Source organism: Typha angustifolia, chromosome 3 (genome assembly GCF_048772165.1).
Source record: "Typha angustifolia cultivar Huaian chromosome 3, ASM4877216v1, whole genome shotgun sequence".
NCBI classification, from domain to species: Eukaryota; Viridiplantae; Streptophyta; class Magnoliopsida; order Poales; family Typhaceae; genus Typha; species Typha angustifolia.
Genome location: NC_133241.1, coordinates 4,353,373 through 4,415,802, shown reverse-complemented (window position 1 = coordinate 4,415,802; position 62,430 = coordinate 4,353,373). Strand labels below are relative to the sequence as shown.

The 62,430-nt window shown below is 38.5% G+C and overlaps 3 protein-coding genes across 4 annotated transcripts; all 3 read right to left on the bottom strand.

Annotated features, from left to right (window-relative positions):
• Nucleotides 1–4,852: 4,852 nt before the first annotated feature.
• On the bottom strand, nucleotides 4,853–11,321 carry LOC140780241 (plant intracellular Ras-group-related LRR protein 3-like). Its single transcript, XM_073125655.1, has 3 exons — nucleotides 10,343–11,321; nucleotides 5,770–5,936; nucleotides 4,853–5,699 (listed from the first exon to the last, which is right to left on the bottom strand). Exons 1-3 carry the CDS (start codon nucleotides 11,117–11,119, stop codon nucleotides 5,051–5,053), a joined length of 1,593 nt encoding a protein of 530 aa, XP_072981756.1. The 5' UTR covers nucleotides 11,120–11,321; the 3' UTR covers nucleotides 4,853–5,050.
• An 8,322-nt stretch (nucleotides 11,322–19,643) lies between these two features.
• LOC140758203 (C2 and GRAM domain-containing protein At5g50170-like) lies at nucleotides 19,644–25,746 on the bottom strand. Of its 2 annotated transcripts, none has more exons than XM_073094290.1 (9): nucleotides 25,187–25,746; nucleotides 22,103–23,347; nucleotides 21,753–21,935; nucleotides 21,366–21,649; nucleotides 21,163–21,279; nucleotides 20,778–21,040; nucleotides 20,504–20,675; nucleotides 20,093–20,362; nucleotides 19,644–20,015 (listed from the first exon to the last, which is right to left on the bottom strand). In XM_073094290.1, the coding sequence occupies exons 1-9, from the start codon at nucleotides 25,551–25,553 to the stop codon at nucleotides 19,815–19,817; spliced, it is 3,102 nt and encodes a 1,033-aa protein (XP_072950391.1). In that variant the 5' UTR covers nucleotides 25,554–25,746; the 3' UTR covers nucleotides 19,644–19,814. The 2 variants fall into 2 exon arrangements, with proteins under 2 accessions (XP_072950391.1, XP_072950392.1); XM_073094291.1 differs by having other exon boundaries at nucleotides 21,753–21,833.
• Nucleotides 25,747–33,441: 7,695 nt separating this feature from the next.
• Nucleotides 33,442–36,006, bottom strand: LOC140780244 (uncharacterized). Its single transcript, XM_073125661.1, has 2 exons — nucleotides 35,751–36,006; nucleotides 33,442–33,735 (listed from the first exon to the last, which is right to left on the bottom strand). Exons 1-2 carry the CDS (start codon nucleotides 35,886–35,888, stop codon nucleotides 33,583–33,585), a joined length of 291 nt encoding a protein of 96 aa, XP_072981762.1. The 5' UTR covers nucleotides 35,889–36,006; the 3' UTR covers nucleotides 33,442–33,582.
• Between the last annotated feature and the right edge of the window lie 26,424 nt (nucleotides 36,007–62,430).

The following is a 62,430-nucleotide window of genomic DNA, read 5'->3' as shown; positions in this document are numbered from 1 at the left end:
CCTTAGCATATGACAATGTATGATTATTTACTAAGATACCCTTAACGTATGATAGAGTATGATTATCTTTTGAGATACCCTTAGCGTATGGTAAGGTATGTATCTCTAAAGATATCCTTAGCGTATGATAGGGTATGCTCGGAGCTTGTGGCATGATGTGTATCAAGTTTGGGACTAGGTATCATAGTCCAGCATGGTGGATGATATTCAGAATTGAGACGGATGACTGTGATAGTGAGAAATATGTGGATTGTATTTGACTCCAACATATATAATATTGAGTAGTTGGCATGCATCATGTATCTATACTGATATGACTATTATCACTAGATCATGATTGTTACACTTCATATATTGTTATATTGGGTGATATTACATTATAGTTTCATCATGAGGTATATTTTAGTTAAGGACATAATATGCTTATTTATAAGAATTGATTACACATATATATATATATATATATATATATATATATATATGTTATTGATGATACATATATATACATGCTCATACATAACATCATATTTCTTTCTGATTCATATTATTCAGTACATGATTTACTATTAATTTGGCCTCACTGATTTGAGGTAAGATCTATTAACTGAGCTTTTAGCTCGTGACTCTCTTTGTTTTCTCCTTTTGAAAGAAACCAAGGTGAACAAGCATAACATGATACTCCCTTAGAGGTCTTGCCAGCGGGTGAAAAGTAGAGGGTGGTTAGTGTTATATGCTAGATGTGTTATGCTATATGCTGTATCAGTTGATATTTTAGAGTGTTTTTATCTTTGTCTTATATTTTAGCAGACGACTTTATACTTGTTGAATTATGTATGTACCACCGTTGTGTATATGTAATAGTAAAATACTCTTGATGATGTGTTGTGGCTTGTGTGGGTCCCTATTAGGGTTATCTGTATGTTGTTGACAGTCAGACTTAAGTTATTCTTATTTTAAATGTTGTTGATAAAATTATGATGTTGATACAGATTTATTTAATTATCAGTAACTAACCAAGTTGTCAGGTGCCTTGCACGTGCCGTGTGGGCTCGTGTTATCTATGTGTTTAGAGTTTGGGTGTTATAAACCTTGTCGCCATCACCATCCCTTGGGTGGGGGCAGGTGATTTTAACGTTTTCCTCTTTGTACAAGAGAAGAAGTGTGCCGACCCAGCCAAGTTGGGCCCAAAGTCGCACTCTTTTGCTTCCTCCATAGGTTCTGCAAGGTTGGGTGATATCAGCTTCAATGGTGCCCTGTTTACTTGGTGCAACAACCAATAATAGTTGATGCATTTGGATTAGATTGGATTATATCCTCACAAATGCTGAGTAGCTATCCACTTTTTTTTTCATGCAAACTTTGTCACCTTGACCATTCAGCCTCTAACCATGCATCACTTTTGTTTATGGTGCCAGTGTCCTCAGACTTCCATGTTTGGTCTTTTCGTTTTGAACTATACTAGTTGGACTATCAAGACTGTGAGCAGATTATTAGTAAAGTTTTGGATGTCAGGTGCTCATGGAAACCCCTTATATGCTTTTGGCAATAGGGTGAGTATGTTGCAATGTGAGCTGAGGAGGTGGAGCTCATATGTATTGGGAAACTTGGAGGCAAATATCCAAGACACCAAGGAGGCCATTGATGATTTGGAAAAGATTGATGTAGAAGGCCACTTGACTGCTGCCAATCTACTTAAGATGAAATACCTTAAAAACCAAGAGATTGCACTTAGCCGACAAATCAATTTGAAGTGGCTCCAATGTTATCGACTTAGGTGGGTGAAGGAAGGCGATCGTAACTTCAAGTTCTTCCATCTTACCGTCATGACCTGTCGGAAGCGCAACCACATTCCAGGCATCTTGCTTGAGGATGTCAATTGGGTGCAAAGCCCTTTTGAGGTGAGTAAGACCTTTATTGACTTTTATGAGCACCTTTGTGGTCAGGTCGAAGAAAGGGATATTAACAACATCAACTAGGTGACTCTCCTATGCATTAGGAAGTTAGAGGTGGCTTGATTAGAGGCACCTATTTTTTCGACAAAGATCAAGGATGCATTGTGGAGCCTCCCTCACAAGAAGGCTCCTAGCCCGAATGGAATTTTTATGTAAATTCTAGCTTGTTATGGGTGATAGCCTTTGCAAAGCCATCGACTACTTTAATATCGCTACCTTGCCCAACCAATAGGGGAACACCTTTGTTACCTTAATTTCTAAGAAAGATAATCTAATGGAACGGAAGGAGTATAGGCCCATCTCTCTTTACAACGTTGTGTACAAAGTCATTGCAAAGATCCTTGTTGGCAGACTAAAGAGTCTTCTCCCTAAACGTGTTGGTCCTGAGCAAGTAGCCTTAATTGCAGGTATGAGCATCTCTGATAATTTCCTGGCAGCTCAAAAGGTGGCCCACTCTTTAGCCTCTAACAAACTCAGTTCTCTACTAATGATGATCAAGCTAGACATGGAAAAAGCATATGAGTGGATTGGTTGGTCTGTAGTCATGGTTACACTTGCTTGTATGGGCTTCTCGGTGAGATGGTCTGATTGGATTTGGGAATGCATTACATCTCCTTATTTTGCCTTCCGTGTCAATGGTGCCCCAACTAAATAGATCAAGCCATGCAATGGCCTATGTCAAGGAGATTCGCTTTCTCCATATCCCTTCATTTTAGTGTCGTAGATGCTTTATGCCCTCTTTGATACTCAAGTGAATAATGAGTTACGTTCTAGCTTTCAGGTGGGTGAGTCTCAGCTCAGCCATCTTCTTTATGCTGATGATCTTCTCCTCATGGTGTATACCTCTGTTACAAATGCAAAAATCATCTTGCAGTTTTAGAAGATTATTCATGATCTCTAACTAGAAGGTGAACTTTGATCAATCAGAATTTTATGTGCCACGTTGGCTTGGGTTGGAGCAGGTCACTCATCTTGGGGTAGTCTTGGGCTTGTAGATGAGGAGCATGCACTTTCTCTACTTGGGGGTGCTGGCCTTTGGCAGCTGGATCAAAATTAAGGACTATAAAGACTTGATTGATAGGGTTAGTAAGAAGCTCGTCGGCTGAAAGCATAGCCTGCTAGCTACGGAGGTAGAGTGATGATGATGAAATCCACATTACTAGCCATTCCTATTGGCTCGAGTGCACTTAGGTTTTGGATACTATGCTGGAGGATATTATGAAGAAAGCAAGGTCCTTTTTTTGGGAATCCAACAAAAGCAAAGACCTTCATCTTACTAATTGAGATATTCTATCTAAAAGAAAGTTAAATGTGGGCTTGCAATAAAGAATCTCAAAACCACTAGAGACCTCATGAGTAAGCTTGTTCTCAAGGTTCTCAATAGGAAGGATGCACCTTGGATTTGAATTTTGTCAGCCAAATATGGTCAGGCCACTCTAGCAACAGTCGAGCCTTGGGTCATGGTGATCCCCTAGAACTGTCAACCATGTGTCATCCACCTAAGCCCTCTTTTCAATACTTTGGTAGTTGATGGCAATTGGAGGTCAGATTAGCTCATCCGCAAGGCTGGGTGGGATCTCACCTTCAATATCTCATCACTCCCTTTGGGTGATGCCACTATCGCTGATACTTGGATCCGATGGCCGCACCCAAAAGAAGAACCTCAGGCTTCTTCCATTTACTCTTTTTTGTCTCCCACATTGATGAACATTTGGTCAGGTTGGAAGGTACTATGGAGCTTAGCCCCGAGTACACACCTTTTGTTGGTAGCTTCTTTGGAATAAAATTCCAACCCGCTCATATCTTTAAAACTTGAAAATCGCATTAGAGGAGCATTGTGCTCCTTGTGGGCTATATAGTGAGACCATTGGACACCTCTATTTTGGATGTAGCTACACATAGTGGGCTAAAATTGGATCAATACGGAATGGTTCATTGATCCTAGCAAGAGCAAAAGGGTCAAGGGTATGATTGCATTCGGCGTTTGGATTCTTTGAAAACAAAGGAATGTAGTTTGCTTTGATGGGAGTGTTGCTCAACCACAAGCTACTGCACACAGGCCAGTTTACTTGGTTGCATACTACGAAGATACCATGCTAACCCTAGTTGATCTGCCCTCCCGATTATAGGCCAAGTAGGGCTTTCCCGACCCAGGTTGGGTCAAGTTTAATACTAATGGATCATTTGTCTTAGGAGAGTGTCAGGGTAATTCTTATGAGAGTGGGAAAATGTGGAAGCTTACTATGACAAGGAAACTGATCAAGAGAGTGAAAGGGGAGCTGCTAAGGAGGAAAAAAGAGCGAGGTAGGAGCTATCCTTTGCTATGAGAATAGCGATCTCATAGTGACTGCTTGGAAACCTATTATGGGTGTGTCTGCTTTACTAACAGAGATGTGGGCGACCAGCTTAGGCTTGCATTTTGTTAGACTGGTACCAATGTCTGCCTCAAGTCTGATTTTAAGGAGTAGGTGCAAATCATGCGTTAAGGAGACGTCGATTCCTTGGCGTGTTAGAAATATTGTTTTGAAGTGTTTTACACTTCTTTCTTCCTTTGAGGAAGTTAGCTGTCTCCCATATTTTTTGGGAATCCATTGCGCATCCATTGGGCAGAGGGTCAAGATAGGAAAACCTCCCATACTGTCTTTTTGCTGCAAGGGGAACCTATCCCTCCTGAATTATGTAATCTGCTTGATTGAGACTGCCAAAAGTATAGACAAAAATAATAATAGCTGATCACAGCTCTTTATCTCCATACATACATACATATATATATATATATATATATATATATATATATATATATATATATATGTATGTATATCAAGTATATGCTGCGGAATGGTAACAGATGGTCAAGTATCAGGGGTAAGTAGTATATGATTGAAAAAGAAAAAGGTATCTTAACAGAATAGAGTACCTTATTACATTCAAAAAACACCAACCGCCTTGCAAGGAACAGTGCTATACACTTGGTTCTAGAAGCAGGAAAACAGACTTTCCAAACAAATAGCTAATTTATTGTTTTAATAAGGGAATCCTCAAAGACTGTACATGGTAAAGATCTGAAACTCGCAAGAAGACTGTTAACGAGCATTCCATCACAGTTGCTGATCAAGATATGGATCCTTGAAAGACTTCGATCCAACTCCTAGATATCCTCCAAGACTTCCAGAAACTTCAGAAACCCGGCTATTGAGCCATGAGGTACTACGTGTCAGCCAACCTGCTTGTGTTTCGGTTGCTTCTTCGGCCATGCTCTTGCTTTCTTCCTCCAACAGAATTTCGAGCCACCTTTTTGCCATGTACTCCTTAACTGCTTCCAACCCCTTGTTCACAATTTCCATGGGTGGGATAACAAGAGGATTCTGGTCCAAGTTGAGCTTTTCGAGTTTATCAAGCCGACCGAATGTATCAGGCAGCACATGGATTTGGTTGTTACTGAGATCAATTTCTTTAAGATTAATCAGATCACCAAAAGTGTCAGGAAGTTCCTGCAAGTCACTGAAATTACTGCCCAAATTTAGAGTTTCAAGATTTATTAATTTCCCTATGGCATATGGGAGGCCCCGAAGTTCATTGAAGTGGGCATCTAGATGGCGCAATGAAATCATCTCGCAAACAGAAGAGGGGAGTGAACGCAGTTTATTGAGGTGAACAGAGAGCTTCTGCAGATTCACTAGCTCATACCCGATGTTAGTGGGCAGATATGCGAGCTCATTGTAACTGGCATCCAGCTCAACAAGGGATCTGTGATTATAGCAACTGTGTCAGATTCTGACAATATATTAGAATTCAACATTATGTTTGGAGATAGTACCTGCATTTTGATATGCTATCCGGCAATGCCTTCAGCCTGTTAGCTGATACATCTAGAATCTTCAGATTAGACAGCAAGCCAACAGAATCAGGTAAGGAAACTAAAAGATTCGATGAAAGATGGAGCTCCTCTAGACAATCCAACCCTCCGATGGCATCTGGAATAACCTATATTGCGATCCAAAAAGGCACCACATGGCATTCAAATTTTAATCAGATATTTGCTATTTAATGTAAATTACCAGCCATGGCAATCACTTTCAGAATCAGACAAGGATTATTATTCTCAGTAAACTATCCTCAACACAAGCCCATTGTGACAACATATGACTTTCTGAAATGGTATAAAGAAATAACATTTCAACTATTCAATGCTGCTAATTTGCTATAATAATTAATGTTATGATGATTAAAAGTTTAAAACTTAAAAGGTTCAGCTGACTAGTATTTTTGTATTCAAGCTACAAAAGTGCTCATAGTGCTGATTAACATATGCGCACATGTGCATGTGTTAATCTGGGGAGCTGGTGATACTGAGTTACTGACATGATGAATGCCAGCCGAAAGAGTACTAATCTGTTAAATGAGGCGTAACTATGACAGTTCGCACCTAGAGCATACTAGTAACTTTTATGATGAAGCAGTTCGACATTTCAACCTATCATTTACGAGAAAAGGATAAGCATGATACAAGCCATTATTGTAATACAAATCATCAGCAATAGTAAAGGCAGAATTTACCAATCCATAAGTAAGATTATTTTAATGAGTACAAAATTTATAGCCTGCAGTATTATTGAAATCAGCCATATCCTAATTGATGTGACTTTCTTCTCACAATATTATAGAAAGAACATCAAAAGAAGTTGAACCAAGGTTCGAAGTATTGTTCAGCACTTCCCGATTCGCAACCGAGATTCAAACCGGTTTTTCCTTGGTTTCAGCCCGATATCGGCCGTATCTACCAAATATCAACAAATACATATTTGGTCAAATCGTCCATATTGGCCATAAATACAAACTTTGATTTTTCTTTTATGCGGATATATGTGGAACAGAGTCACATGTTATAAATTGCATCTAATCTAAATACAATTCAAGACATGAGACATCAATTATCGATCTCTTAATGTCCAGCATGGCACATTTTATGTTTTCTTCATATTTTTCTCTCTTTTCCCTTTTGTATTTTTTTCTTTTAACACTCCTACAGTCACCTGTTACAAAGGTGATTACTTGCCTCATCTACAGGAGGCTTCCTACCACCTCTATTTTAGAGTTGATGATGCAATGAGCACAAGAATGGAAGATATCATTCTTTGTATTTTCATTCTTTATATTATATTACTACTATCTTACGTAAGTAATCTAAATTTTCTTATCATTAGTTTCCTCAACTTCTACTATAATATTTTTAAGAATTTAAGTAATTAAAAAATATTCTAAAACCAAAATGGCCAATATTGCTAATATGTATCATTTTCTCTGGTGGCCAGTACTGATACATAGAAGTATAGAACCTTAACAAATTTAGTTTGTAGATTTGTACTATCATTTAAACAAGGAAGATGGAATGGAACTTGTAACTTGATATAAGCAGTAACAAGTGTGTGTGTGTTTCTTTCAATCTTTTACACCTAGGAAAAGAAAGAATATATATATATTGTTGCACCAAGAGCCATAGCTTCCGTAACCAAATGAAACTCTGAGAAGTTTCATCTTTTTAGTAACCAGAATCAGGAACAAAATAGTCACTTGGAACCTTGATTCAGCCTAGCACAATAATGTGAAGTAAAGGGATCTTTCATATATATATATATATATATTAACTTCTTATTGCCAAATCAAAAACTCTTCGACTCGATTATGCAATTGTTTTTCTAACAAAATTCATGAAACTAAAGGACTAGTGTTAAAAACTTAATCTTTAATCAACTAAACGAAAACTTTCACCCATCTTATCCTTCTTTAACCAACATATTGATCCCTTCGTAATCTCGTGATTTTGTCGATACTCGATATACATTTGTTGCAACTTTCACTTTTGCTAAGAAGAAAAACTATCATAATTTACCATCCAATAATTTTTGAAGTATGAAGCACAGAAAGGTTACGAATACGACAAAATACCATTATTCAGTAAGACAAATTTTAAGGAGAAAAGGATATGTTTGTTTATTACATCAGTAGATGTGAATTTGATATGAGTATTCATATTCCAATGCTCACTAAATAAATGCTTATTAGTTTGCTGCTACAGCTAGATTAATAACTTGCTAACTTCGAGCATGCATTCTTTATTTGTAAAGAAAGGCATTTCAAAATGGTATTAAAATATTTTCAAATAATCGTCAGTTAGTTCCATGTATCATCTAAATTCACAAAATATCAGAATATCAACAAATGGCATGATAAATCAAAAAGAAACACTACATGTTACATATTGGATAAACTACAGTGCAAAATAATTGTATACATGCCTCCCATATTTCAGATATCTAATTTAAATTTTGCTCTCAACATCAAACTGATTACTGCAAGAATCAACATGTTCCTTCGTACCACTAGTTAGTCTAGCCTCTCTTGAATTAGGAATTGCATATATTAAGGTGGTCTTTTGGTTTGAGTTCAAGGATTTTCCTTAAACTTGGTCAAGGAATACTAACCATATTTAGTGTCCAAACGGTAGTTTATCACTGATTACATTCAAAAGATGAAAGAGGAGAGAAAAAAATAAAATAGGTATAAGTTTGAATTATTCTCAAATTGTAAATTTACTGCTAAAATGACTTGCAAATAGATTTTATAAATTTAATAATAATATTTCAGAACTAATATCCAACATTGCAAAAGACATTTTAGTCCATTTACATGACATATTGTTAATTTCCCTCCAGAAGAAAGACATTTTGCACTCTTTTACGTTAAATCAAAAGTAATAATATTCTCAAATTCCCTCCAAAATATACACTTTTTCATTTTTTTCTAAAATTCTCTCCAAAACCAAAACTTAGTAAGTTATTATGGATTTACAGTCCCGCAAGCCCGCGACCACCTTAGTAAGATATATTAAGTTCTATTTAACAAAAAAAACAAAGCTTGGTATGCTATTGCAAGCTTACAAGCCCGCAATTGTCTTACCTAGTTATATTGAGGACTTTTTCAAAAAAGGGGAAAAAAGGAAAAATAAAATATAAAGATCTTCTCACCTTTTTATGTTATATCAGAAATAATATTGACACCCATATTTTCCAATTTTCTCTCACATACCCTCAAATTTCCTCCAAAATGTTTTCTCACTTTTTTTAATTTTCCTCTGAAAAACCAAAGCTCAATAAGATATTGTGGCCTTACAAGCCTACAATCACCTTACCAAGCTATTTTGAGTACTACTTTAAAAAAACAAGAAAACAAAGCTTAATAAGTTATTATGGTCATACAAACTTACAATCACCTTACCGAGATATATTGAGGACTTTTTAAAACTACATAAGGCTAAGAAATGAGTAGCTGTCGCATTGAAATACTACACTAATTCCAAACGGAGATAAACAACTTCCATTTAAACCATTTAGTTTGTTCTCTGTAAAATCTAGACATTACTATGTTCACTTTAATACTTTATAGACGAATATGGCATACACGTTAATGTTCAATCCTTCCAAAGAAAGCTCTATTAATAATCCTTCAATTAATATTCTAGTGAAACAAGCATTATGCCATCATGTGCATCACTATCAATACATAGTTTAAAGGGAAGGACAAGGTGAAACAAAATTGTTCCATTGTAAAAATTTTGTTTCCCTTCTACTCTAGGTGCACCTCATAGTGGAAAATTCATACTTTCTTATAATAATATGATAATGGCATTCAATTCCACACTCGTATAAAAACTACCCAAAAATGACATCTATATTTTGCTTCATGTCTTTCATTAACTCTATAAAAAAAATCCGATCTTCTCTTCTAACTCCACAATTGTATTATCATAGCATATGTACTTGGCTGGTTGCCAATCCACATTCCTCTTTCAATGTGCATGACATCTTGGAAGAAGCCACATTATTCGACCAGAGTAGTCTCATAGAAAATTTGTTAATACCTTGGATATTGGGTCACAAACAACCCATTTAGGTTACATTCACTCATTTTTAGCGCTGAACTACATTACGATAAAAATGAAGACATCAACTTGAAAAGAAAAAATATTTCCATTAAGAAAGTAAAGTTAGGACTATTTTATCTCGGAAATAAATTGATTTAAAATATGGAAACAAATAGTTGTGCAAGAGAAATGAATAAGAAGAAAGAATACAGAATAAGATGAAAAAACAATGACTTCTGTTCAATTCTATTGATGTGAAACTGTTTCCTGAATGTCACTCTTATTGTCAACTTAGATAAGGGAAGGCCTTCATTTGGGTAGTTCTCATACTGCTAACAGTAGGCATACCTAAAATACTCTTTTTCTCCAATTAAAAACTCTACGATAGTTTATCATAGAAAGTAGAATTTTATTTCACATAACAGAAAAAGAATGGAATGTCATCAGGGAGGAGAAAGTGTAAACAAACCTCTAGCTGGTTATTGGAAATATTCAGATAGACTAAGCCACGCAGCTTCCCAAATGCTTCCGGGAGGTGCTTCAACTGCCGGTCCGACAACTCCACCCTATCCAAGCACTTCCCTGCCGCCCCTTGCAAGATCCCGATGACCTCCTCGTTCACGTTCTCCTCCTCCTGCCCGCCTGCCGAACCCTCATCCTCAAGACCGCCATCCTCCGCGGACCGATAGATCTTATCGAGCCTCTCCTCGGCCTCCCTCAGCAGAGTCTCGTAGGCCCCGTGCATCTCGTCGATTTGGATCACGGCGCGGCACGCAACCAATTCCTTCTCGGCATTCGCTCGGCACTCCTTCTCGCGCTCCGCCTGCTCCGCTCGCCACGCCAGCCGGTCCACCTCCTCGGGGCGCGGGGAGCGAACGATCTCCTCGAGCTGTCGTGCCAGCGCAGCCTCGATCTCGGCGATACGGGATCGGGCGACGTCGACGGCCTCGTGGTCGGGGCGGTCCCCAAGGGTGCGGAGGATGGAGCGGGTCTGCGCCACCTCGGAGATGGCGTGGGCCATGGCGGCGAGGACGGCGGGGTCCTTGAGGTGGGGCATGCGGTCGACGAGATCCACGTCATCGCCGGCGCCGGAGGAGGAGGAGGCAGATTTGATCGGAGGCTGCTCGATGTCGAACTCGGTGGCGGAGGACGAGGAGGATTTGGAGCCGATCTTGGAGGAGAGGGAGGGGTGGAAGCGGGAGAGGACGTACGAGAGGATGGGGTGGGAATTAGGGTTTGGATCCATTGAGGGAAGAACGATGGGTAAATGGAAAGGAGAGAAAATAAATAGGTGTAGGTTGATTGCTTTGTGCGGCAAGAAAATAGAGATGATCGTAGCGAGGGCGGTCTAACTAAAGTTCTGTCGGATCGAGCGACTTGCAGTTGGAAACTAATTCTAAAACCCTATAATTTTTGCCATCTCAGTGCATGTATAAAATTAGTATAGATAACAACGATTCTTAGTGAATTTACCGATATACTAATATATTGCTACGGGAGAAAAAGATCAGAGAAAGGGATGTTTAAATCACTCTCTGCTACGGGAGAAAAAGATCAGAGAAAGAGATGTTTAAATCACTTTCCCAAAAAGCAACTTATAAATCAAGTTCTAAGAAAGATATTTATTACATATGAGTGGATCAAGAACTAATATATGAAAAAGAAAGTAACCAGAACTATCTCTTCAAAATTAGAGATATTTGCATAGTCTGTCTTATAATAAAATTATAATTTATTTCTATATTTTTATTATTTATAAATTAAGTTTTATAATTTAGCGAATATGAATAAAAAAATATCATTATGTTATATTTGTTAAGCTAAACTTAACCAAACTCTTAGGTTAAGCTAACTATACTAGAAAGATTACAAAAAATATTCCCAGCTAAATTTTAGTTATTTTTCAGAAAAAGTTAAATTTGATAGAATATTCTCATATGATCAAACGGTGTTAGTTTAAATGGTATTTTTCACGTATATTTAATAAATAATAATACTTAATATATAAATAATAAAAATATAAGATGTAAAGAGTAATTTTATTAAAATGTAGGGTGTTATATGTATATTTCTTTTAAAATTAAAAGCATATGGTCAATAATCACTCCGCAACTTCACCAAAACAACAGCAGCCGAGGTACATTGCACGTAAACTATCAAAGTAGAAAATTCATGAAATTTGTCCTCAAAATCTACCTTTCATCAACAGCTATTATGAAAATAATACAACTTGAATACATTATATTTATGAGATAATTTAACAATACTAAGCTCAAGAAATTTTAACATGTTAGACATAAGTTAAACTAGAGAAGCAACAATAGTAGCAAGTAGAAAGACTTTTATCCTATTAAAGCAATGTAGCACTTAATACTACCATCACTCTATAGTAGTATTTATAGCATAATGGAATATCATAACCCAACACTAATATATAATCATCATAGTAATTCCTTTTAGCTTTGTCCTATCACTTCCCAAGGAAAATAACTAGTCTTATACTAACATAACACTAAGTTGATAAGGAATTGTACATTCGTGAGCCACAAATTTTATATTTAATTGATAATGATATGTATTTATTGAAGAGTTGGGACAAGTAAGAGGGCTAATATATTCTGTGATTTTTCATATCTCATGTCTCTTGAAAATGTGTGCAATTTTGATCGACAAATATCATCTTTTTAACACTAAATTTTATATTTAATTGATAATGATATGTATTTATTGAAGAGTTGGGACAAGTAAGAGGGCTAATATATTATGTGATTTTTCATATCTATGTCTCTTGAAAATGTGTGCAATTTTTATTGACAAATATCATCTTTTTAACACTTCACATACATAACGATAAATAGAATAGTAGAATATTTAATCATGTATAAGTGATGTGAGGTAAGTGCATACTTTTTTAAATATATCTCTATCTCGTCTTTTCTTGACTTGACTTGACTTAAGCTATGTGATTGGATCATAACAATCCATTTTGCTTCTGACTCCTTGTCCTCAAGATGATTAGTATGTAAGCTAAAATTTTTGGTTTACGTCGTGTTTGTAGGCTCACAGGTCTGCATGTAGATATGACTCAATTAGCTAACGCGGGTCCACCGGATCATTCCACTACTTATTCTTAGATTCATACCGAGCTCCAAGTCATGCTCATGGGTTCCCAACTGATTCACAAGAATTGGTCAAGCCGAATCATGAAAGTTTAGCAAGCCACAAGATACGTGTAGTTTATCTCTCCCACTAAATAGATAAAATACTAACCCTAGGGTTGAATTTTTTTTTTTTTTTTTTGCCCTAGAGGTGCTGCAATAGGGTACATGAGCCTTGGCGGCAACTGGATAAGGTTTTTGGCCAGTAGTAGTCTGCGTTCGGTGGGTCCTCACAAAGGAAAAACCAAGCTCAGGCTCGAGTTGTAGTAGTAGCAGCTATGGCGCATTGTCCGCAAATCCCTTGACCCTTGGCAGCTATGGTTGGTGGCCATAGTGCCACTACTATGGAGCCCTGACGATGGAGACACTCGACGAAGCATCCCTGACGTGGCTTGGCTCGAGAAAATTCCTCACAATCATGGCCATTGGGTTCGGCCATACGGCAATCTCTAACCACTATGGTGGCCACCATTAGATGGCAATTGGCATGAGGAGGCCAATCATGGCCGTCAGTGGTTATAGGAATGCCAGACCTGCGATCATGATCGTCGATGGCGCTCTTCCGACCATTTGCTATGGCTATTGTTGGCCTAGCTTGGGTGTGGGTTTCTCGTGGAAGAGACCAGACATTGAGATCGTGGCCAAAAAAGGTTGGATCACCATTGGTGGAAAGCTAAGGTTTTCGACCCTAGCTTCCACCATGGGTGGGGAAGAGTACCTTGGTCCTTGCAGAGCGATAGTTGTGAGGCTCTACAGTGGTGGAGGGACCTCCACTACGGTTGAAAGAGGGGTCGAGGTAGCAATGGGTCAGCTCATCCCCTCCCTTGAGGCTTGGGTTTTCTTGTTATGGGAGGGTTTGCTCTGCTGTGGCCGGTGGTGCTAACTAGCTGTGGTAGGCTAGGATAACCACCATCAAGGCTTAGATTGAGTCCTTGATGGCAGTTTGAATCTCCTTTGATAATTTTCTCAATAAGTTTACGAACTCTATCAATGTCTTCACCCATGCCGATGGCTTGTCACCGGTGGTTGGTGGTGGTGGTGGCGCTAGTGAGACACCCATAAGAACATAGATGAGTTTCTGGTCCTCAACGGTTACTCCTTCCATGATTATTATCAACACATGACCACTCATATTTATAAAAGTAGAAATTCTAATGGATCAGATAGAATGTCGATTAACGGATTTATTTGAACTTCAAAATAATAAGATAAACTAACAAATTTATTTGACTTCACTCGACTTAACCCTTTTGATCAGATCATAACATAGTACGTGAAAAGATTAGAACAATACTTCACAATATTATAATTGATAGCAATATAACACAATTGCATCAACAATGCCACTATGAGAGAAAGGGAGAGGAGAATGGTGAGAGAGAAGGAGAGTGCACGAAATCTAGTTGATATTGAAAGAGAAGCGCTTAAGGTTTGGGAGGAGAAATAGAGCATTATTGTTAGGATTGCATGGCACGAGAAACTATTAAGAACTTCGAAGGAAAATAAATTGCTGGCACCGAGACCAAGAATGCAAACGAACACTTGGAGAATTTTGTGGAGATGGATTAGGGTTTAAATAGGAAATAAAATGCTTATAGGTTAAGCATTTTATTGAGTTAAAACACTTTCTCGGAAAGCATTTAATCTTATAGAAACACACTTTTTGAAAAGTATTTTAATACAATTAAAAGCATTTATAAATCACTTTTTCAGAGAGCAAACCTAATAGAGTGGTTAATATAATTATAAACTGCCTTTTCTAGAAAGTGATTTATAGGTCACTTTTTGGAAAAGTGTTTTTATACAATAAGAAACGAATACATATCAATATATTGATAACTCCAATGAGAATTGCTATATGAGACAGTGATTTTCCATGTTTGAGCTAATGATAGTTGTACTGGCTTTGGAATTAGTTTGACAAATAGTATACTTTGGTCAAAACATAAAAAATCCTTTAGCAATACTTTGGTCGAAGTCTTTGTTTAACAAAAAGAAATAAATAAAGGTTCTCATTATCATTATTGTAGTTTTCATGTGCTGTTCTTGGATTGCAAAGTTTCTTACAATGCCAGCTTATAAAGCCTCTCATTATCTTACTGGGAATGATTTTTTTTATACAATGCATAATTATTTTATATAGAATGTTGGGTTATTATTTTACAGTGCGGGTTTAAACCTTGTATTATTGAATAGACTACTCCGTTCTAGCCCTTTCTTTTTCTCTTGATCCTAGTCTTTTTTTTTTATTTGTAACTTCTCCCCTCTTTGTCTCTCTTTATCTTAATCATCGCTATCTCTCGTACGATTCTTGTTTTTATTCAGTACCACAATTGTAGACTAATCATAGTCATCAGTTGGTACACATTACTAGGACGAGCAATTTCCTTCTTCAAATTATCTAATAATTATATTATAGCGTTTAATTTCTATTGTTTGCTTTAACATCTTTGCATACCTCTTGGATTTGTCTAAATACATCCTTGGAATGGCACAACCTAGATGATATGTATGTTATCAGCTAGAGAGGTATAGATATATCTTTGGATTTTGATGAAAAACTATGGATTAAGACAAATACCTTATCCACCAATTTCTTTCACATTTTCTTTCTATTGCTGATTTTTCTCTTCTTACTATTAGTATCTTTCCCACTAATACTATCATCTACTTCTTTCTCGATGCAATTTGTAGAAAGGTTTTGCTCTTCCCTAAATTCTAAAAATATTGGCTCCTCTAAACCAAGGTGTTGAATGAAGATTACATCCTCCAATTTCAAGTTTAATAAGAATTTTGCAATAGAATCCTCGTGGAGCTCCAAAATCTTGTGCAAGAAGAAAAATATTTATAAATTTATTGTGAGGATAAGCATTCATCCACTAATATGTATTGCATTCCTTCTATCACTGTAGTGGACTTTGCACCGGATGTGCAGGGACTTCTTTGAGAGGCATGCCCAATATTTTCATGCGTAAACCAACCTATTCTAGTAGAGTTGGTAGGTACCTTGCTCATGACTAAAGAAGTCATGAGTTCAACTCCAACCCCAAACAATATTGTGGAGAAATTGTTTGGTGGTTGGTAGTTTGGTGGCTTGGCTCGATTCGGTTGATGGTTCGGCAGTGCGGTTAGCTTGGAAGAACAGCTTGGCAACGCAATAGCTTGGAGCAGGTATCGGCAGCGTTTGATTCGAAGCAATTGTTCGGCGACGCATATGGCTTGAAGCCTAGACTAGACAGGTAAAAACTCGGTGGGGCTTAAAGTGCCTCTGTATCTAGGGAGGGTTGGCCCTTTGTCCAGCCCATATCTAGCCTTCGGGCTTATGAATAATAAAAAAAAAAAATTCATGCGTAAATTATTTGTTGTAGTGGTGATATGTCTTGGGGAACATGAATAAGTGCTTGAATGGAGTAAGTTGAAGTGCCATAACACGAGGAGCTCATATAAATTTGAATCCAACTCCAATCTTTTCGAGGAAACAAAGGAGACTCCCAACTTTTTTTTCTTCTTTTTGTGACATTTTTGTATATAAATTTTTAGGTCAATTTCTCTTATGAATGAGACCCATAAAAAAAAAAAGAATATCTGCATGATAAATTAATCAACCAAAGCATTATCCACAAATTAAGAATTAAAAAAAAAACTGATTTTAACTAATAATAGACTATGAATTCTTAATAAAAGATTTTATAGTTAGTATCTTCGGATTTCAAAGATATTCTGTATGGATTCCGTAGTTTCTCACTATGAATTAATTAGTTAAGAACACAAATAATTATAAGCTTAGAAGATTTAGAATTAGCCTAAGTACAAAAGATGCTTTCTCATGAATTGTCAACATAATAGAATAATAGAGTACAATACAAAAAAAGGAAATTAATTAAAAAATTACTCTAACCACAATCATTGTAGATTATTAAGAATTAAAGGTCTAGTTTTAGTTTTTCATGTTCCAATTAAGGGTAATCAGAAGTTTGTATGACATCTCAATTATTAATCTTTCTTCTTTACTTTAATATGCGAAGTCCGATAAGGTTTTCCAAGTCTTCAATCAAGTAGAGTGAGTGCTGTCCGGTTCATAATATTCACCTACAATAATGTGTTAATCTACTGCACCAAATTGATTAGAAAAATAAAGCGATCACTATACATTCTTTTAGTACAAGTATAATTCAAAATGCCATCAATTCTAGATTTCCTAATCAAAGAACAAGAAAGCCATTCAGATTAAAAATGCATTACCATGGTTTAAGTGGCTTATGTATCTCTAGAAATCTAAGAGACCTACAATTAAAAATGTATTTCTTTTGGTTCAGTTAGGATTAAGGATTGATTTAGAAAAGCATTGGCGGGGTCCAGATCTAAAGAAAATTTGCATATAACACCTGTTTTTTAACGAAATTATAGCTTATCCTCTATATTAAGCCCTTGAATATATGCAAAAAATACTCTACCATTAAATGAGTTAGTTAAACTTAACTATATTCTAGGGTTAAATTAATTACACTAAAAAAAATTATGAAAATTTTCTGAACTAAGTAATACTAAAGATATTTTAGTTATTTTCGAAATAAGAGCTTTAGGTATTTTAGTTATTTTAAAAATAAAATATTTATATTTAATAGAATTTTTTTGTATATATTTACTAAATTATAAGACTCGATTTGTGAACAATAAAAATATAGGGTGAAAACTGTAATTATATTAAAAAAAAAAGAGGGGTGTTATATAAAAATTTTCAAAAGTAAATTATGTCCATTTGAAAGAACTAAATTTTTTTGAAAGTTTTCTATAAATACTCTGTAACTTTATCTCACCCAAGTAATATAACTCATTAATAATACGGGCTCGCAAAGTGGCAACCGTTGTCAAAAATTTATATCAGAGCAACTTTGTCATGTTTAAAATTCATCTTCTAAGAACTCATATATATTGATGTGACGGAATATGTGCATATATAGTTGATCCACATACGCTTTAGCTAGGTTAACTTGTCTTTAGATTTCAATCAACAAAACCTTTCTATCTTGAATGCATTGTTAATAATGGACCAAACTAATATGCACAAATCTCCTGTTATGTTATCAAAAAGTTCTGACTTTTTATTTGGTTCTAAATTGTTATAAACCAAAATCTGGATCGATCAGGATGTAATAAAATTATAAAAATTTAGATGGTAGTAGCATCATAAGATATGATTCTAATGACTTTAATTTCACATCAATTGGACGTATGGATGAAAAGTTAAAAATAACATAGTGGAGATATATTAGAATAGGGCAGAATGGTAAATATCCGATGGGAGGATGATGGACAGCCAAGGAAGGTGGCGGACCGTATGGTGGGTGGCTGTTGGTGGAAGAACATGGCTAGGGTTTAACTTGGCTATGAACTGCTACGATAAAAGATAAGAATCAAAATAATAACTTGGCTAAACTCAGATTTTTTCTATTCAATTCTTAACGGATCGGATCCACATGCAGATTATCTAATTTATTTAAAATTCAAATAATAAAATTAAACTAACTAACTAACTAACTTAACTAAATTATCCTTCCTTATCTTTCTCGGATTAATCTTTCATTTAGCCGCCCTAGATAGATTCCAAATCTTGAGAATTTGTGAATATTAAAATTGTAGATTTGGAGGTTGGCGACTTATTTAGCTTAGTTTGATATTATTCTGACATATGTAGAATATTTTTCAAATATTTTTCCGAAACTACACACAACTGAATTTACCTAATTAAATAAAATTTTAACTTATTAAGACTCTAACTAAATCAGATAAATAAGTAAAATAACTAAACTCAATTCATTGAGCCCAATATTCCCATAATGTGATCCGATCTAAGCCAAATTACATTGATAGTAACAAATGTATTCTAGGAACTAACACGTGATATTTTGCTCATATTATGTAATAAGTCGTTGATCAGTGAAGTACATTGATCCATCTTGTGCATAACTAGGTTAAGTTATATATCCACGGATTTTGTCCGAAATAAACTTTTTATCTTCAATGGATTGCCAATCAGACCAAATAGTATGCGCAAACCTCCTATTGACAAGGTACTGTTCGAATAAGATTAAGGATGATTAAGGATGTAAAATTGTCATAAAATGCCGATTGTGGCCTTCTATCTAATAATGGCTTGCATGGTTGAACAGACCGCTGAGATGATGTTCTCAAAAATAAATAAATAAATAAATAAATATATATATATATATATATATATATATATATATATGGTTTACACTCTATATTTTTATTATTTATAAATCAAGTCCTATAATTTAATAAATATGTGCAAAAAATACATTAAGTTATTTGAACTAACACATTAAGAATACTCCATTAAGTAAAAATATTTTATTATCAAAATAACTAAATTACTCTTATTTTAAAATTATCCTTGATATAATTTTATTGAAGATATTTTCGTAATTTTTTTAATATAGTTAGCCTAACTCAAAAATTTAATTAAATTTAACTAACTAATGTAACAACAGAATATTTTCTGTCAATTTGCAAATAGTAAAATATAAACCATAATTTCATTAAAAGTATTATATACAAATTTCCAAAAAAAACATTAAAATGATGTAACAGTAAAGCAATTAATCACTATGAAATTAAGGGTTTTTAGATTCCGAACTTCTCTGGCTTACCAAAATAACTGAAAAAAATAAATGACAGGTAATTGGAACTTGAGAATGGCATAAACAACTGAAAGTAAAAAGAAAAAGAAACATAAGACACCATAAATCGTTACAAAAGTTGCTAATGTGACTCTAAAGATAGTATTTCCCTCCCCGCCAATTCAAAGATCTCCTTTGATCTGTGAGTGAGTTTGTCACATATGTTTCTGGTGATCCTCTTCTGGAATTTGGAGCTTTTCAGCCATTCAATGCCAACAAATGCATCACATCTTGTAGTCGTGGCATCCAACGAGAGGGTTTGGATATCATATCTCATGTGTACCTGCCGCAAAGAAAACATTAGGGCCTAGATGTAACAAATATAGAACAGGAAATGAAGGCGAACATCAAAAATAATACCCGGAAGTAGTCACCAAATGGAACATTGTGAAGAGTCATAACATCATCTATCATCCATCCATTATCATCCAGAGTAGATTTCAGTTGAGTGCTAACCACTTCGCTGCCAAAAATAGACATGTAACGATTGAACTTATACCGAACATGCCTTTCATGGACATTGGCATCGACAGATTCCCAGGGAGTAACTGAGTAATCAAGACAACCAACTTTAGTCATTATTTTCATCTCTAGATGACCCCCTTCAAATAACTCCATCAGTAAATTTATCTGCAATACATCAACGAGAAGGAAAAGATAACACACATAAATACGAATAATCTTCGGAGAACTTTCCCAAGAATATAAATAAGAAGCTCTCATAGCCCAGATACATATCCAAAAGTTGAAAGACAATACTGGAAATCTCACTTCGATAGGAAGTTCTAAGGTGTATGCTTTTGAAAGAACGGTGTCTTCCATATTCAAGATGGACTCCGTGTCCTCAATTTGAACATGCTTTCCATCTTCTTGCTGATCTTCTTCCAGCTTAGCTCTTTGTTCAAGTGGCGTGGTTTTTGTTCTCCACAGTGCCATAATCGTCCTAAAAAAATGAAATAAAATCGTTTCTCTTGGAAATGTGCAATGATTACAATTTAGAATCTCTGAGAACTTAAAGATAATTTGCACATTTACTCCATAATACCTGCTAGCTGAGTTGAATGACACAAAAGACTGAAACTGAAATTTCAACCTTCCTTCCTCATCTTGAGACTTAGCACCATGTTTGGCATCAAGTCCTCGACTGCTCTTCAAGATTATCTGCAGAGCTGGGCTTCCAACCGTTGCCAAGGATGGAGGGATCACTCGAATGTCATCAACATCTTCCCAGAGAAAAAAGAAGTTTGTTTTATGGCCAAATAGATTAGCATAAAATCCAATAATTCTTGCTGAGAGAAAAAGTCTGCCCTGCAATGAAAAGATTTTGTTAGTCATCAGAGAGCAATTCCCCAGGTCTATTATAATCAATCATTCCAACTGAAAAGTCTAACTGTATTCATAAACTTGCAAGATAAAGTTGAAATAAGAACCTGCAGTGGCAACTTCCTCTTTAAGGAACATGAGTAATCACATATGAGAAATTCTTCTGGTGGTAACCCAAAAAGCTTTTGAAACGTTGAATTCTTATGAGGTGACCGAATAGTCAACTAGCAAGCACAAGAATAAAAAATCATGAACAGCTCTTTGTATGCTGCAGAAATAAGTAAAATAGTAAATAACTAGGCTAAAATACCTTCTTGCCTACTTCTTTCTCCATCTTTGATAAATAGTCTCTAATAGTTTCAGATCCTTTAGTATTATCCAAGAAAATTCTTAGATGTAGCTGACTATTAGATTCTTGAGCCATTTTTCCCTCAAGAGGAACCCACCTGTCAGCTAGCTCTGAAGATGTATGTTTTAGAAAATTAATCTCTGCATGCCCAAGAGAGACTGCAAGGTCAAATGGACCATCAAAGTTGAAAACTTCAACATCCAATACGGAAGGTGGTTCCTGCATTGCGTCAAACTCCATTATCTCTGCAGATTTTCAGCAAATCATTATGATATTTAAACCACAAATGCAATTAGAGGTATAGTGTAAATTAAGATAATAAAGTGAATCTACAACTTAAAAACTGACCATTCCATTGCGGATCTAGTGTCTGCAGCTGTACGGAACTTGTTTTAGTTATACCATTACAGCTAAATACCACGTAAGGATCTGCAGATCCAGATGAAACAACTGATGGTAAGTTAGTCCCTTCAACCAAAGCTACAGTCAGCAGCCAACCATCACCCTGTGCTTTGATTCCATGATCACTACCTAAGAAAGGAAGGAATGAATCAACTAATCCAAGATAGCTATCTATGTTTAAAGCAGTCAGTAGAAACTTGAGACAGCCAACATGCATGTTGGACGACTATAATGCACATCAGTTATTATGACTCCAGAATGGTAAAACACTAGTTCCGGGAAGAGATAAACTGTACCTCTTTGCAGTCTTGCCAGTACAAAATGAGAAATCATACTTAATACATGCTCCACTTGGAGAAACAATATTCCCGAGATAATCAGCTCACCAAAGCTATCAGGCAAATCTAAACCATTAAACTCTAGGCCCTGCTTCATACCAGGCCGTGAAAAAAAAATGTGCAGAAGAACATATAATCCCATTATAGCAGTAGAAAATACTGTAAAATTACAGAAGTACTTGATAGCCAATCCCCAATCTGTCTGGTGCTCCTGCTGCAAGGGTGCCAGCAGCTGCTCCTTATCCAACATAAGCTCTGATGAGCTTGCTGATTTAACATACTGACATATTGAGTCTGCAAAACTATCAAAATTTTCTTTCAGCCCTTTCTGAACACCTCCCTCAATCATGCTTTTCATTACAGTTCTCTGGTGGAAATCAACATTCCAGGATATAACAAGTTGAGAGCATTCCTCGCCCGAAAGTAATTCCGGACCTGGCGTAATCTTATAGAGCAAAACAACCTCAAAACAATAACCAAAGGGTACCTCTGGCGTGCTTACACGGATCAAAACTGCAAAAATTTTCCCGTCAGCTTTAAGGTACGTCTGTTCCTCGCTAGCTTTTACAGATTTTACTAATTTGCTTGGAGCTTTTGTATAACTAACAATCCTAGTCAAACATTGTGAGTTCCTTCTCTTCCATTCCCATGGTTTTTCTTGATAATCCGTGGTTCCCTGCAGTGTGGCATGATCTCTTGCAAACTGCGAGTTAGGATGGAAAAGAAAAGAGTTCAGATCCTTTGGCTCAATAATATATGTTTTTTCAAGAAGAACACCTCCTTGAAGATTATCAGGCATGTTGTTGTCATCCCTCAGCTGCAAGGTTTCCATAGCATCCTCGAAGGTGAAAGATGACAGATTTGCATTTATGTTGTCTTTGTCTATTTTGACAGTATCAGATACCTCTAGCAAGTCACGATTCCTGGAAACAGATGCTGTATTTTCTTCATTTATCTCCTGAAATCCTGTCTCCACATCACTAGAATTTAGAGATTCTGATTGTCTGACAGCAGACATTGACTCGTTCATGCATGTCTTGGTGACATAATTTGCTCCCTTATCAATATCCATATATTCGGTAGCTGCTCCTTCCTCTTGTCCAAGATTGCTTCTATCACATAAGCTTGGATAAGGGAAAGAAGAATGAACAACAGAAACATCACTGCTTCTTCCATACAAAGACATTGTAAGAAGAATTTTCCCTATATTTTTAGAAATTAGATTAATGTCATTAAAACATTTAAGATATACTTTCAAATGTATTAAAATATAAACTATTGGTATATCTCCTGGAAAGTGCCTTTAAATCTCAAACTCAACAAAAATGAACTCCAGGTAAAAGGTTTAAAGATATGCTTATATTGCTGCGTATTAATACAAGGAATTGCATGTCTACCCTATAAGGATTCATACACATTGTCATCCTTCCAAAATCTGTATTACAACAATTGTCAAACCACCTGATGCAATCTTAATCTTCTTCAAGAAAATTCTAAACTTGAATTAAGGGAAAATAAAGGTGTACCACTGCACACCCTTAAGCTCAAACCTAGAATATAATTCTCATTACCCCAGACTAAAACAGATGCTCATATTTATGTTTAAACTCTTGATTTTCTTACATTAAAATCAATTTCTCAGGTGCACGAGAATAAATAAAAAACAAATTCCAACAGTCGAGGTACACCATTGCCGCATCCTTCACATAGGCTGCCTCCTACCTTCTGTAATTTAAGTCACAAATTTTAATTGCCTAGCTACTGTTTGTACATTATATTCTCAGATTCTATAATTTTCCAATGGCATATGATATCAAAGGTAAAACTTTCTCCTGCCCCATGGATAGTGTTATATGGTTCATGGCCCAGTTCTTCTTTAAGGGTAAACTGGTAAAGTGATGGTGGCGATTGCCAAGGATGAAAATTTATACTCAAAAGTATGGAAACAAGGTAAGACCTTGAGTTTAATAGATATAATGCCAGATCTACAACTCGTAGCTCCTGCAGCTCACAGCCTCCAATCTTAATAAAATCCAATCAGTGGGTTACTTGTCATTGACCCATATTAGGAATATTCTAGTTACTTGTCATTGACCCATATTAGGAATATTCTAATTCATCCAAGACATAAACAAGTTGAATTGGATAAATGGTAAATAGAATGTTACATGCAGAAAGGGCCAGGAAGAGTCAAACCAAATCAGTACGCTGTATGATATAAACATGGCTGGACTAGATAACTGATCAACTTTGCATGACCCATAAGCATCAGTATGCTAATTGGTTGTACATTAAACACTCTATATACAGATGAGGGGGACAATAACTTACTTATACCCTGAGAATATAACATCTAAGGATTCATAAACCTTGTCTAAGTAAAATAAGGTAAAATATATTTAACCCTAAATTTATTATTTGGTTATTTGTACATTAAACACTATCTATATATAGAAGGATGGGAGATAGTAAATTGGCAACTTAAATGGTCAGACTATACCATCTCAGTGCTCAACAATTTTATTGTTGAATGAGACTAATTATTCTAGTTAATTATATTTAGAATTATCTTTGGATGATGACAAATATATTAGTCATATGCGTGTTTTTGTCATACAGATGTAGTCTCAAGTAAATGTCACCGTATCCTTGTATAACTGAAATAAATAGTATTCAATGGATAACGATAACCTCTTCCATAATTATTTATTACCCGTGTCCCTTGTTATCAATAGCACGCATATGAAATGAGTATATCTCATCAGAAACTATTTTTTTAATATGACCGGTAGATATGTACAATCTCAAATATACCAATGATAGTATTGCCATTCAAATTAAAATCAGTGAATCGGCATCTATGCTAACTAATTCACATCATGGAGCTCAATGTACACACACACACACACACATAATGCTTTTGAACAATTATACAAACACCTTATATGTATTCAACTACTTACCTACTGAACAAATGCAGGAGATCACGCATTAGAAAACAAAGATTACAGAAACTTATAACTGAAAAATAAGAGCACGCACCGCATTCTCTGGTCTTAAATTTTGATGCATGGTGGTGTTTGGGCTGCAACGAGAACCAAGTGGGCGGCAGCGACCGCTTCCCCTGATCCAAGAGATTCGCGATCGGGAGACGAACGCGACCGAGGAGCTCCCTCCCCGCGGCATCGAATTGGCGGAAGACGCCAACGTCGAGGTCGAGCTCGACGGCCTCGGCCTCGTCGTCGGCGATCCGGAAGACGAACTCCTCGTTCCAGACGGGGTCGGCGGTTGGCCCGACCGCCTTCGTCCGGGATTTGTGCTTGCCCACCTTGAGCTTCACGTAGGCGGCGGCGGAGGACTTGGAAGGGGAGAGACCTCGGGCTTCGAGAACGTAGACGTAGAGCCTCATGGGAGGAGAGGTGGATGGTTCGAGAGGATCTGAGATTGGAACGGGGAGGGGGAGGGAAGGTGAGAGAAGAAAGAGGGTGGGAAGCCATGCGGGATGAAACGTGGAGTTTTAGGGAGATGACACGATGTGGAGTGAGGTGCGTAAAGAAATTGAAATTGAAGATAGAGGGCGGTTGGGCTTGTCAATTGCGTGATACAACCTTAGTTTCAGAAATATGCGCGGTTTCGATGCCGATAGGCTGCTATTATTATATCTATATTTCTTTTTTATTTTTTGGAATAATTACAATGGACCCACCAGCTATTATCTGTTTCACATAGAAACCATCGCTGTTTGTTTTACGACACATTAACCACTCGTAGAACCTCTGAAATATTGCTTACATTAATTATCCATTAAATTTTTTGGTTTGAAAATATCAGGCAACTTACCACGTAATCAAGTTTAGATCCTCTAATGTCCGTTTTATACTTCTTATTTTAGAACAAAGGAAAAGGAGAATAGTTAAAAGTAAGACGATAATTTGATATTTTACTTAACATTGTTGTTTATTGATTTTAGAGGACATGTAAATATGTAGCATCAGGCTCAGATAGTCGAATGCTCGGCCAACGACATTTGAAATATCGAACATGAGAGCAGCATAATGATATTTGAAATGTCAAACATGAGAGCAACATTTATCGAAGCATTTGAAAGATCGATCAACAATGTTTGGGCACCCCACTTTCATAGTAGTCTTCATCGAGACAATCGAGTGCCCATCAACGATGTTCGAATACCGGATGCCAATTCAATTTGAATCATTAGGGTTAGCCTCCAATAAATATGTGGAGGTAATTATTTTCATATTAGCCAACGATTGGATCGATCATAGTTATCTTTGCAAGTTTCATTCTAAGTTTTGTTCATATTAACCGATTATATAGAAAATCATCTTCACCAAAGGCTATCGTAACATTACAACTAATTATATTTGCTCTACTTATGTTTAGCTAATATTTATACTAGTGAGTATATTATATCTTTAAACTAATTAAATATTTATTTAAATTTAATATAAATAAAATAAATAAGTAAAAGAAAAAAGGAGAGAAACTCTCTCCATTATAATGTTGGGCCGAGCCTAGCAATGTAGATAGCAATAGAGAGCGAGAGGAGAATGAAGGGGGAAAGAAAGAAAGAGGAAGAAAGGAAAGGAGGATAAGAAGAAGGAGGAGAAGGGGAAGGAGAAGGGAGGGAAGAAGAAGAAAGAACCATATCGACCGCTGCTGGTCAGCCAGTGGTCGACCACCCGTCGATGGCTCAGCTCGCTCGTCGGAGCCCAATTGAAAAGGGGAGAGAGAGAGAGAGAAAGTGGGGGGGGGGGGGGGGAGGTGGTGAGAAAGATGGTTGTGGCAACTATGGGGCTCGCTATGGCTAGCAGGCCAGGCTTGTAATGCATGGTGCCACCATGCAACACCAAGGTTCACCGGTATGTGTAATGCTTTTGCCTGGCACGAGCATGTGCTCACCCACGCGTCCACACAACACATGCGACAGGATGGGCGGGGCCGTCAGCCGTCGTGCACATACACAATTTATTTTAAGATAAATTATGCCATCATCCAAATAGATATGTCAACATATAAATATCTAAATCGACAAAAATCATCCTAGACTACTACATAATTTAGTAGGACTGGTATAGACTACAACAAACCGTCAAGATACAACTAGAACTAATAATAGACAAGTATAACACAATCCAACATGTAATATACAATTCATTGTTTAATATAATAGAATATAAATATTCAATAATGATATAACTCAATATCTAGAAGGGGTATCACATCAATATCTATATCCATATATGGATAGATATAGATAATCTTTTTTTTAATTGAAAAAAATAGAAATACTATAAACTATATTTTTTCACGTCTGGCTCACCTCATCTTCATTCTAAAATATCTCATCAGAATGTTTCAACTCGCAATCAGGTACCACATATCTTGCAGGGTGGGCGGGGGTAGAAAAGAATAAAGAGAGTCATGAGTTAAAGGCTTAGTAAATAAATTTTACATTAAATTAGTGATGCCAAACATAGAGTAAATCATATATTGAATAATATGAATTAGAAAGAAGTTAACATCATGTCATGAATGTGAATGTATCATGTATCATGTATGATACATATCATATCATAACTAATTAAGTATATAATTCTCGATAATGTATAAATAAATCTTCATATCATACTATCATTATAGCTCTCTCAAATATAATACATATGATACATGTTGACCATGACCATACTATGATATCATTATTTTGCCTAGTAAACCTGATTTTCAAATATTATACTTGTTTTATTCTAAAATTTTGTCAAGAAATATTTATGCCCATTTTACTATTTTTCCCTTCAAACCTTATTTTCACATGTCATATTCCTTTTCCTCCTAAAACATGGTTAGAAATTTATTATATAGCCCTTTAAACCAACTTTTCACATGTTATTCCTATTTGTTTTCTTAAATTTAGTTAAAAAATATTACCGCCCATTTTAATTGTTAAAATTACTATTCTCCCTTTAAATTTGATTTTCAAATAGTATACTTGTGTTTCCTAAAGCTTGATTAAGAAATACCCATTTTAATTGTTAAAATTAATATTTTGCCCTATAAATTTGGTTTTCATGCGTTATACCCATTTTTCTTTTCTAAAACATGGTTATCAGATATTAACACTCATTTTGACTACTTAAATTAATATTTTACCTTTCATATATTATACATGTTTTCCCTAAAATATGGTTAGGAAATATTATCATCTGTTTTGTCGGCTAAAATTCCTAGTTTTCACATGTTTACCTATTTTTAATAAAACATAGTTATCAAATTTAATACCATGTTTTCCCTAAAATATGAAAAAAATGAGAAATAAGAGATGAATGGTAGGAAAGAGAATTGAACGAAAAATTTTGAGCGAGAAATTTTGGCTTGTGGAATGAGAAATGTGGTTACTAGGAGAGGAGAGAGGAGATAGCGGAGAGAATTTTTAATATAACTTTGTTCAAGTCAATAGTAAAATTGTAATTGAGTTTATTGTGGTATAAAATTTAAGCAATAGTTTTTTTTTTCACTCCTTGAACTATTACCCATTTTTATAATGACTCCGTCAACTTTTTTGTAACGCCCCCACCTGGCACGGACACGTGCACGCCCATGCGCCCACACGGCACGCGCGGCGCACGCGACAGGTCAGGCGGGGCCCGTCACGCACAGATACACTCCTGTGTACATACAATCATGACATCATCAAATAACACCTGCTAACATATCCATGATCACATAATCCATCACCAAATAAATCATACTCTTAACCAAATAAATCTGTTAACATATGAATATCAAAATACACAATAATACACACTAGACCGCTACATAATCTGGCAGGACCCACACAGGCCACAACAAACCATCAAGATACAACTAAAATAACTAATACAAGGGTACACTATGATTCGACCTGTATTATACAAATCATCATCTAATACAAAAGAGTACAAATATCAAATACTGGTACAACTCAATTTCTATATAAACTATCATCTATGCCATCTCGCATCTATAGCTCACCTCATCATCACTCTAAAATATCTTCTCAAGTCGCTATCACGTACCACATATCTGAGGGGTTAGAAAAGAAATAAAGAGAGTTATGAGCAAAAGGCTCAGTGAATAGACCTTACCCCGAATCAGTGATGCCAAACAGAGAGTAAATCATGTACTGGATAATATGAATCAGAAAGCACCATCATGTCATGAATGAGTATATGAATGTATCCTCAATAATACATAAATAAAAAGTAGATAACATGTCATACTAATAAAAATATACAATCCTCGACAATGAATAAATAAATCTCCTTGTCATATAATCATCATAACTCTCTATCAAATATGACACATGATGCATGCCGACCATGACCATGTTATGATATCAAATGCAATCATATGTGATGTATATTGACCACTCGATAATCAGGTAATCAGATGATAATGAAATTATATGCATTTCTCAATATCTCAATCATCAATGTCATCTCTATATGTCATCATCATACTAGACCACTGTGCACAGTCAACACCCGGTACCCGATCTCAACATCATGCCCGAAGGCTCAGAGCATACTCTGCCATCCGCAAGGAGTATCTCAAATATAATCATACCCTGCCATCCGCTAAGGGTATCAACATCCATCCAGACCGGGCACCCTTCTAGCTGATAGAAATCTCGTGAGGATAACTCGCCACATATGCCCTGGCGAACGGCATGTGTCCGAATGTCTGCTGCGCACACAGACTAACGACCTCGGACGTAAGGCCAACAGGATCGCGACCATGTCGAGCGATCAATCATCCACCAAGCGCGTCCTAACCCTCGCGCCCACTCGTGTATCCTCACGCTTTCTATCAACTATCCTATCAATCACATTTAATGCTTTCCTTTTTAAATGACAAATCATATGCATATATCCAGTACAATAACAAGTCAATGCATAACTGGAATTTAGGTGGAATAGGAATCAAGAGCAAAATGATGTAATGCAAACTCCAACCATATATCTAACACATGCATACTCATGCTAATCTATCACATCCATACTCATGATAGAAATCATCCCGACATAAAACCATAACAGCATAATCATCTCCAATCATCTCTATATATCACCAATGTACTCATATCCCAGATCAGTCTAATCAAGTGCATGATAAAATATGCTCGACTGAAATCATCTCTATATAAAGTCATATAATCATGCTGGAGGCCAAAACATGCATGTACATAATATACAATATATCCTAATTTGAGAAAGGGATCTAGGGGATAAGACTACTCACCGACTGATCAGAAGATACAAACCACGCATCTCTCACGTCCGTCAGGTAACCGAGTGACACTCATCGCTAGCAAGGTCCACGGGGTCTCAAATAAGGGGGTTCGGGATCTGAAAATGTTTAAGTAACATAAAGTTAGTTGTTTATCCCATTATAATCCGTTCGAGTAAAATATGATGATTTATTAGATTTTAGAATTTCTACTTGTTTTTATGATTGGTTAGATTTTAATTATAAATAAAATATAGATAAAAATCTAATTATAATTAAATTATATCTTGATTAATTAGGGACTATGTAGTCGTTATCTTATTTGCTACAAAATAATAATGTATAATAAATTAATAGAGTTACTTAAAAATGTATATCATAAGAATATTAGAATATAAATCTAATAATTATAATTTACAAATTTATCTATTAATCTAATATACATATAAGTAAGTAAATAAATAAATATAAGTATTACCTATATTTATGCCTAATTAATCATTAATTATAAAAATTAGCATTAATAAAAATACATTGAAGGATATATATAATATTATTAAAATAGTTAATGTCTAAATAATCTATTTGCATTAATTAAGAAGCAAAATACTTAAATAAATAACATAAATAAACTAATTAATTAATAAATTAATTACAACTGCCATCAGTGCTGGGCTCGGCCCAGCACTGTCTGCTACAGTGCTGGGCCGAGCCCAACACTGTGCAGAAAGAGAAAAGAGGAGCTGAGGAAGAAGGAGAAAAAGAAAGAAAGAAAGAAGGAAAGAAAGAAGAAGAAGAAGAGGAAGAAGAAGAAGAAGAAGAAGAAGAAGAACAGAAGAGAAAGAGAAGAAAGGAGGTGAGGGAGGTGTGGACCCGGGCCGGCGGGGAGGGCACCGGCAGCTGGTGGCCAGCCAGCTGCCGGCCTCTCGCCGGCGGCTCGGCTGCGACGGGCCCGAGCCCAAGGTAAGAAAAAGAGAAAGAGAGAGAGAGATAGAGAGAGAGAGAGAGAGAGAGAGAAGAAGAGAGAAGAGAGAGGAGGAGAAAGAGCTCACCGGCGCTCGTGGAGGTGGCGACGGTGGCGATAGTCCGGCCTCGGCGAGAGAGAGAGAGAGAGAGGTTTAGAGAGAAACCAACCGGGAGAGAGAGAGAGAGAGATTTAAAGAGAGAGAGGGAAGGCGGTGAGGGGGGGGCGGTTTGCGGCGGCGCCGGGGCCCGCCGCGGCCAGCTGGTCGCAGCCCATTGGCTGCGGCAGCGGCAGTGGGCACGTGGCGCCCCCACCACGCAAGCTGCATGCGCAGCTTGCATGGGCACGAGGCCGGCCACAGTGTGGCCGGTCGCGTCGTGCCCAGAATTTTTTTTTTTTTTTTTTTTTTTTTTTTTTTTTTTTTTTTTTATAGATTGGGTTGTTACATTTTTTTTTGGTACACACTGACCCCTTGAAGTATAAAAAATATCTCACTCCCTAACGCCAGTATTGATTAAATTACCCTTTCACTTATAATGACTAAATAGTTAAGTGACTTAGCCAATATTAAATATTTTAATTTTTTTAAATTCCTTAATTACCCTTAGTCCTAATACCTTTTCTCCCAAAATTCCTCCATTCCTCTCCCCTCTTTTCTTACCCGGACATCTCCTCCTACCACAGCCCACCCCAGCCCAACCGCACCTCCTTTCCTCTCTTTCTCTCCTCTCTTTGTGGTTGTGCACCAGATCCTTTAAACAATTCCATCAAAAATAAAACAAGTAGGGAGAAGGGCGCAGAGCCACATCCCCTTCATGCCCATCCCTCTCAAGACCCCAATCTCTAAAAACAAGAAAACCCAAAATTATCAAGGAAAAAGGCAATTTGGGTCTTAATTGGATGAGAAGAGGCTAAAGGTGGTACCTTTTTGTACCAGAAGGAAGAAAGTTTTTAGTGAGTGGTTGAGGGAGAGTTTTTCCATCCTAGCAATCTTCATTTCCTTTTACTCTTAGCACACTTAATTTCAAATTGGTGGAACAATATTTTTTCTCGATTTGTAAATGCTTTCCATCAGCACTCTTTTGTTCTTAAAGACATTACATTTTACCTTCTCTTGTGCCTTGATGCTTACTATAACTAGAATGGCGCCCTTTCCTCTTGGCCTCCAAGGCTTGCTTAATTTGCACGAGATCGTGAATGAATTTCATTAGTTTCTTGATGATGAATCCATCCTTCACAAGCTTCCAAATATTTCAACATTAGTTAGCCATAGAGATCTCGTTGACTTCATTGAGATCAAGCTAGGCGAGTCGCTTCTATAGCTTGAGTGACACCATCACCACTCCTCGATTTTGATGTCGATCGCTCGACTTAGTGGGGGAGAAGAATGAAAGGCGTCGAAGAGTTCTCTTTAAAATCAACCTCAAAATTGGAAAAAAAAATGGAGAGAGAGGTGAGATGCAACAAAGAATGGAAGAGCGAAGGATATTTTGGTCATCATAAAAGCTTATTTTAAGTTGTCACTGTATATAAGTGTATTTTTGCTATTTAGTTGTCACATGATCATCACATGATAACTCATGAACGAAAATAGACAACAAAACTCTAACGAAAAGGGTCAAGTATTTTTAATAGTTCAAAAATTTAATGTGTACCAAGAAATAGTTGAAGAGTCCTTATAGAAATAGATGACAGTTCAGGAGGTGAAAAAAAATTATCTCAAAATTTAATTTTAACAAATAATATTTATAATCTAAAATAAGATTGCTATGATGCCTATTTGTCATTCTAAATTAAGGTGTCTTATCAGTTTATTCACCCATGTAATTGCCTTCTGCAAGAACTCATAATATGGGCACTCAGGTTACAGAACTTAGAATAAAAAGAGGTTATCATTTTCTGCGAAAGTTTATTTCATTTCCTGTAGTTTTTTTTTTTGAACTTCTTTTACTACAATGCTGCGATATGAATAATAAATTGCTTAAAAGCATGCATCTTCTTTCATACTTGCCTACTAGTTACCATCAAGCCAGCAAAACAACGGTAAAGCAAACGGAGGCACAATATTTGCGAACAGATGGCATGTGTTACTTGCTCACAAAAAGTACCTCAAAACGTAAAAGAACCTAAGAAACGAAAAGCGTAAGTAGTTGATACAAGCATTCAATCACATAATGCAGGAATATTAACCAGTCTCTTGTTCAAACTCATCGCCCTCAGATTCCTCAGCATTATCTGCCTCATCATCTTCTTCCACAGCATCGACGTCTTCCTTGTAATCAAGGGTTGTTTTACCAATAACAACCAGGTTGCTATTGGTCTTTCTTATTTCGCTGAACTGCAGATCAGACATCAGATAATATCCAATCAACTATTATAGAGAACATGAGTTGATTAGTTTCAAAGTTGACAAACAATAATGAATTAAACTTACGGGCAGGCTTCTCTTCAAGAGATGACTCATTTCGTTTTACTCACAATTAAAGCATGATAAGTATAGCCAATTAAGCAATACTACGTCAAGAATCATCCTTCATGAGCAGAACACTATTTACCTCAGTTTAAAGTTATAGAAAATGGGTCTGATTTGTTAAGTAAAACAATGATTGTGCGCATCACCATAATTTCACATTATTCAGATATCAAATTTCAACCCATTAACATTTTAATGATTAGAACAATGTTTCCAATGAAAATGTTGAAAGACCAATGAGAAATTTAGATATGTATGGCACTACAAGTAATAATAAATACTCCAAAATCGGAAGCACTACCTCCCTAAATGTAGGTGCTACAATAAGCTAACAGCATGAAAATATGTGTTAGGTATTTTTCCCATTCATTGTTCGTGGAATGCCAGGTCAAAACAAATATCAACAATTTCTTCTCTTAGTGAGGAAGAATAGATAATTAAGTTATGGGGAGTAGCTATAATAGCTGGAGTGCTCATGATATAATCTCTCAACTAATAAGAACAGACTTCAGCAGTAGCAGGTCTAAAAACCAATAGCACTTGGATTCTTGGAGCAATTTGCTCTTCCCAAGTACCTAAAGAAGCATACTCACAGCAACTTTATTGGATGTCATTATAAGAGTAGAGAGAAGAAACCAAGAATATCGATAAAATAGCTATAAATAAATTGAATTGGCATGATATGTATCACCGGTACATGTCTGACCAAACTGGTGTTTCGTCGTCACACTGAATAGTCTTAAAATGCTTAAAGACAACCTCTAAACCTTTTTAGGGCCTTAAAATAGATTTTATGGGTTAAATTAAAGTCAATTAATATTATAAATTAGTTTAGATTCTAATCTCATGGTTTTCTCTCATTCTTCTTGAATCCTCATTGTTGGGGCAAGGAAAACTGAAATTTCCCTTTGATTTCTAAAATCCAAAATATAATTTATGTAGATAAAGGACCAAACTGAAAAGAGGTACTAAAAGGAATGAAAGCAACCCCAAATTAGATTTCTTTAAAGTAATATATGTTCAATTATAGTAGCACACACAGATGAGTGGCCATAAAGGAATATCGAGATATTACCTCTATATTGGTGTCGACAATACACCAGCACGATACATATCAACCCGTGCTGATCGGCACGGCAATTTGTAACATCATAATGCCAAAGAAATTCGTGAAGATTCCACTATAGAACAATTTGTAAGCCAAAAAAATTTCAAAGTTTCTGACTCATTAAATGAGAAGAGTCATAAGAAAGTTAACGAGTCAAAAGACATTGTTCTAATACTACAGCATTTCTTTAGGATAACTCACACTTAATTTGTGCAAAATCTCAACTTTCAAGTTAATTATTGTGCAAATCAGTGGGCAGTCTAAATATCACACATAAATGAAAAAAAAAAAAATTATCAAGCCAGAATTAAGCATATTTCATTTTTCTGTATCTCTAAGGACAAAATTACTGCAGATTTCTAGAACATTAGCATTCTTTATCACTCAGCCGTTCTTTTACAATCTTACTACAAAATGCTTGCCCCTTTTCCTTTGTGAATAACAAGAGCAATGGCAGAATCACATCCTATGCTCAAAATAAAAAATAAAAAAAGCCCGCAGAAAGAGAGTATCAAAAAAATATCCCGAAGAACTTGGATCAAAATCTTTGAGTCACAAAACAATTTTGTGATCACCACAGAATTTGTGCCATATCATTCCAAGTTGCAAGAAAAAGAACCTAATTCGTGATGTTTACTACCGATTTGAAGAAACATCAATTGGTATAACAACCTCAATACAAGAAAAAGATTAGAACCTAGTTTTTCGAACCAAAAATGAAAAGATAGGAGAAAAGAAAGAGGGCAAATTAGCTGGAAGGGTAAAAGGGTACCTTGTCTTCGAGCTCGGATTCCGCCATGGCAAGGAGTAGCTCGTCGTCTTGGGCGACGGTCCAAACAGGGAGCAGAGTGGAGGAAGGGATGAGGGGCGGTGATGGGAACTGCCGCATGAACGTCGGGAATTGAAGCATCGTTGTCGCTAGGTTGCACCACAACACTGGATTTCCAGGTTAAAAGTGTGACTCAAACTGGAGCTTCAAAAGGAAATCTTTTTTCTTCTTTTCTTTGATAGATCATAACTCTGTCCCATATATTATATAAATTAAATAATTAGCCCAAACCACTTAAGAAATCATCTACTAAGAAATGAGACACAATAAGTCAAAATAATACACATAAACTTATCTAATTGAAAACCTATAAAATATCAACCCTAATATCAATAAAAAGAATTAAACCTATGATCTCATGGGATAGTAAAATCCAACAATTGATCTACAATGATGGCCTAAAAGAACTTAACCTTTAGAAACTAATTTAGATCATTTACAAAATTCAAACTGGAGAACTAAGTTCGGATTAAACAAAAATGTGCTAGGTAAGATAACGGCAAACGCGTAAAGTACTTATCTCTTCTCTAGAATATTCTTTTATTCTTTTCGGTGGATTCATAATACTATTTAAATTTTTAACTGTTTATTATATGTTTCATTTGTTGGTTCATCTTTTTAATTTTCTAAAATTCTACATCTCAAACCATTCATCCTGTTAAAAACAAAAAGGCCTATAACCCTGTGGTCAAATCATCTTTTTAGTTTTCATGCCTTATTCATTCTTGACACTCTCTTTTAAAGACGATGGAGGGCTGTTAATCATAGCACCCTTTAGAATAAATGATGCATATCTTCCCATCCACCTTTCTAATCAACACATCACTCCATTTCAAATTGAAAGACATTACACATTTTAGAGAGAATAATAGACCTAAAACACCACAAAAAAGAGGTCTGCTACGATCTCCCCTTAGGCTAAGGTTCGATCTTTTTCAATTCTCTAATCTGGACTACATCTGACACGAAACTTTGTAATAAGATCTAAAAATATTCTATCGTCGGATCTACGTGAAATTTGGATATGTTGTAGCCTCAGAAAAGATCTTTCCAACAAATCAAGTTTCAGGCGAATTGGATGTGGGGATCTCGAGATATCGTCCGATTAGTGGATAAACGTCAGGGTGGTCTATTTAGGATCCGTGGATGGAGGCACGAGATACTAGGTGTGGTGGTTGGAGGCGGGCCAGCGTTTGTGGGGTGGCACCAGTGAAAAGTGGTGATGAAAAGGTTATGGTTGATGGAAGTGTTAGGGCAAGTGTTGGATAGATTGGAAGAAGGGGGAGGAGAGGGCCGCCCCTAAGGGTCTAGGGTGATTGACCAGTTGAGGGAGGTTAGAAGCGGCGTCGTCGGAGATTGAGAGAACGAGAGCGAAGAAGACGAAGGAGGCAAGGCAAAACTCAATTCTTCAATAATGACCTCTGGTTGCCATCCACGTCCCTTTTAGAGGCTAACCAAACAACTCAAAATTAACCCTAAATAATACAATTTTGCTGACCGCGTTCGAACGCACCGAGTTCGCTCTTCTCTGGATTTGCAAACGCGATGCAGGCATTCGAACGCGCAATCAAATGTGCTTGTTTCCCACTTCTCTGGATTTGCGAACGTGATGTAGGCGTTCATAGTGCGTTCGAACGCGGCGTTCAAATGCACAATGCACACTCTCACAACCTATTCACAACCGCATTCACAACCACATTCGAACGCACTCCACCCGCGTTCGAACGCGACTTACAAAAAACTTATTTTCTTGGAAATTAAACAATAAACTAGAAACAAAGATACTCCTAAAGTGTATCCATGCTCGAGACGACATCAGTGAAGTCCAAATCGTATCAATCCACCACGCTTCCGCAACCTTGTCCTCAAGGTTTGAAATTTGGGAAGCGATCCATGATATCTGACTCTAGCTCCCATGTAGACTCGTTAGTAAGTTTGCCCAGCCACTCAATCAGCACTTTAGTTTCTAATTTGGACTCAGCGTCTTCTCCTGCGGCCTAAGACTCAAACCGGTTCAGTGGGGCTATCTTCCTCCATTGGTTCGAGTAAGGCCGAACCCACCACATGGTTAGGCCCGATCTGGGCCTTCAATGCCGATACATGGAAGACCGGATGTATCCTGGTTCCTTCAGGTAGGTCCAACCGGTAAGCTACTGGACCGATTCGTTGTAGCACTCGGTACGGACCATAGTACTTGTAACCCAACTTTTGGTTCGAAATTGGCCTTAATGTGGATTGCTGATACGGTTGAGCTCGAACGAACACCCATTGAACCACCTCAAATTCTCGCTCATGCCGGCCTTTGTCATGAGTTTGCTTCATGTGGTTTTGGGCTGTTGCTAAGTGAGTCTTGAGCCGTCTCAATGTTTCATCTCGATCAGCAAGTTCCAACTCGAGCTTGGTTCTATCTCCTGCCGTGAGTCTATCGTAGGTATGCAAGACCGGGGGAGCGCGCCCATAAACCGCCTCAAAGGGGGTCATGCCGATGCTAGAGTGATGAGCGGTATTGTATGACCACTCGGCCCATGGAAGGAATTTGACCCAATCCTTTGGTCCGTCCGCCACAAAGCATCGCAAGTATTGTTCCGGTCTACGATTCACCACCTCGGTTTGTCCATTCGTCTCGGGGTGATAAGCTAAACTAAGGTTGATTCAAGTCCCTTGCAATCTGAAGAACTCGGACCAAAACTCGCTGATGAAGATGTGATCCCGGTTTGACACGATTGTCCTAGGCATCCCATGCAAGCGCGCCACTTCCCGAACAAAAATTTCAGTAACCCCTATTACCAAAAACGGGTGAGACAATGCTATGAAATGAGCATATTTGCTCAGCTTATCCACCACAACAAAAACCACCGATTATCCTCGGACCTCCGGCAGCCCTTCGATGAAGTCCATAGAGATGTCCTCCCAAATGTGCTCCTGTATAGGTAGTGGTTGCAATAGCCCGTTGGGTTTGAGCATCTCTGATTTGACTCGTTGGCAGATTTGGCATTCACATACATATTCTTCACGTCTGACTTCATCGTTGTTCATGTACAGTTTTGAGCCAGTCGCTTATAGGTACGTAATACCCCTTCATGGCCTACTATAGGAGTATCATGGAAGTGCGCTATCAATAGTCTCCGTAGCTCTTCGTTCTAGGGTACCTTGATTCGCCCGCGCTCTAGTACTAACCCGCTGTGCTCCTCATGCTCGGGGTGGCTTGATGGGTTCTCTTTCAACTCCTCCATGAGCTGGACCAAATCACTATCCTCTATGCTGGCTCTCCGCAGATCCTCCCTTGCGTCCCCTTCATTTGGAAGTTCAAGCAGCGGTTGACTTCCATCCAGCAGCACTCTCTAGTTATTCCTCCAAAATGTCAATGTGAGGCTTGTAAAGTCAAATGTCACGGGCCCCAAGCTTCAAAGTCATTGAGTCCCCAAAATAATGTCGGCACCTCGCAAGGCCAACGGATAAAAGTCCAATGTGAAGAATTGGCCTTGCACCTTCAACTTCACACCTCCACAAATAAAATCTGCCTGCAATGTAGTGCCGTCTCCAATTGTCACGTCAAACCCTTCCATGGGTTTCGATTCAAGCCCAATCTTCTCAAGGAGCCTCTTATCAATGAAGTTGTGGGTGGACCCGGTGTCGATCAAGATTCTCACTATAGATGTCTTGATTACACCGTTCACCCGCAAAGTCCTTGGTGTGGCTATCCCGGAATAAGCGTGGAGGGAGATCTCGATCATCATGTCCTCCATAGGTCGCTCCTTAGCAACTCCTTCTTGCTGCCCAGCCACATCCTCACCTTCATCTACAATCTCGTCCTCAGCCTCCTCCAATCCGTCGATTAGCATCACCAATCTCATTGGTTTAGTGTAGCGATGCCCGGGTATAAACTTCTCATCACAACGAAAGCATAGGCCTTTAGCCATTCGTTCTTCCACTTGAGCAGGTGTGAGTGCTCGTCTCGGACCTCTAGGTACGTACTTCATATCTTGGGATGGCTTCAAGGGTGCTCGAGGAGGCACCATCGCAGTAGTGGTTCTCGGTACTCCAGTAATATTTCTCGCCGTTATGGTTGGTTGTGCTTGATTGCGGCTCCCTTGGCTCGTCCAACTCTGTTTCAGGTGTAACTTCATGGCCCTATATTTGTCTTCTATAAGTACCGCATCTTCGAAGGCCTCCTTTAAGGTTCTAGACCTTAAAGCCCTCACATTGGCTTGTATGTCTCCCTGCAGCCCGGAGATGAAGGTGCTGCGAAGTTGCTGATTCGTCCATGGTGGATGACATTGGCTACTAATTCTCTCAAATTCTTCTTGGTATGCCCCAACTATGGTCTTTTGCATCGTTTTTGAGAGGAGAGCATCAAAGTCTTCATACCTAACGCTCCAAATCGCCGAGTGATATCAGCGCAAAAGTCAGCCCAAGTTTCGATAGCCTCTATGGCATTGGCTGCTCGAAACCAATATAGCGCCGCATCCTCAAGGTGGAAGCTCGCAAGCGTCACCTTGTATTCTTCTGCCGTACCTTGGTATGCGAAGAATTGCTCCGCCCTGTACAACCAATCAATCGGGTCGCCACCTTTGAACTTGGGGAATTCAAGATGCACGACTTGTCCACAAATATCGTTGTCTCGCTCCAGATCATGTCTAAGTCCTTGTCTAACCAGGGAAGGATGCACCATGAAGGGTTGATGATCCCTCCTTCGGTTTTGATTAACTCGCCATGGTTCCGGATCGTATTGACCTGCCCACGGATCTTGATCTCCATAGTGGTTCGCTCGTCGAATGGGTTCACCTGCAACTGGGCCTGGTGAAACCATCCTTGCTTTCCTTTGCCCATAGGGTGGTGGCAGCAGCGGCTCTTGTGGTTGCAAATTCTGAACCGGCGGCGGTGGGTTCATGGAAGTGGACTCGCGTCGTGGAGTTGATGGTGTGTTCCCATTCGCCATGGCTTCCCTTGTCGCCCGTAATTCCCGCATCATCTCCGTCATCATCTGGTTGTTGATAGCCATTTTTTCAGAAAGAGACCCCAACACGGCTTGAACACTAGGTTCTTCCATATTCTGATTAGATCGGGCGGTTCCGTAGGTGGAAGTCCCTACAACCGTTTCCCCCTCCTCTATTGGGAGAATCTCTTTTTCTTCATCTCGCCGTGCAGCCATGGCTCTGGTTGTCGTCATAGAAAGTGCGTGTCCGAGGAACAATGGCTTTGATACAAAAACTTGATACGATCTCCCCTTAGGCTAAGGTTCGATCTCTTCCAATTATCTGATCTGAACTAGATCTGATACAGAACTTTGTAATAAGATCTCAAAATATTTTTCCGTCAGATCGATATAAAATTTGGATATGTTGTAGCCCCATAAAAGAGCTTTTCAACAAATCAAGTTTTAGACGAATCGGATGTGGGGATCTCAAGATATCGTCTGATTAGTGGACAAACATCAGGGTGGTCTATTTAGGATCCGTGGATGGAGGCACGAGATCCTAGATGATGATGGTTGGAGGTAGGCCGACGTTTGTGGGGTGGGGCACCGGTGAAAAGTGGTGACGGAAAGGTTATGGTTGATGGAAGGGTTAGGACAAGTGTTGGATAGATTGGAAGAAGGGGGAGAAGAGGGCCGCCCCTAAGGGTCTAGGGTGATTAGCCGGTTGAGGGAGGTTAGAAGCGGCGTCGCCGAGGATTGAGAGAACGAGAGCGAAGAAGACGAAGGAGGCAAGGCAAAACTCAATTCTTCAATAATGACCTCTAGTTGCGATCCACATTCCTTTTAGAGGCTAACCAAACAACTCAAAATTAACCCTAAATAATACAATTTCGCCAACTGCGTTCGAATGCACCAAGTTCGCTCTTCTCTGGATTTGCGAACACAATACAAGCGTTCGAACGCACTGCAGGCGTTCGAACGCACTGCAGGCGTTCGAACGCACAATCGAACGCGCCTGTTTCCCACTTCTTTGGATCTCTAAACACGATGCAAGCGTTCACAGTGCGTTCGAATGCGGCATTCGAACGCACAATGCACACTCTCACAACCTGTTCACAACCGTATTCACAATCGCGTTCGAACGCACTTCACCTGCGTTCGAACGCGACTTACAGAAAACTTATTTTCTTAGTAATTAAACAATAAAACTAAAAACAAAAATACTTTTAAAATGTATCCATGCTCAAGACGACATCGGTGAAGTCCGAATCGTATCAAGGTCACCTAGAAATAGGTTTTGAACGCTTTATTCGAACACAAAATCTCGAGGCCAGATGGCCACCTGAGGCTTATGACCCAGACTTGTAGCTTTATGTGTTTTTCTTGCTTTAGGACTCTTTAAATTACTTTAAGTCATAGGCTAGCCTATAAATACATGTGTAGGCACCCTTTTGTTTAGGTATTAATTATTTGAGTCAAAAACCTATCTCTCAAATCCCTATTCTCCTCCAGCCCTCTAAAGCTCTATTCTCTCCCAATTCTCGTATATATTATATATATTTTTCATTTGGTTGCTCCCCTCATCCTCGAGGCCAACCACCTTCTCCGTCTTCATCCTTTCGCCCTCTCAACCACTAATTGTATCCTTATGCACATCTTTTGCAATCTACCATCAACTACCACATAACCTTTACCCCCAAGTTATCATCTCTGTATTCACCTATTTTCACCAAATTACAATGATCATCATCTTTGTCTTGTTCTTCTCATCAAATTACATATCTAATCCACCTTTGAGTTTAAAAGTTATGCTCTGCCCTAGTTTAGCGAATATTAACTCTATTTGACATTTCTTAATTCGGACCCTTAAAATGGTTCATATCAACTTGGTATAGAGCCGGCTGAACCTCATATCATAGATAAACAAGTACACATGGAAGATCCTACGATCGTCACAAACCAAGTACAACAAAGACAAAGATCGAAAGATACTTTGATCGGCCCAACCCAACTAGAGTCACCCACAGTTGGATTGGATTGGCCAGAGGCTAGGCAAGTCCACACGGACTTGATACTTCTCCATTTGATTTAGGAGATACATGCTGGTCTAGAAGCGTGAGAGCATCTCAAGAATGTATGATGGCTCTTCTAGTCGATGCTTTTATTGTCAAGCCTACATTAGCAAGCCCTTTACTTGCACCCATAGTGGTGGAAACACCAAACAGTTCAAGGTAACCAATCAAACCAAATCCACCAGCTGCAACAATTGTTGAACAAGTGTGAGCTATGGGTCGTGGAACACCAACGTTGGCCCCTACCTATCTAGATCAGCATCCCCATCAATGGGTGACCACTCTTAGCATGAGGAAGCAAGGGCCAATTCTACAAGCACCATAGCCTTAGCGTGATGAACCACAACGACAACATGCATAATTTCCACCCACGTGTCCTAGACCACCCATGGTAGCATACCAAGAAAAAGACCCATGGGCTAAATGAAATGAACCCTGGGCACCTCCTTATGAGCTGCTACATTGAGGATGCGACAATGAGCGCAATCACATGCTCTAATCGAGAACCATATGTGTTGAATTTTCAAAATTCAGTGACGGTGATCCATTAGATTGGATCTATCGAGCGGAGTAATTATCACATATCAAGGGACCCTGAATTATCAAAAGGTGCTGTAGGCCTCCTTTCAAGCCATCAAAAGCGCGCACCATTGATAGTTGGGACGAGTGTGCAAATATGCATTATGTTCATTTCGGACCCTTCAACTACAAAGACTTTCAAGCTACATTATCAAAGCTAACACAAAAGACATCAATAAGGGTTTATCAAAAAGAGTTAGAGAGGATTAGTATTTGAGTCCATGGATGGTTTGACTCAGCTCTCAAAAGGATCCTTATTTTCAGTCTCCGACGGGACAAACAAAGGAAAGTTGATACGATTCGGACTTCACTGATGTTGCCTCGAGCATGGATATATTTTATGAGTGTCTTTGTTTCTTGTTTTAATGTTTAATTCTAAGAAAATAAGTTTTCTGTAAGTCGCGTTCGAACGCGGGTGGAGTGCGTTCGAACGCGGTTGTGAACGCGGTTGTAAACGTGATTGTGAGAGTGTGCATTGTGTGTTCGAACGCATTGTGAATGCCTGCATTGCGTTCGCAAATCCAGAGAAGTGGGAAACAAGCGCGTTCGATCGCGCGTTCAAATGCCTGCATCGCGTTCACAAATCTAAAGAAGAGCAAACTCGACGCGTTCGAACGCGGTCGGCGAAATTGTATTGTTTAGGGTTAATTTTGAATTGTTTGGTTAGCCTCTAAAGGGATGTGGATAGCAACCAGAGAGTCATTATTGAAGAATTGAGGTTTGCCTTGCCTACTTCATCTTCTTCGCTCTCATTCTCTCAATCCCCGACGACGCCGCTTCTAACCTCCCTCGACCGGCTAATCACCCTAGACCCTTAGGGGTGGCCCTCTCCTCTCCCTTCTTCCAATCTATCCAACACTTGCTCTAACCCTTCCATCAACCATAACCTTTCCACCACCACTTTTCACCGGTGCCACCCCATTAACATCGGTCCGCTTCCAACCACCATCACCTAGGATCTCGTGCCTCCATCCACGGATCCTGATCAGACCACCATAATGTTTGTTCACTAATCAGATGATATCTCAAGATCCCCACATCTGATTCACCTAAAACTTTATTTGTTAGAAAGCTCTTTTCTAGGGCTAGAACATATCCAAATTTCACATCGATCCGACAGCGGCATCTTTTGGGATCTTATTACAAAGTTTCGTACCAGATCTAGTTCAGATCAGAGAATTGGAAGAGATTGAACCTTAGCCTAAAGGGAGATCGTATCAAAAGTCAAGTCTACTTGCCCCACAACCTTGCTAGAGACCTTCTTAGCGGCACAAATAATAGAAAAAATCTTAGGAGAGTTGAAGGCGATGCATCGACCAACTTGGACCACAATCGAGTGTAGTGAACTAACCTAAGAACACTAGTCTCGAGTGGAGTGCACCTTGGGTGGGTATGATTGATTCCCAATCGTCCAAACTTTCCTAAGAGAAGTTCTGACCCTAAAGGACACCATCTAAGCTTGAAAATTGGTGCTCGAAAGGCTTATGCTTCTATTGTAATGAACTCTTCGTTTCGAGTCATAAATGTGCAAAACAACCCACTGCCATTATGCTCATGGAGGAGTCAATAGAGGATGATCTCGAAGGCAACGTGGAGGACTAGTGTTATGAACCAGATTTAGACTAATCAGGACATAAGAAATTTATGGAAATTATTTGTAGTGGTAGCCTCACGAGTTATAGATCTAATGACTTTGTTTCGTATAGATCTGAGGTTAGAATAAAAAATTAAAAATAGAATAGTGGACGAAGGTCAGAATAAGATAGAAGTAGAATTATGTAATGATGCGGTGATCATCGGAGAGAGGCGAATGACCAAGAGTGGTAGTGAATGATCATATAGTAGGATAGCTCATGGTGGAGGATGGTGGCTACGGTCTGGAAGCTTTAATGGGTTCTATGATTACAATCTAATTCTAGAAAGATAAAGACGATCTAACGGCTATGATAAAAAATAAAGACAAGATAATAAAATAACTAAACTCAATTCTCATTCCACTATTCTAATCACCTCATGACCACTCGTATTTATATAACTAAAGTCCTAATGGATCGGATCTACATGCAAATTATCCGCTTTATTTGAATTTAAACAAATCTAACTGCTAACTTTGACTCAATTCGACTTGACTTGACTTGACTTGACTGACTTAACTAACATGGTTAGATCGTAACAACCAGCAAGAGGGAAAGCTCCAGCAACCCGAAGAGGACACCTTGGTGTTCAAGACGAGCTATTGCTTCATACCTATGCAATAAAACAACTCCGAAAACCCATCGGGTGGAACGTATGATTAGGCAGCATAATGTTCTAATTTTTATTGACTCAAGTAGCACCCATAATTTCTTGGATTCACAAACGGTGTGATGTTTGAATTTGAGTTGGGACCTTCTGTTGGCTTTGATATCGCTATTGGTGATGCTAAGAATGGAGGGCATGTGTCACAAAGTCCAGTTATGCATCCAAGGCTACGTCTTTTGGATTTATCTCTACCCATTGGCCCTCCGAGGAGCCAACTTGGTGCTTGGCTTATAATGGCTTTGTGGACTTGAATAGATCACCTTCAACTTCGTTACCATGGCAATGAAGTTCAGTCATGAAGGCCATCAAATCAAGCCACTTGGAGAGCCATAAAAGGAGCTTAGGGGCTCCTTGCGATCCCTAGAAGGGTTGCCGAGAGTAGGGTACCATGCATACCTCATGCAACTAATTGAAAGGGCCAAGGATGACAACATTTCACTACTTTTACTGGTTGACTTAAGATCTATTTTGCATGAGTTCAAGGTTGTATTCTAGCTGCCCCATAGTTTACCTCCACCTAGGATGCAAGATCAACAAATTGAAATCATGCAGGAGCGGATCTAGAGAATGTTCGGCCATACTGTTATTCTTTTATTTAAAAGGAGGCTACGACCAAGATGGTCCAAGAGATGTTGTCAAGCAGAGTGATAAGACCAAGTCGAAATGCATATTCTTTGTCTTGTTTGTAAGAAAGAAGGATGGTATGCGGCAATTTTGTATGGACTATCGAGCACTAAACGGCATCACCATCAAAGTGTAACACCTGCTACCAAACACGTGCCCCTCACGTGGGTAGAACCCACGTGATTACTATGTGACCTATTGGTCAATGTCTCAACACAATATATAAGTGAAAAGCCCATATTTCCATAAATAATACAGACAAGAAGCCCATAACACCAAGGCCACAACAAGCCTAAAATACATATCCATAACTATAAATATGATAAAGCTCACTCTGGAGCTATAAACCATTTAGCTTAATTTACATAAATAAACTAAGAATAAGAATAAGCATTAGAAAAAGAAGACTTCCCGGAGTTTCCTCGCCGTTTAGCAGAGAGCCCGCCATATCCAAGAGCACTTTGCCTTCGGTTTCACATCCCACGGATTAAGCAGTCCATACTTTGCCCTAACCATGCTTACCCAAGGCATTATGCAGCCTCTCATCACACTTAGTACATGCTTGCCTATGAGGGGCTCTTTCACTGTTCGCAAGCAGCGGAGACCTATTCCTCCCTCTTGCTTTGTCTTGGTCATTGTCTCCCAATCGAGGAGATGGAGCTCTTAGTGTCCCTCTCCTTTTTCCCAATTGAAGGCTCTTGCTATCTTCATAATGGTCTCCAAGACAGAGTCAGGTATCCACGTTGCCCCCAACCAATAGTAAGGTATGGTTAGAAGACTTGATTGCACCAACGTGCCAGAGAAAGTGTGTTCCGTTTCCACCCAGCCAAGCGCTGTCACACCCTCTCCACTAGTTCTTGGTGTCCGAGAATCGGGATAAGGGACCCCGAGATCTTCAACCCTAGGTACATGAATGGCATCCTTGCCGTCCTGAGATCCAGGTGGCGCCATATCTCATTCTTTTCCATCTCAGGCATCTAGGGTGGTAGGAATACCTCTGACTTGTCAATTGTTTACCTTTTGGTTCGTTAGCTTCGAGTATTGCTCCATGTTGTCCTCAGCTCCTCCACATTCTCCTTGTTGGCTTTGGCCACCAACAGGAGATCATCAGCATAGAGGAGGAGCACAATGGACCCTGTCCCCCAATTGAAACCTTTCAGCAACCCGACACTAACTCGCGCATTAAGCAAGGAGGTTAGGACTTGGGAACAGATTATGAAGAGGTAGGGCGACAGAGGGTCACCTTGACGAAGTCCTCTCCGCGGCGTTATCCACTTCGATGTAGTTCTATTGACAATGATCATGTATCTTGGCGATGTGATGAACGCCTTCGCCCACTTGATCCACTTCTCTGGAGAATGCATAGCTGTGAGGGTTTTAAGAATAGCCTACCATGATAGCCAGCCATATGCATTCTCCATGTCCATTTTAGCCATCGACATCGATGTGGAGGTTTGATCATGCATCAGTGAATGCGCCATTTCTTATGCTACAATGATATTATCTTGAATTGATTTGCCGGTCACGAAGGCCGACCGTTCCGGTCCTATTATCTTGCACAGCAATGGTTTCATTCACCCCACCAGAAGCTTCACAATCACCTTGTAAGCTGTATTGCACAAAGATATCGGTCGAAAGTCCTGAATCGCAACCGAGTTTTCTTTCTTTGGAATAAGGGTGATGAACGTATCTCCCTATTGCTTGGGAAGCCTACCCTTATCAAAGAAGGCTAAAATGGCCTTGCAAAGGTGTGTGCCCATAGTCTCCTAGTATTTGGTGAATAGTTTTGCCTAAAGTCCATCCGGACCCGGAGCCTATCCATGAGGTAGGCTCCAAACTACCTCTTTAATCTCCTCCATGGTGAACAACGTGACTATATAAGCCTCGTTATCAGTTAAGGCCGGCAAGGTCAGGATAGCGTTCCAATCCACCTCCTTCGCTTCTACCGCCTCGTTCGGACCCCAAATAGCTTAGTAGTACCTCTGGAAGCATTCTTTAATCCCTTCTTGATTAGTCGCCTATTGCCCATCTTCATTTTGTATTTCAGCCACTCGGTTTCACTATCGACGGATAGTTGCAGTCAGGTGGTAGAACTTAGTATTCCGATCGCCACCCTTCACCCATTAAACCCATGATCTTTGGAGCCACTTCAGATTGATCTGTCGGCTCAGTGCACACTTCTTGTTATAGCTAGATCGTAGCATACCCTACTCTTCATCATTAAGCCCCAAACTAGCATCCTTTGCCTCTAGGACATGAATAGCTCGTTGCGTCTCCTTTAGTCTCTTCTCCACCGAACCAATTGCCTCTTTGCTCCATGTTTTTAGAGCCTTCTGCATGCTCTTAACCTTGTGTGTGAATGCATGCATTGGGTTTCCTCTATAACTCCCGCGCCAAACCTGTTCAAGCATGCCTTTGCAACCTTTATATTCTATCCACAAGCGTGGTTTCCTCTATAACTCCCGCGCCAAACCTGTTCAAGCATGCCTTTGCAACCTTTGTATTCTATCCACAAGCGTTCAAATCGGAATGGTCTCCCACCTTTATTGTGAACTCCTACACCAAGCAATAGAAGAGGCGCATGGTCTGAGCCAGATTAGTCCAGATGTACTACTTTGCTATGAGGAAAGGTAGCCAGCCATCTAGTATTTGATAAGGCACGATCCAACCTGACCCAAATACGAGCCTCCCCTAGTCTGTTGTTACACCAGGTAAAGGGGACTCCTTCAAACACAAGGTCACACAGGCTAGCTTGATGAACGAAGTCGCAAAAGGCTTTAGCCTTCGGCCCTAGCATAACCGGGCCACCACACCTCTTTTCTTGAGTATTAAGAATGGTGTTAAAGTCTCCCGCCATTACCCAGGGTAAATCCAGTATGCTAATGGTAGTAAGCTCCCTCCACAAATCAACTTGCTCAGGGAAGTTGTTGCTCGCGTACACTACCGACATCCCCCAAGTCCCACCATTGATCGGAGAGATGACCATGTGGGCAGCATATCTGGAGCCTACCGCCACATCCACCCATCCCATCTTCGACTTCAAAAGGATCAGGGTGCCCCCAGAAGCACCCACCGCTGGGATAGCAAAGTGAGACCACTGTCGTCCCAAAGCCCTTACTACTATGTTTACCCTTGTTCCAATCCACGTGAGTTTCCACCAGACAAAGGATGTTGATATTATGCTCTCGATTCAGGCCCCTACATTGGTCCAATACCTTCTTCTTGAAGTTTCCTCGACAGTTCCAAATAATGCTCTTAACCATTACAAATGACTACTGTACTAGACTGATAGGGAGAGCACCTTAGGGACGGCGAGTCCTTATCCATGGAAGCATCCACCTCCACTTTGTCTTGTACTTATGATGGCATTGAGTTCAGTAGCGTCAGAGCTCGTTCCTCGTTGACCATCTGCTCCTCCTGCTTCGATCTTATGCCAGCCACTTCCTCCTAAAAGTTTTGTTTGAGCGTCACCACCTCCTTGGCATGCTCTTTCGGCTACGGCTGCTGCGCCTTGGACGGAGGGTTTATCCCTATGGATGCCACTCCATTCATTACCACCCCTCTAGGGTAAACTTTAGATGGGGCGAATACTTTCATTTTAGGGTTCTTAGTAGTTTTTATGTAAGTCAAGCGTCCACTGTGAATTGTGATCCCATCTATTGATGTAGTTTGCGGCCAATGGGTGGCCACGTTACCCTCCAGCCCTTCTGAGGTCGTATCAGGGTCTTGTCTGGCATCAGGCTCATCCCGCTTCCTGCTTTCATCATTTTGCGCCCCCATGTCCTCAGCAGCATTTAATGTTGTTCCTTTATGTGGTATATTTTTATCAACATCACTTTGCCCATTGATATGGTTACCTTTTGAGTGTAAACTGGTCTTCTCCTTCCCCCAGGTATTCTCCTACTATGTCAAAGGTTCGCTTCGTTCCCAGCTTCCTTTGGTGCTTACCTCCCCATGTAGCACATGTTTCCCTTTCTCAACTTTCCTTTGGTGCATACCACCTGAGGTACCTTTCATTCCTTGGCTTCATGATGACTGGCTAGGTTGTGTATCTGCCAAGTTTTTCTTGGCATAGCTCAAACTGACATGACCCTCTTTGCCTCGTCCAACTAACCCATTACGCCACCTCTCCTGATTGGCCGGTTCTTTGTATTCCCCCATCGGTCGAGCTGCGTCCCTTGTCGGAGCTCTTGTTCCCTCCGCTCGCCGATTGCTACTAAGGCCTTTAGCTTTCCTTGTTACTTTTATCCATGGGCCATAAGTGGAGTGTTCCTCCTCTGTAGACTCACCCCCCGCCCTTGATTCCCTTCTAGTGTCACCTCCTTTATCGTCTTGTCGCCCATCACCTTCTCCAGTCCTCTCGTCTAGCCGACTAACTAGACATTCATCACACACATGTCCTATATGGCCACAGCTGAAGCAGATCATCAGAACTCCTTCATAAATCATCCTTTGTTCAAGATTATTCTCTTTCAGACCTAACCATACCACTTGTTTTAATGGTTGTCGCAGGTCCATCTCCACACAAACTCTCACAAATCTGCTCTGAGTGTGATCAAGTGTCGTTTCATCGACACTTAATAGCTTGCCAAAGTACGCGGTAACCGAAATGAGTGATTCTAGCTCCTAATACTCCTGGGGTAGATCATGCAGCTGTATCCATATCGGGGCAATAGTGAAAGCCTGCGACGTTGGCCTGAGGTTGTCCTGCCATTATATGAGGTTTAGGACCATGGCCCGAGCATCCAAGGTCCATTGGTAAGGACATACAGCATATCCTCTTCCCTATCAAACCTGAATATGTAAAAACACTCAGCCATGTCCGAGACCGCGAACCCGTCGATTCCATTCCACAGTTGTGCAAGCATGCCCTTCAACCTAGGGAGTGGGATGGTTGCTCCAAGGAACCGTCCAAACAATGAGTCTCCGCCTCGCTCTGCATCTGGTGAGTGTCATCGGGTCAATAATGACACAGTCCTCAGTTTGCTCCTTTAACTTAGCTAATATTTTCCTCAGTACTTTGTCTGTCCTACCCCATGGCTTCTCCTTGCCAGCCACCATAGAGGCCCAAGTCTTCCCTCTAGTGTTGTTTATCAATGCCAAGCTCGCTGGCTCCAATGCTTTCGAGGAGGAGGCGTGGCGAAACTGCACATCTTCTCCTCTAGCAAGTGCCGGAGGTGTCTTTCCACTTACTCCTTCCATCCCGAGTGCCTCAACTCTCTACTCAAGTTTCAAGATCAAAATGGTATAAGTCATAAAAAAAAGGTTGGATGCACCCTGCTAGGGTGGCCGTTGTATGTAATTCACTTGAGGTAAGCGGATTATGGGGAGCTTTTTGAAAAAAAATATTCATTAGCTTTAAATTTTGGGCAGATTTTTATGTCATTACTTGTTTTAGTTTTTTTATGAGAGGTTTGGTTGCATAATTTTCTGTGACTTGACAGATACTTGGAGGTTTTGAGTTTTTATTCTTTTACTTCTTCAATTTTGTTTTGTTTGCAATTTTTTGTGTGTTTTCTTAGATTTATTTTAAAATAAAATTGACAAATCAAAACTACTGTAAATACTTGGTGAAGCATGGATTTAGAGTCACATCGGATATGTTTCATATTTGAGTTAGATATACTTCCCTCAGATATGCCATATATTATTCTCAAAGTGATGGTTATTGTATTTTAAATTGCATGTGAATTGAAAATACAAACAATATCATGCATGCCTGATAAGTCTAAGTTTCAGTTTTTAATACTCTGTGTAGATGCTTGTAGATGCCTCATTATGATTAGTTTTAGATTGATTAATAGCCTGAGTCCACTTGCATATTCGCGAAACTTATTAAAACTTATATTGGAAAGGGCTACCTTAGATGAAAAGCATGAAAGTCACCTTGATGAGCTTCCAAGAAAAAACCTAGACTTATTGTGGCTTCACAAAGTGATGAAACCAGCTAAAAATAAAAATAAAAAATCATATTGAAAAATTGCATGTAGCTTGGATGAAATAATCAAGGAAAGGGCTAACTTACCATTAAATGTGAAAGCTACCAATTATATATCATAATTAGCTACATGCACACACCATTGGTTGGTTTGACTTCTATATTTGATTGTGCTCGTGTGTAAGAAAATTTAGAGCTTGATAGGATTACTATTTGAATTTTTTTGGTGTCACTTATTGATTTTGATGTCTCTGACATGAGTATAATATGTGTCTACTTGAGCTAAAGACATCTTCGATCAAAATTGAACATTGTAAGTGACTTAAGAATTTTTAAAAACTCAAATTTCTAAATTGAATTGTAATTGAAATGAGACTTTGATTTCCATAATTCTAGCTTGCTTTTTTGCTTAGCGTGATTATATTTTACCTTATGAGGCCTCTAGTTTACAAAGATTTTTATGTCAGAGATTTTTTAGCACATTGTAGAGTAATCTGAAAAAAAATAATAATTGCTTTTCTATCTCTGTGATGCCCCAAGTCATCGGTTTGCAATAGGAGGGAACGGGACTATGAACTTGGTTGCTTTTAAGCTAGATTGAGAACCCTAAATCTTCACTTTTCTCTTGAAGCGCACACCTTGTGATCTTTCCTTCACTCCTCTACTGATTTTGGCTTGGATCTTCATGAATTTACAACATTTTTCATCTTAAAACCCAAGATTTTATTATAATTTATGTTTTCTTATATAAATTTGTTATTTTGTGATTTTGCATTGTTCTTAGGGATTTTGTCTTGATAGATTATGTCTAGCCTAGGAGTGAGTATGCAAAACAAGAAATCTACCACTTCTCCCAAATGAAGCGAATAAGAGTAAGCGCCAAAAAGTTTGAGCAAAAGGGATATTATTTTGCACGACCTCAAGGAGTTTGATTTGCCTAGATTGTTCAAGGACAAAGGACGAAAAGAGATTTTGAAGCCTTAATGTGATGCATTTGAAGAAATGGTGTGAGAATTTTATGCGAGGACGAGATTGTTTTATATGTTTGCAAGGTGGACTTGCCGATTCCACCACCTACTTTCGCCAATATCTTACATCTACCATGGATATTAGAAGCCTATACGATAATACTTTCTATCAGGCTGAAATCTAGTGGAGACAGAGAGCAAAGGAACATTGGCTTCGTCAAGGTGACAGAAACACAAAGTTTTTTCATTTATCTACTACGGCTAGACAAAGGAGAAACACTATTTCTTTTGTTGTGCTAACCTCGGGGGAACGAATTTCAAACAAATCTCAGATTCGTATTGCATTTGTTGATCATTTCAAGTCCATCTATACTTCTAGCAATGCTCCATCTATTTTACAAGAGGATCCAGCTTCAAGGCCGCAGTTTGCTACAATTCCAATATCGGCTAAGCAATCTCTACTTTCCATGCCAACGGATGAGGAAATATTCACTATAATCTTATCTTTTGCAGCTAATAAAGCTCCAGGTATAGATGGATTAAATGCTAAATTTTACACATCTAATTAGAGTTTCTCAAAGCACGATGTTTGCCAATTGATTCGGCAATTTTTTCAAACTAGCCAGCTTGATTCTGAACTTAGCAAAACAGTTATGGTGCTTATTCTGAAGAAGGATAACACAGAGAAAATTGGTGACTACCAGCCCATTAGCTTATGTAACACCATTTATAAGCTAATATCTAAGCTTTTGGCAACCCATATGAAACCTCTTATGAACTCTATTATCTCCTCCAGTCATAATGCATTTATTCCAGGTCGGCAGATCATTGATAATCATGTGCTTGCTCATGAGGTGATGTTTTATATGAAATCGTCGAGCTCCAAGCAGGGTATGTTCACTCTCAAAGCGGATCTTTCCAAAGCTTTTGATAGGATGGAATGGCAATTTCTATGTGATTGTATGCACATTCATGGCTTTCCATGGCACTTTATATCATTGGCGTATGCTTGTCTTTCAACTACTTCTATGTCGGTGGATATGGATGGTCAAAGTGGAGGCTTCTTCAACCCCTCTCGTGGCCTACGTCGGGGCTGCCCACTATCTCCATATTTATTCATTATCGGTTCCAACTATTTGTCTCTTCGGTTGGAACAACAGTTGAAGTTGAAGACTATTCATGGAATCAAGATCTCCCGGTATGCTTCATCTCTTACTCATCTACTTTTCTCAGACTATCTACTCTTGTTCAGTAAGGCAACCCAGCTGGAAGCTATCAAAATGAGACAATTCTGGACAACTATTGTCACTTTTCTAGTCAAGAGCTGAATTATGATAAATCTTCTATTATCTTCAGCAAGCATACCAATCCTTTGGTGCAGCAAGAGATTATGCAAGCTCTTCGTGTGGTGGCCTTTCCGCTTGAAGACAAATATCGAGGTTCTCCTCTCATTCATCAAAGATCTAAATACCAAACCTTCCTATTTATTAATGAAAAGCTCTGGCGTCGCCTAGCCATGTGGAAAGCAAAATATCTAAGCGATGCGGGAAGATTGGTGCTTATCAAATCGGTCTTATCTTCTATACCAATTATTTCCTGTCTACTATACTAATGCCCAAATCTTTAATTCAAAAACTTGACGGCATTATGAGGAATTTTTGGTGGAACCCTTCTGTGACTAGACCTATGTGCCTGAGACGCTGGGAGGTGCTATGTCGACCTAAGGATAAAGGAGGTCTTGGTATCCGATCCTTGGAGTTTGTCAATCAAGCTCTCATATTCAAGTTGACATGGCGCATTAATACTGAGACATCTCTCTAGACGGAACAACTAAAAGTATCTTACCAATGTCTCTTTCTGGAAGGTTCTTCATAAATCTAACTCTTCTTGTACGTGGCAGAGCATTCTAAACTGCAGAAGCAAGCTAGAGCAATTTATTATTTGGGAGATTCACTCAGGTGCTTCAATCTCTATATTGCATGATTGATGGATACGCAATTTGAATCTGTCATCCTATCGACTGCCTAAAGGTGTCACCACTGTCAATCATCTCCTCCACTATAATGGCACATGGACTATGGATCCTCTATATTCCTATTTCCCCCCCTAATGTTGTATCCCGCATTGTCTCTATCTATGTTTCTGCGGCATCCTTAAGTGAAAGATACAAGCTCCTTTGGACTCTAGCTAAGAATGGCAAATTCTCTTGCAAATCGGCATACTATTCTCTAGCGAGTAGTATTTATCATGCATCTCCTTCCAGCTCTCACGTACACAAGCTTTGGCACTCGATATGGAGTTCTAAAAAACTTTTCCCTCGTATGCAAACCTTCCTTTGGAGATGTCTTCAGGATGCACTTCCTTCTAAATTGACGCTGCACTCTCGTCTGCCTCAAGTAGATCCTTGTTGTCTACATTGTCCTAAATTGCAAGAATTTACCTTCCATTTATTAGTGGAATGTGCTTATGCTCGTGCAATTTGGTTCAGATTTGGCTACAGATGGATGGGGAATGCATCTGATTTATTCCAATGGTACTCAAACATTTTATTATCTGAACAACCATATGATCTTAATCATATTATCATTGTATTATGGAATATGTAGAAAGCTAGGAATCCTGCTGTTTTTCAGAGTATCGCTCTTAATCCTGAATAGGTTTCAGGATGGATTTGTTGGCGGTAACAATCTGATTCCAAAGAGTCACAATAAATTCGATCAAAATAATATAAATAACTTACAGATTACAAAATATAGAATTCTGAATAGTCGAGTCTAGTGTTGGACACTATCTCCTTAAGACCAATTCGCCCTCCACCGATTGCTTCTGGAACAGTGGACGTCAGTCTCCCAGGATACAACGACTGCTTTGCACTGGAAAGGAAGCAGCTTTCTAATGCCTTGATTGAACCTGAACTGTGCTGTACTCTCTTTCGGATGCAGACTCGACTGTAGAAGGAATGAACCAAGTTTTCTTCTATGATGTTGTGTTAAATTATGCAGACTGACAGCCTATTTATAGAGGTAAACAGGCTTGACGAAAAGATGCAAAATGCACCAATTCGGGTCAGAAACTACAATTCGGAGGCAAAAACCCGTGCGTGCGAACCGAACCGAGCCGGGCCGGGCGGCGCGCGTGTGTGTGAGTTTAGTTGCATAGTAACCTTTACCCACAAAATAGGTACCCCTTTTGGGGCCCAAAGCCCATTAGAAGTTTGTTACTTATATACCATACTAACATTTCTCAAATATCCAATATGGTACTAAACTTCATTTTCTTTATTTTTCATTACCATGATACCCACTTTAGAGCCAATTTTCATTCACTTCTCTTCATGGATTTGACTAAGTGAATATTTGATAATAAAGTACACTTTGAGCTAAATTAATTCCACCATTAAACCATCATTAATAATGTGTGGGCCCCACTTAAAACTTAGCTCAAAGTTAATAAAAATTCATGTCAAAAACATGAAATTACTAATAATCCCCCACATGAATAAATTGGCTAAAAATGCATATGAAATGCAGACTTGATTGAGAGTACAATAAAAAGTTACCGCATCAAGATAGGTAGCTTTTGGCTTTGAACCTTCCATAGTGAAGTATTATCGGATTTATTCGCTAACCAGTGAACATGATGTTTTGAACTGTTCAACTTTTGTATAAATCAAGACAATAATACTCACACGGCTCTTTTCAACACAGTCGAATCTATATGTTGTGTCCATTTCGGCCCTGGACGCGCCTGGTAATTCTTTGAGTGCTCTAGAGATTTAGCCTAGTCATCTCATAGAAGTGGCCTACTTCACACTCACTCACATAGGTGACCTCTTATTAAGAGTATCCTGTCATACTCCACTTGGATTTTCAAAGTATAAGAGTCATTAAAAGCATTGCTTACCCTAACACTTAGTACAGGTTTAACTATGTCATCATAGGAAAAGTGTAGGAAATTTAATTCCTTAGTGATTTCAGAGAACTCCCCCACAACTCGGTTGTCCCTTTGAACCTAGATCTTGGGATCTCCAGTCAACTAGGTTGGGTTGCCGTTGTGTCGTTACTCTAGGTGGTAGGCTTCAAACCCATTCCCCTCGATGAACAATATACTTGATCTCTTGTTAAACCCTTAGTTAATGGATCCGCGATGTTATCCTTTGATTTTACATAATCAATGAATATTATACCATTTGAGATCAATTGTCTCACTGTATTATGCCTACGACGTATATGTCGTGACTTACCGTTATACATTTGACTCTGTGCCCTTCCTATAGCTGATTGACTATCGCAATGTATGCAAATTGCGGACATAGGTTTTGGCCATATAGGAATATCTTCTAAAAAATTTCGAAGCCATTCTGCTTATTCTCCAGCCTTATCTAATGCTATGAATTCAGATTCTATAGTAGATCTAGCTATACATGTTTGTTTAGAAGATTTCCATGAAATAGATGCGCCTCCAAGTGTAAAGACATATCCGCTCGTGGATTTGGTATCTTTTGTATCAGATATCCAGTTTACATCACTGTACCCTTCAAGTACTGTTGGATATTTTGAATAGTGCAATCCATAGTTAGTGGTGTATCTCAAATATCTAAGTACCCTAACTATCGCCTTCCAGTGATTACTGCCTGGATTACTTGTATATTTACTCAGTTTACTCACGGAGTATGCAATATCCGGACGAGTGCAATTCATGACGTACATCAAACTGCCTATTATCCAAGATTATTCTAACTGAGATATACATACACATGTATTCTTTGTGAGATGAAGATTCACATCTATAGGTGTTCTGCTATATTGCTACTATCTTTATCAAATTTGTCGAGTATTTTCTCAATATAATGTGATTGAGATATAACATACCCTTCAGTTGCCTTAGTGATCTTTATACCAAGAATCACATCTGCAACTCCCATATCTTTCATATCGAACTTGTTAGCCAACATGTTCTTAGTAGCTTTAATGACATTTATATTGCTACCAGTTATTATCATGCCATCCACATATAGACATACAATGACATAATTATTTGAAATGCATTTCACATAAATACATTTATCACATTCATTAATATGAAAACTATTTGACATCATAACTAAGTCAAATTTTTCATGCCATTGTCCTGGAGCCACAAACCCTTCGGGTTGTTCCATATAGATTTCTTCATTTAATTCACCATTCAAGAATGCAATTTTCACATCCATCTGATGTATTTCCAGATTATATAATGCCGCAAGAGCAATTATTAATCGGATAGATGTTATTCTTGTTACAGGTGAATATGTATCAAAGTAATCTATTCCCTCTGTCTATCTATATCCTTTGACTACAAGTCTCGCCTTGTATTTGTCAATTGAACCATCTGCTTTCATCCTTCTTTTGAATATACATTTGTAACCCAAAGGTTTACACCCTGGTGGAAGATCCACCAATTCCCAGGTATGATTTTACAAAATGGATTCAATTTCACTATCAATGGCTTCTTTCCATAAAAGAGCTTCAAGAGTAGACATTGCTTCCTTATAACTCTGAGGTTCTTTTTCTAACAAATATGTTAGAAAATCTGGACCAAAAGACGTAGAAGTCCTTGCCCTCTTACTTCGTCTAGGTTCATTATCATTTCCTTCGTACATGGACTCTTGGTCCTGCTTATTTTCATAAGTTCTTTTGAGAGAATTTATTTCAGATGTAAATTTATATGGAAATATATTCTCAAAGAATGATGCATTCCTAGACTCAATAATTATATTCTCATGTACCTCAGAATTATCTGATTTGTGAACCAGGAATCGATATGCACTACTGTTATGAACATAACCAATGAATATACAATCAATAGTTTTAGGTCCAATTTTTGTTCTTTTAGGAACTGGAATTACAATCTTTGCTAGGCACCCCCACACTCTTAAGAATTTATAGCTAGGTTCTCGACCTTTCCATAACTCATAAGGTGTTTTATACAATTTCTTATGGGGTAATCGGTTGAGAATGTGATTTGCAGAAAGCAAAGCTTCCCCCCACAAATTCTGGGGTAAACCAGAACTTATTAACATGGCATTCATCATCTCTTTCAGAGTTCTATTCTTACGTTCAGCAATACCATTTTGCTGTGGAGCGTAAGGAGCCGTTGTTTGATGAATAATTCCATTTTCTGCACATATTTGTGCAAATGGTGACTCATATTCACCACCTCTATCACTTCTTAGCATTTTAATCTTTCTGCTAAGTTGATTCTCAACCTCTATTTTGAAATGTATAAACATTTCTAATGCCTCATCTTTGCTTCTTAGCAAATACACATAACAGTATCTTATGCAATCGTCAATAAAAGTAATAAAATACTCTTTTCCACCTCTAGTTTGAACAAATTTCAAATCACATACATCAGTATGTATAAGTTCTGGAGGTTCTGTACTTCGTTTGATAGAATGAAACGAAGTCTTAGCCAATTTGGCTTCAACACATATTTCACATTTTTTATTTAAATCAATTTGAAAATTAGGCAACATGTTAAGATTAATTAATCTATGCAATGTGCCATAATTAACATGTCCTAATCTACCATGCCAAATTTCACAAGACTCAAGCAAGTAAGAAGAAGATTCCCCTTTATTTATTTTTGGAGTTACAGTCATTACATTCATCTTAAAGAGGCCATTTGACAAGTAGCCCCTTCCAACATACATGCCATTTTTGATAAGTACAAACTTATCAGACTCAAACACCAACTTAAAATCTTTCTTACTCAATAATGATCCCAAAACCAGATTCTTTCGAATGTCGGGCACATGCATTACATTATTAAGAGTAAGTTCTTTTCCTGAAGTCAATTTTAACACAACCTTCCCTATTCCTTCCACCTTGGAAGTTGCTGAATTGCCCATATAAAGTTTTTCATCTGTTGTAGTTCGATAAGACGAAAACATCCACCTATTAGCACAAATGTGTCGAGTAGCTCCAGTGTCTACTGACCATTCTTTAGGATTACCACCAATTAGGTTTACTTCTGAGACAATAGCGGAGAGGTGCATATCATCGACATCAGAACGAAAGTGTTCTACTTCAGTTACATTGGCTTGTGGCTTCTTCTTTTCAGAGTTCTCCTTCTTTGAGTTCTCTTTCTTTTTTCTCAAGCGGCAGTCCTGAGCACGATGCCCTTGTTTATCACAGACGTAACGAAGGTGTTTGTCACAAACGAAGGTGTTCTACTTCAGTTACATTGGCTTGTGACTTCTTCTTTTCAGAGTTCTCCTTCTTTGAGTTCTCCTTCTTTTTTCTCAAGCGGCAGTCCTGAGCACGATGCCCTTGTTTGTCACAGACGTAACATTTGCCCTTGAACTTCTTTGCATTGCCACTTTTAGAGCCTTCACCAGTATGCTTCCTTTTCTTGTCCTTTGTGGACTCCACAACATTTATCTTTGACACGTACTGGCTTCCAATTTTCTTTTCAGCAGTACGATTGTCTTTTTCAATCCTCAATCTGACAATAAGTTCTTCAAGTGTCATTTCCTTGCGCTTGTGTTTTAGGTAATTTTTGAAATCCCTCCAAGAAGGTGGCAATTTTTCTATAATAACCGCCACTTGGAATGATTCATTAATCACCATTCCTTCAGCATGAATCTTATGAATTATCACTTGAAGATCTTGCACCTGGTTAATCACTGGTTTAGTGTCAACCATCTTGTACTCAAGAAATTTACCGACTACAAATTTCTTTGCACCGACATCTTCTGTCTTGTACTTCTTGTCTAAAGATTCTCATAATTCCTTAGACGTTTTTACTGAACTATACACGTTATACAACGAGTTGTCCAGTTCATTGAGGATATAGTTTCGGCAAAAGAAGTCGGCATGCTTCCACGCATCCACTGCAGCAACTACTTGCCTATCAGTTTCCTCCTTTTGGAGTTCAGGCACATATTCATGTAAGAATTTAGCCAAATTCAAGGTGGTCAGATAAAAGAGCATTTTCTGTTGCCATCTCTTAAATTCTGCACCACAGAACTTCTCAGGCTTTTCTCCATGAACTATAGGTACTGGAGGAGTTGTGATAGGGGAAATAGTACTCTTTACTATTTCAGCCATCTAAAAGAATGAAAGTAAAATAAAATCTGATCAGAAGAACAGAACACTGATTGGAATCAGAGTAATAACCAAAGAATTGGTCTTAAGATTATTGGCGGTAACAATTTGATTCCAAAAAGTCACAATAAATTCGATCAAAATAATATAAATAACTTACAGAATATAGAATTCTGAATAGTCGAGTCTAGTGTTAGACACTATCTCCTTAAGACCAATTCGCCCTCCACCGATTGCTTCTAGAACAGTGGACGTCGGTCTCCCAGGATACAACGACTGCCTTGCACTGGAAAGGAAGCAGCTTTCTAATGCCTTGATTGAATCTAATTCGGGTCAGAAACTAATTTATAGTTACACTGTGAAGGGATGCACCATTTGAGCCGAGCCGGGCCGGGCGGCGCGCGTGTGTGTGAGTTAAGTTGCATAGTAACCTTTACCCACAAAATAGGTATCCCTTTTGGGGCCCAAAGCCCATTAGAAGCTTGTTACTTATATACCATACTAACATTTCTCAAATATCCAATATGGTACTAAACTTCATTTTCTTTATTTTCTATTGCCATGATACCCACTTTAGAGCTAATTTTCATTTACTTCTCTTCATGGATTTGACTAAGTGAATATTTGATAATAAAGTACACTTTGAGCTAAATTAATTCCACCATTAAACCATCATTAATAATGTGTGGGCCCCACTTAAAACTTAGCTCAAAGTTAATAAAAATTCATGTCAAAAACATGAAATTACTAACAGGATTTATAAAGGCATAGTATAGCTAGGACCTTCTAAACAAACTTCGTTCCAATGAAATTACTACCAGTCCCTCTAGATTGGATAACTCTGTCACATATGAGAATTACAATATTTGTTGGGTTGATGCTGCTTAGAACAAGAATTTAGATGGAGGTATTGGTTATTATTTTTGCTTAAGTACTCTGGGTATTTCGGTTAAGCAATCTCTTTATCTGCCACATTGCTCTTCGACAATTGAAGGAGAGGTGCGTGTCATTCTGGCTGCATGTAGATTGATCCAAGATTATGAGCCTGCTACCAAAACAATGATTCTTTTTTTCTGATTGCCTTCACTTAATTAAATCTATTCAGGATTATTCGTGGACTATTTGACCGATCG

Excerpts from the sequence above, each read along its gene's own strand:
- LOC140780241 (XM_073125655.1), bottom strand. The coding sequence starts at position 11,119 with ATGGATCCAAACCCTAATTCCCACCCCATCCTCTCGTACGTCCTCTCC. Across the intron at positions 5,937-10,342 it reads TTTCCAATAACCAGCTAGAG|GTTATTCCAGATGCCATCGG; the intron begins GTTTGTTTACAC and ends ATCGCAATATAG. Across the intron at positions 5,700-5,769 it reads GATAGCATATCAAAATGCAG|ATCCCTTGTTGAGCTGGATG; the intron begins GTACTATCTCCA and ends CTATAATCACAG.
- LOC140780244 (XM_073125661.1), bottom strand. The coding sequence starts at position 35,888 with ATGCTTCAATTCCCGACGTTCATGCGGCAGTTCCCATCACCGCCCCTC. Across the intron at positions 33,736-35,750 it reads AATCCGAGCTCGAAGACAAG|TTCAGCGAAATAAGAAAGAC; the intron begins GTACCCTTTTAC and ends TCTGATCTGCAG.
- LOC140758203 (XM_073094290.1), bottom strand. The coding sequence starts at position 25,553 with ATGAGGCTCTACGTCTACGTTCTCGAAGCCCGAGGTCTCTCCCCTTCC. Across the intron at positions 20,363-20,503 it reads CCTTAGAACTTCCTATCGAA|ATAAATTTACTGATGGAGTT; the intron begins GTGAGATTTCCA and ends GATGTATTGCAG. Across the intron at positions 20,016-20,092 it reads CATTTGGTGACTACTTCCGG|GTACACATGAGATATGATAT; the intron begins GTATTATTTTTG and ends TCTTTGCGGCAG.